The following is a 72,089-nucleotide window of genomic DNA, read 5'->3' as shown; positions in this document are numbered from 1 at the left end:
TTCCTCTTCAAATAAGGAAATGCAAACAAAGTGCAAAGCTGAGGTTGAGAAACTAATAAATAAACTTACACATAAACCCTCAAATTATCTTCTTTTAACATACACAGTTTTCATGGAAACTTTAATGGCATCATAAACATGAAGGATTTTTTGTAATGTGTCTGCCTAGCCAGCACATGGGTTTCAGTAGTACCTACCCCTCATATCCCTGTAACCATGTAAGACATGGTTCTTTATGCAGTAGATCAGCAAATAAAACAGTAATTCAGTATTTCTCAGAGCAGAATGAGGTTGACATCTCTTACATTCCTATCATTTAGGTAGCAAAGCAGCAATTAAGAAAAGGAAGGACTGTTGTGTGCTCAAAGCACTGAACAGGAGTCCTAGGAAAGTGTGCTCCGCCATGCTCTCTGTCACTGGTTTCCCTTATAACCTTGGGAAAATGATTAATCCAATACTTTAGAACTACTTTGTGGCTTGCTTTTCAGGGGTTTGTTTTTTGGGTTTTTTTGGTTTGGTTTTTTTTTTGGGGGGGGGGTTTGTTTTTTTTTTTTCAGGTTGTCTGAATATTTACCAGTTTAACCTAACAAAATGGGAACAGCCTGTCCTTTGGTATTTAAGGTTTTCTGCACAAGAATGAGGAATGAAGTAGTGGACCATTTAGAAATTTGGGGTTTAACCAGTCTGCACTGTAGTTCTCCCTGTATATGGGAGAATAACCTAAGTCCTTGAATTCGTGCACTAATTTTATGTCTAGGCTTCTTTTATAATGTCTGGAGAAAATTAGCTACCTGGGAAAGACATTTCCAATGTCCTGCTCCCAGATGCCCTGTTTAGCCAGTGGGAAACACAGCAAAGAGGGGAAAAAAAGGATGGGGAGACTTTCTACATATGTTTTTATGTACTTATTTTTACAACGGCTGAGAGTTAGAGTGCTCTTGGGAACTGCTGGCAAGCTTACATGCCTGGCTGAAGAGATTTGAATACCCATCTTGCAGGAAAGTCTCGTCCCTCACCAGTGTATTCACTCTTGCAGGACAGAAGGAATAAGGGAGTTTAGTATCTCTCTCTCATTGAGGCCATCCCATTGCACTCCAAATTATTAGATACTTAGTGGACCAGAGAGTGAGCTACCTTAAGTCTTAGCTTTTCCTGGATTTAAGTACTTGAATTTAAAGGCTTATTCTTTTTCTAAACACGGGTCTTTGTTAAAGTGGGTTTAAGCTTTATGAGAATATAAAGATGGTGTGAAGTCTTAGCACTGCTGTAGCAACCTCAGCCTTTGAGATTTTCTGACTTTAAGTAGCTATTTGTCAACTTTTCTATTTAGCCAAGTTTTTGTATGTTATTTCTCTGTTTTAGATAAAAAGGGCAAGAAACAGCCTGACTATCCTCATGCAGAATTATGTCAATGTACTGACTTAAGTGAGATCATCAGATATGATGCTTAAAATGGCATGGATTGGGAAAGAGCTGACAGTACACACTAGACCTTTTCAACCCTCCTATACTGAAGCAATGGCATCCACTCTGGCTTTTTCAAGTCAATTAGCCTTAACAGCTGGGGTTCTTGACAAATATATCCATAACTGAGATGTCATTGAGGATATTCTTGGTAAATGAATCTCTGGCAAACTCATTTTAAACAAGGATTTGAAACTAAATCAAGAAAACGGGAGAGGGAGAAAATGAAAGAGGTCTACATAGTATGCAGAAAAATGACAAGTTGATTTAAAACTGCTTAACCAATTTTGTTCAACCCAGGAGTGTTTTCTTGAAGAGGCTGTATCATAAGCCAACACAAAGATTTCTGGCTTGCCATTTTTGACTTAAACAGATGCAGAAGATTTCGATAACAACATATGGAAGATATTTTACTTTTCTTTTCACATTCATTTGGCTGAAACCATTTTGTTCAAACTTTTCTGACATAATCAGAGAGTAAAACCAAATATGGAAATCCTCAATCCCAGAAGAATTTAAGAAATTAATGAGAGGTGCTAAGTTGAAGCTGAGATGAAAGTTGGCACTGAACTCTACCTAAATGGTCATTAGGATGGATTTTTAATAGACTCGCAGCCATCTTGGGTACTTAAGAAAGAAAGGGGAAGAAAAAAGACCCACAAAAATCCTATGCGATCACTCATGAATCTTTTGAAAGGCAGCCTTTTCAAGCTTGTTACTAGAATTTGCAATGTTCCACCAGGCCTTTAAAGAAGCACCGCTTTTACAGTGCATGTATATATGTATATATAACCCCCATATGTCCTAGGGGAGATGAGTATGGGCATAGAACACAAATGAACATAAGCTGCAACTTCGAAAACCAATATTAAGCAAGGATGCAAATGTTTTGGTGAACAATGGAAATGGTAATTGTCAATGGTAACTGTCAACAGAAATTGGTAAAGGCATCTTCCTCACCACCCCCATTTAAGTCATGGTGTTATACAACACTACAACCTCATTGTCATTTGTACACAATAAAGGTTTTATGTATAAATTTACTCTCTACACTTGTGGCGCTGGGTGCCAATTTTACCAAATGAATTATACAACCCATGGTGAGAACACAGGTATACCTGTGTGAAGCAAATTTTTTCTGAGTTACTCTCCTCTCTATGGAAAACATGAGATGGGAAGGTACTCTTTCATCACTTCAAATGGAGAAGCAAGTGCCCAGGGTCTTGCACCTTGGGGAAGCCAGGGCCATTCACATGGTGTGACCATGAAGACTACACTGTAGGCAGCATCTGTGTCAGCTGTGCTCCCTGCTTATGGGGATGGTCATGAGCAGACAGGCATGGATCTGGTGGCACCCACACCAACACTGATGTGTCCTGCAGGAGCAGTGCTGGGGGCTGGAAGAGGTGAGGCTCCAGCTGTCCTGGCTGGGTCTTCTTCTGGCCACCACCCCAGCCACGAGTTGCAGTGTGAGCTTCCCCCTGCTGCAGATCAGACCGTGCAGCCCTGGGTGATGGCTACGCTTGGGCTTTGCTCAGAACAACCTCCTCGGGGATGCTGAGTGCTGCCAGCAGTGTAATGCAGCCTGGTTCCTTGCAGTTGGGGAGCAAAGTTGGTTGGCTTTTGGCCACCTCCTTCAGAGGACCCCAGCGGGGGACTAAGGGTTCCCTCTGCAGAAACATAATTCTTTGTGGCTTGCTTGTAATTTGATCTATAGCTGTCAAGAATGAATGCTGCCTGTACTTTCCAAGATGCATAAAATAGTGTGTATAAGGACATCCCTTGTTAAGGAACACCCATTGTTTAACTGTATGAAAGAATGGAATGAATCATGATATTTATACAGAGAGCATTGCACTAAATCCTAAGCATAAAAATATTTTGTGTGCAGGCCTCAACTGCTAATTGATTTTATCTTGCTGTGTTTTATTCAGCTTTTGCAGTGATGGCCTGCAATAAACAGCAAGACTTCAGTTTTGCCCCCCATTGAAAACTGAATTCTGAAAGCTTGCTTCATGGGAACCATCTAACTGACTTCAGTGCCAGTATAAAGAGCCCCTGCATGCATCAGGAGCAAGAGCTAATTCTCATGTACAGCACTGTGACGTGGTACTTATGCTGACTTAAATACGACAAATGATATAATTAATGGCCAGACTGGTTGCTTTTCATTATCTTATTCAGCAAAGCAAACACATTTCAAACCTCCAAAGGAGTCAGTCAACATCCAGAAAAACTGATTTATTGGTAACAGACGGCCAAAACTGTTCTGTATCCTTTTCAAACAAATAATCCTTTCTAAAACAAAATAAGTATGTGAACTACTTCCTGAAAGAAATGTGTTTGTGCAATGAAGAACATGAGTTTTCAGATGGTTTCTGCTGCTTTTTCTCCTTTACCCCTTCAGGTTTTCCACGTTTCTATGTTGTCAGCAATATTAAATTGAAAAAAAAAGTCAGATTATGAATGATCAAAAAAACTTAATTAAAGCTTCTAATTTTCACCAGACTGACCATACAAATTATCTAGTATGGAAGTAAACCAGCTACAGTGGAAATGTCATGTTGTGCTATTGTACAAATGAGGAAACATCATCAGAAACTGATTTTAGTTCCCTTTTAAATAAAATACTCATTTCTCCTCCAAAATTTACCTTCTTCTATATATAAACTCAATGAAGCACTTTTTGCAATTAGCTGTATGTATTCAACCCAAAAGGCAAATGCATCTGTGAGCATAGCTTTACCCTAATATTGTATGTCAGCCTTTCATTGGGAAAAGCTGGCTTTGTCTCCTTGAGATGTTTCCATTTTGCTTTTCAGAAACCACCAAACACCATCAGTGTGAACAGTAAAGCACTTGTGATGTATTTCAAATAGAGAAACCGTTAAATTGAAATTCTCAAAATCACAGGTAATTTTTTGAAGTGTAGATCATTAAGTTTAATTATCCCTTACAAGACCCAGGCAAGTCAAGCTCTTAAGATTAAAAGAAAAAGACCCAGCTGCTAAGCTTGAGGAAGATATAACTGTTACCATTATTTATTTTTTTATTGCACAATATACTGTGTAATATTTTAGACAACTGTATTAAATACAACCCTCTCTGGCCATTTTTGAAAGAGAAATGCTGTCATTTTCTCAGCAATACATTATAATTTAGGCAGTGTAGATCTGAGTTATTAGAACACTTTTCTGGATCATAAGATCTGTAACAATTATCCATCTCAGGACAGTATTTTATTTGATCAGGGGCTAAGAACTGATGCATGCAGCACAACAGAAGTCTTCTGTGTGAGGTTTTGAGGACACTGTAAGCAAGACAAGAGCTATGGTCAGGTTAGCAATCCCGTGAGCTAAGTTTGAGGAAGATATAATTATCCACTTTATTTTTTTTATTGTGCAGTAATAAAATACACTGCAATCTGCTCTGCAGGCTGCTACATGCCAGCAAGCATGTCACATCTCAATGAAGGAGTTTTTCTCACAAATTCAGAAGGCACTTTTAATGGCCACAAGTAACACCCTGCTTCACAGAATTTGGGCTGTCCTAGGCAAAACAGCTCATTACGGCACCCTTTAGTGAGGCTCTGCCCCTTTGCATTTCCTGTATGCTACCAGTCCTATACACAACCCCAAGACCTACTTTCCAGTCTATTCTGATTTATTTAGAATCCACAGTTATCTCATGAGGCTAGAAAGAAAGAGGAAGGATCCAAAAGCTTCCCTTGTGGCTACAGAGAGTGTGATGAAAAACTTTTGCAATGCCTAGTGCCTGACCTCTCTCAGTGTTCCACTAGAGCTAGAAATACCCTTTGCTGAACTAAGAACAAGCCACTGATCTTGGAGCATGCTGCCACCCAGCCTCCTGGGTGCTCAGGGTTAGCATTGCTTCTGGGACCACACCACCCTCCAGGCGTGAGGTGATCAACCCGGGACTGACAATTTCAGACAGTAAAAGGCCTCTGCATGGCCCCATGCCAAAGTGAGCTCCCTCGCCTGGTCTCGCTCCAACAAGTCCACATCCCTCTTGTGCTGGGGCCTCCAGAGCTGACCACAGTACTGCCAGTGGGATCTCAAGGGAGTGGAGTAGAGGGTAGATTTCAGCTCTGGGGGAAGAACAGACAGCTAGCTGCCCCACACTCCTACCACGTCTCAATTCCTCTTCAAAGAACACCCTTTAACCATGAATTATTAGACTTCAGAAACAAGTTCCACTTCCCCTGCTTTTATCCCTCCTTTGACTCCTCCTAGGTCTGTGCTTGGAAGCAACTCCTCTTCAGTCCATCTGTAAGCCCAACCCAGCATTTATAACAGTCACCATCTTCTAGAGACAGGGCATAAAGGATGGTGTCTTCATCCTGCATGGGATAAAGGGAAGGGATAGACCTAAGAGCCTTCCCAAACAGCAGTTAGTCCTGAGGAGGCACACTGTGAAATGCAAAAATACACTGTTGTTGTCAAGTGCAAACAAATTTTATTGGCCTCACACAGAGAGGCTGCTGGCAAGGAGTAAGCTCTGAAAACCAGTCCATGCTTGATAGCCTTCCAGGGACTCTCTGCCCCACTGGGACACTAAAAGAAGAGAAAATATGTACACACAAGCCAGGCTTTCTAACTCTGCTCAGCCTATGCTGCAATGGTTACAACCAGAAAATACTTTCAGATTGGCCACCCTTGTTTATTGGGACCTTTAGATAACCTCAGAGTGCATTCAGTTTAAATGTGCGCAGAGGTCTTTCTCAGGCAGGGGCATGAGATGGGTTATTCTGAGAAAAACAAACAAAACTCAAACAGGCTATGTTCTGGTCCATAAAACACCTGAAACACATAAAGGCCCCCTTCCTTCTAAGGACCACACATCCTTAGAAACAGAGTAAACAAAAGCAAGTGCCAATAGCCCTTCCCACCATGCAGTTCTGAGGCACAAACCCAGACAATAGACTGTCTGTCTGTGAACTCATTAAAAAGCATCTGTTATTACAGGCTATGAAAACGCAGACAGGGCATTCTGCCCCTAAAGATGAAAGCAGCCAAAACCAAGAAGCCCAGGAAGAGAATTTTATATCCTGCAGTGATCCTGTAACGCCCTTCTTCTGACCTCCATGCCCATGTGCTTCTTTGCTCCCTACAGCTACTGGTTCATTGCCTCTGGACAGGGTGCACACTGCCACCATTCAGGAAGCTGAAGCCTTTCCCATGAGTGCCTGCAGACCTACAGGCAGTCCCACCACTGCAGCTGCCTGCCAGCTGTAGAAGGGAGATGCTGGGAGTCTCCGGCAGGACAATCCCTCCTTGTAGTGAAGCTGTGGCGCTCTACCCTCAAAATGCCCATTACCACCCCTCTCCTTGCTCCCTGTGATCACTAGAGACCAAGGACTCACTCTTCCCACTTAACCTGTCCTTCCAAGTGGCCCAGAGAAATTGGTTGTAGACCCATGTAACATCTACAAGAGCTTGGACTTTCTGGAGGCAACATATGAAGTTCTCTGTGGAAAAGAAAGTGAACGAGGCAAGGTCTGTGCTGCTCCTGCTCTTGCTCTGTTCATTCACAGAAATGTGGTTAACTAGAAAGGACAACATGTAAATGTGTTTTTGAGGGACAGCGTAAAGACAGCTTGTCCATCTCTTCATAATTTGTGCCCTAGAAAAGAAAAAGAAGTGAATCCTTTCTTTGGCTGTTGCAATTATACAGCTTGGAACAGTCAAACTGTCTACCTTCCTACAGGAGATGTGACAGTTCCCAGCGCCACAAAGCATTCCTCTACTTTGAAGAGCAGATTTATAATCCATGAGCAGCAAAATCTAAAGGCAGCTATAAAGGTTTTCTCAAATAATAAGAAAAGGAACAACAGCTATGGCCTCAATTACACAAGGAGGGTTTGGATCTGTTTTTAGTATTTTCACATGATAAAAGGCATCGGCTGAACCAGAAAAAGATGACATGGGCCAGATGTTGGGGTGCATTATAGAAGATTTCTGTCACTGCCCAGCGTCAAGCTGTCTGGGCCATCAGCAGACCCATTCCTCTTACGCCTTCCACACTCCACCCTCATGCAGGCAGCGTGGCAAAGGCGAGTGGGAGCTGCAGCCAGACTCTTCAAAGCAGTGAGCATCACTCAGAACTTTGGCTCTGGTGGCCCAAAATAAGAGAAAGACCAAAGACATCTGTTTTACCTTTCCTCCTAAACTGCTCCATTTTGCACAAGTCACATTAGTGGGTCTCTTCCAGTTCAGCCTACAGGAAAAAAAAAACTCCAATAATTTTCAATAGAAGAAAACTTTGACAGCTGTCAATGCTCATAGCTCTTCTCTGTACAAATAATGGAATTGCAGATGTTTTGGTTTGGGTTTGCTTTTTTCTTTTCCAAAAAAGTGAGTGAACTTCATCAAGCAATCACAGAATCCTCTCTCATGCTGTTTTCCTTGTAAGGGCAATTGGCTTTTAAAAATGGGGGCTGAAGCGTAACAACTGGAAACATTTTGGTTGGACCTAGCATCTTGTTAGTAAGGTACATGTGCACCTTGAGGGACACACAAAGTCCTTTGCTTCCTCCCAACGCTCTCTCCTTTTAATTTTTAACCTCCCTCTTATATTAACAACATCACAGGCTCTAAAACTGACCTTTTCTTAATGACCACGCAAAAGCTCTGTAATCTTTATTTTACTAACAAAAAAACGTACCTGTAGGGAAGTTCTTCCTGCCTCCTATATGCATTGCATACAAAGTTGCCACTGTTCTTTGCCCTCCTCCAAAGTCCCTTTGGTCCCTGAAGATTTATCTTCCCTGTTCCCACTTCTTCTCAGAACTATCAAGGACTTGCATGGGAAGGATGGATGGAGGGGACTGCTCCACCCTATCACTTGCCTCCCTCCTGTTCCTTCCTCAATGCACGTAAAATAATTAAAGATGCCAAGAGCATCAGCATCTGCACTGGCTGCTAGCAGCCCAAAAGGAGAATTAGAGTAACCCAGGCACATATTCCCAGTCAGGTAGGTACACCTGTATTTTTAGCTACAATTATGCATACAAAATGACATACTTTCTCGTAGCATACTTTTTCTCATAGAACAAGTACAGGGACTTCAGTCCACAGAGACACCTCACACACATTGCCTGCCTGAATTCTGCATGTCAGGAACACTGCTGTTTATAGCTGAGCTGTGATTTGTTCAGGAAAACTGGACACAAATATTCATATATCCCAAATAGTAAATCAGACATCTTAAATTCTATCTAAACAAACTTTCCACTTTTTATTTTTTTTATTTTTTTCCTGGAAATATTGTAGTTCCACTACAGATTCGAAACCAGGAGCTCAATGAAAAGCAGAAAAAGGAACATCTATTTGTATTTTCTGATTTCCCCGCCTGTTAGCAATTTTCTTTTTATTAGTTTAAACTATTTTGATTGACCTAAAGACTCCTCAAAGCAGCATGTTATCACAGGACTGCCTCCATTGCAGCTGTTTTTTAGGTAGCCATTTGGTCAGAGATGGGGTAGGTAATTAAACCTTTAAGTATTTTTTTCCCAGCTGTTGACAGGATCCTATCTTTGTGCTCCAAACTGAGAGGAAACAGCCACAAATTAAATCTGCTTTTCCAGGAGGAAGAAAACCAGACTATTATGACAACTTCTCAAAGTCTTTGTAAGAGATAAGAACTAAAAAAATAGAGAGTGTGTGTGTATCTGTAATGTAAGAACTAGTAGGTACGTAGTACCATTGGTACAAAGTGCCTGTGGCCCCTGGGCAAGCCTTCTCACATGAAGGTGTGTCTAAGAGAGATTTTAAAGACCAAGTGTAATATCCTACAATTTGCATGGCTAAAGAAGAAAACACAGATGTAATTGTCCTGTGGCAATTTTCCAAGGTCAAGGGGATCTAGAACTGTCTGGGGGAGGCATTCCTGCAGAGCCTATCATCACACATGGGTGCAACAGGAACTCCCTGTTACCTGCTCCCTCCCTGGAACCTGGAAGAGGTCTCCTTTCCCTGTGGTAGAACGTTTGCTGGGCTGGTTTCCTGCTGGTAGCCTTGTGAATGCAGCATGTCTGCTGGGGTGTCTGCCTGCAGAGACGGCTTGAGGTTGTCCTTTGTGTGTGTCCCCTGCAGCTGTTACACTGATGGCTTTAACACAACACTGAAGAAAGGAGAACCCTCTCCTCCTTTCCTGCTTTCCTCCAGTGTTTGCCATGCACTGCTGGCACAATGAAAATTATGTTCTCGTTGGTTTCTACTGCTTAACTAACACCTCAAGACAGAAGAGATCCTGTCTTTGCAGTTGTCCTGTGCACAAGGAAAGCCTGCATGTGTGTAAACCACTATGGACAGCCCAGCCTTCGTTACTCCGCTGAGGCTGGGAGACCTGATTTTCTGCCTTTTGCTGCTGTTTATGTGGGAGATGTGGAGGCCCCTCAGGAGGCAGTGCTAAGGAGCACCTTAATTCCCTTGATTTCAATGACTGTGTCTCACCTCTCCGGTAAGTCCTGCGCACAGTCAAAATAATTGTGGTATGAGACGCCTGTATGAGATGCAAACACAAGCAAAGCATAGTAGAGACTCCCATGTATTCAGGAAATATTACCTGCTTATAATCCTTTCTCTCCCTCCAGATACTATTTTAATTACTGCATGTCTTTCTGTTGTGAGTTTGTTTCTGCTGAAATAAATCTTTTCAAATTTGAGAGCTGAAGGGCTAAATTTGTTGAGATTCATGGAACTCATGAGGCTGAAACTGTCGCTGCACTCTCTCCATGCTGCCAAGCCACTGCATTCCCCACCCAGCAGCCAAAAGAGCTCCAAGCCTGCATCCCAGAGAAGATTACTGCCTTCTCTTTGGGAACATAATATTGTTTGGTATGTAGCCATGAAGAACCTGAGCCCAAAGAGCGTGAGACAGACTGAAAGATTCCCCTCACACTTAACCTTAGCTGTGTTTTCTAATTACCATTTCACTCACATAATGCTATTTATTAGACTGGGAATGAATAGATGCAACCAGGATCAAAATTTGGTTCTTATTAAATTTCTGCAGCCAAGGGAGACAGAGTTTGTGGTCCCAGAGGATTGAGAAGGAATGGTCATAGAAACAAAAGAGTAAAAGCTGGGTCATAAAATAGCCTGGAGAACTTCTGTAGTTTTTCTTGAGTCATTCAAGGACAAGAGGATGATGTACACGAAGAATGGATTGAGACCTAGTTGAAAGAAAAAGGGCATTTGGTCCATCTCACATCTGAAACCTGTTGTCTTGGAAACCATCTTCATTGGAAAGGTATCTAATCTATGCCTCTGTATTTTTTATGAAAATGTTTATACAACTTGCTATGACAAAATCCATCTCTGTATAACTCTAGAGATGAAGAGTTCTCCATTTAGCCTACTTTTTCTCTGCTCTTTCTTTAACCTCATTATTTCTGTTGTGTTGTCAGATAGGAATTTGATTGTAGACTGTTCTCCCAGCATTTCTTAAAAATATCAACAATCATGTTCATTCCTGCTTCCCCTATCGAAATAAACCTTCATTCAGATGCAATTAAGGTTTCTCAAGCAATATGCCACCATAACAACAATTGAAAGGATGAACCTTTCTGGGTCATGTTGTTGCCATTGGTTTTGGCTTGTCTTCTCTGGAGTAGCTCATCTGCATCTACTGCTCACACCTTGCAGGCTTTCTGCAAGACCTTTCAAACTTCAGAAAATGTCTTTTTTTGGACTGGATGTAATGAGCAACTAGTGAAGTTCTGAATATGATTCATACACAACTTTCAAGTTTCACTGAACAGCTATTGCTAAAGGTGGTCATACCAGCACCAGAAGACTGATATTGCTAATTGACCTCACTAGGTATGTTGACTAGTGCCAGTAAAATTCCATGAGATTAAGCTGAATAGAGGAATAGCTCTTTGTATAACAGGTTCTTGCATTCCAGTGTAGATCTCATGCTGCTTCAGGCTGGATGGGAAACAGGCCTGCTGCTTTCAATTCTGAGGTGGCCAAAGGCTTCCTTCAGCAAAATCTTACTAGAACATTTGCACATTTAAAAATTTGCCTTGTCTCTGGCTGTTTAACAAATTCTGTCATGGAAACCTGAAATGCATGAGAAAGAGAATTTTACAGGAAGTGGTCTTTATATTTTAAAGTATGTTTGATAGATTTAGTCCTTCCTTTGTGAACATTTGGTGCCTACAGCAAGAGTTGCAATTCTTAAATAATCTACCTGGCCCTAGCTTATCTAAGTAATTTTTTTGGGTGATAGAGCCTGTCAGGGAGCTTATGCTTTTGCCGTTGGGCACATGAATAATGATAACTTGACCTTAGCTTTGGACTAAGGCACCTAAAGAAGGACCTCCCAAAGAATAGAAGTGTTTAGGTCCTGTTCTGGGTCTGTTCCTGAAAAGGACCCAGCTGAATAACCCCCTGTTTCCCATTTCCAATCTGCTTGCAGTTCTGCATCCCAATCTGCAGACTGGCTCTTTGGGAGCTGATTCTCTGAGCTCCCAAGGACCATTCAGACATCTTAAATTTCACCTAAGTCCATGTGTCCTCATGATAGTGCTAAGCTCTCAGAGGCGCCTCACTGACAAGCAAGGACAAGGCTGGAATTGGAGCCACCTGAATACAACTCTGATGGCTCTCTATATAAAGCTCTTGCTACCTTAAAAGAAGTGGAGGTGCTTAGAAGTTAGGCAGTACAATGCTATGCCTACATCACCCTTGTCAATGTATTACCTCCTTCCTCAGCAGATGTTTAATAAACTAATCTGTGGAATGATATCCTTATAGATCATTGTTAAAATAGAATAAAAATCCCGTGTTCTAAAGAGAAACAATCCCAAGTTATTAGCTAGTATTACAGAAAATAAGAACCATGCAGCATCATAGATAGGGAGTATGTAAGAGACTGTATCAGAAGACTCTGGTATTCAGCAAAAACCCAAAAATACGTACTGTTTGAGACACTGTATTTAGCACTTTTATTGTTCCCTAAGAAAAATACTTCAGTAATTATCCTTTATCTGAAGCTTATCATTCAGAGAATAAGGATAATTTTCAAGGTAGGGCAAAAATAAAGATCTGCATAAGCTGTTTCTGAATCCTTCTCGTCTCCAGGGAAGCACAGGCAATGCATAATTAGGTGAGCTCTTCCCTGCAGAAATTTCAGTCGTAGATTGCTGATGGAGAAAGGGAAACAAATGCAGGCTTTAGAGATAATCACATGGCAAAACTCAAGCCAACCGAAATATTTCCACTCTTTACAGACATTTTCTTTCTGGAGCACTATTGTTACAAGCAGTATATTTTCATTTACCTAAATGCAGATTGCTTGCCTTTCCCTTTAAAAACTACACTCAGACTTTGTTTCTTCCATTTGCAATTCCTTGTTGCATACTTTACTATGTTCTTTGTTAGCCGGTATTTCATTGCTTAGCCTAAAAGACTAAAAATTATCAACCTTCAGATAAAATTATGTTAGTATTGATCAGATTTCCCTGTATATTTAAAACAGAGTAAATGTGCTGTAAGGAAAGTCTCAGCCACTCAGATAATCAGAAGCTTCTATAAACAAAATTCTTTTCACTATAACTATCAAAACATTAATTCAGGAAAATTGGAACTGAATAAGTGGTGGTAACCTGTATTTGCCCTTCTCTTTACACATACATATATTTACAGAAAGTTTCTGTATCTTCTGGTTGTGAAGATTTCAAGTATAAACTGAGGGGAATGCTGGCTCGAGTCTGGAGCCAAACACATGGAAACAATAACACTAGACATAAGCTGCCTTCATTCATCTCAGTGGGATGCTAGCAATGAAGTCTGCTTATGACAATGTAAAAACCAGACTTGTTAACCATTTCACTGCTACATTTTGCTAAAAGAAAATCTAATGCAGCTGACTTATCCATCACAGCCTGACAGTCTTTTCCTTTGAAAGGATATGCCACATAATATGACCATATATTTGAAATATGTACATAGACCATCTTTATTTTTGCCTTGACCAGACTACACTTTGGCTGTTTTAATAACTGATGTTCTGCATGTCAGAGTCTGCTCTGTGCTAAATGCAAAACGAAATTCTTTCTTCAATCAGTTTTCTTTTTCAAGGAATCTTTTCCCCAAGGTTTTTTGGTTGGGTTTTTTTTTTTTTTTTTTCCAAAGGACAGTTGTGTCTGAGCAATCCAAGGACTAAACTTAATCATCTAAAAGGCATATACATCCATCCAAATGTCTGTCTTTCCTGTGTATTTTCCAGAGAACAGTCAGTTTTTACAGAGGGAGTATGAACATGGTGCTCTCAGTCAGCAAACGGGCTTAGTCAAAGTTAGGTTTCTCTGGTTTCTTACAGGATTCATTAAGAGGATCTGTAGGATGTGAAATCAGTCTGCCTTAAACCTCTGCTGAGTTAGGGCAAACAACTTCTGTTAAATGAAGTGCATCATGAGAAGTAGAGAAGTAACTGTCAGTTGTCCTGTCTCTGCTGTATCCATGAAGGAATCTGCTCTTTCCCTCTGTCTGTTTCAACTGGAAACAAGGCCCCGGGTGGAGACAGGAGCAGTGTTTTTTCTTATCGCCTCTCTCCAGTTTGTATTGTAATTGACAGGAAATAAATATATTTACTAATATCATCGTTTTATTTTATTTACTTTTTGTTGCTATCTCTGTCCTCTTTCCTATGTCCCTTGCAAGGGAAATGAAGCTGAAAGGGAACGTGATAGCATCACTCCAAGGACTGGGCTGGACAATAACATCAAAGGGATACAAGAACTTGAAGCAGTTAGTGTTATAACAGGTTAAAAAAAAATGCATCCTGGATCTTTTAAAGATGCTGATTCTTCTTAATGATGGAGAGTCAATCTTGTGTGGTGTGTTGCAGTTTGTTTCTAAGAAATTCTCAATAATCTTTTGCTTCATTCTTGGCCATTGTTTTCAGTTGAATACAATGTTCCATCCAACTCGGTCCCGCTGGAAAATGTGAGGAGGTTTTCTCAATTTCAGTGATTTGTGATGAAACTTGTAATAGAGATACTAACAAATGGCTATGCGGAACTCTGTGCAAAAATGCTGGCTTTTGCTGAGCCCCATGAAGCTGAACAAGTCATAGATATAGTAAGAAACATTTTAAATTACTTAGTGTTATCAGAGACATCTGGTACACTGGGTCGTGTTTCCAAAAGTTGCAAGTTCTTTCTTTAGAAATTTTTCTTCAGGAAAACTGCACTTTCTCTCAATCAAACTGTTTAACATAATTCTTAATGATTACACATAAATGTTGTGGCATTCTCTTTCTCCAGCTGCAAGCTGCTGTTTCAGAAAGTGTTTAGGTCTTTAGCAAGCATTTATAGTAAAAGTTTACTCTCTTAGAAGTATCACTTATCTAATTGCTTTTTAAAGCACAAAATGTAATTGTGACCATTGTTTAGATCTGGGTTTGTGTTTTTGTGAAGGCTGCTGTTGGTGGGCCTGGAGGAGGTCTTTGGGCTGGATTTGAGGTTTAGGAGATGACCTGCTCTCTTCATTTGCGTTTTGGTCTTTATATGTCACTCTCTGAAGATACACCACTGAATCTGGTTTAGCATACTCCTTCACACATATTAAAAAGTGAATGTCGGGATGACCGGGGGAAGATCAGGGAGGTAGGAATGGGGTACAATTGCCTTCCTAAACTCAGGCTAATTAGATCTTACCCCTCCACCAAACCACTCAGAGCTCTTAAGTAAGTGAGGACTCTTCAGTAGCTTATATGAAATATGAGGGATGTGCTCAACCTAACTCCAAAGGGAAATACATCTATCTGAAAAACACATGCTCCTTTTCACTCCCTTCCCCAACACAGACAGCCAGCTCACTGGGACAGGAGGCTGTAAGATTTTACTTCCAGCTGTGATCTCTGTATGGGGATTTCATGGCTGGGCGATCCTGTTTTCAGGCTGCTTAGGGGCTGGTTGCTTACATGCAAACCCCTAGAGAGGAGTACCAGCTTTATTAAATAAACTGAAGCAGCTCAAAATAGGTGATGTTAAGCTTACTCTTCTCAAAGCAGAACATGTTTACTGATGGCACAATATGGATTTATATCTACTGCTTTCTTTCAAATACCTCCTAATGCTCTAGGTGGAGAACAGAAACAGTCATTTCATAAGCATCAAAACCACATTTTTAATTTAGAAAGGCAAATGCAGGCTCAAATATAGATCCTAGTAGCACAGACTTACTAGCCTCACACCATGTATAAATACAGTTTCACACCATTTGCAAGAAAGAATTGTATTCCCTGAGTTCCAGCTTCACTATTATGATTAGTGTTATATACCTGGATAAAATGCCAATGCTGACAATTTTGGGAAGTTTCTTACCTGTTAAACTGTTGATCAGTAAGTGATATTGATGACACCAAGCTGTGTGGTTTGATTGATATGCTGGAGGGAAGGGATGCCATCCAGAGGGACCTTGACACGCTTGTGAGGTGGGTTGATGCCAACCTCATGAAGTTTAACCATGACAAATGCAAGGTCCTACACCTGGGTCGGAGCAATCCCAGGCACAGCTACAGGTTGGGCAGAGAAGAGATTCAGAGCAGCCCTGAGGAGAAGGACTTGGGGGTGTTGGTCGATGAGAAAATGAACATGAGTCGGCTTCAGTGTGAGCACGCAGCCCAGAAAGCCAACTGTATCCTGGGCTGCATCAAAAGGAGAGTGACCAGCAGGTCGAAGGAGATGATCCTGCCCCTCTACTCTGCTCTCGTGAGACCTCACTTGGAGTATTGTGTGCAGTTCTGGTGTCCTCAACATAAAAAGGACATGGAACTGTTGGAACAAGTCCAGAGGAGGGCCACGAGGATGATCAGGGGACTGGAGCACCTCCCGTATGAAGACAGGCTGAGAAAGTTGGGGCTGTTCAGCCTGGAGAGGAGAAGGCTGCGTGGAGACCTCATAGCAGCCTTCCAGTATCTGAAGGGGGCCTACAAAGATGCTGGGGAGGGACTCTTCATCAGGGACTGTAGTGACAGGACAAGGGGTAAGGGGTTCAAACTTAAACAGGGGAAGTTTAGATTGGATCTAAGGAAGAAATTCTTTACTGAGAGGGTGATGAGGCACTGGAATTGGTTGCCCAGGGAGGTTGTGAGTGCTCCATCCTTGGCGGTGTTCAAGGTCAGGTTGGATGAGGCCTTGGGTGGCATGGTTTAGTGTGAGGTGTCCCTGCCCATGGCAGGGGGGTTGGAACTAGATCATCTTAAGGTCCTTTCCAACCCTAACTATTTTATGATTCTATATTCTTGTCAATATAAGTGCTGCTGAAAAAAGTCAGATTGACAGACTTATTCCATCTCAGTTTTCTTTTTTCTGTTTTGCATTTTCTCTCTCAGTTATTTTACTGGGCTTATAGGAAACGGAACTGTAAACTTGTCCTAAACTAAAAGGCTTTCTTATAACAATGCAGTCCTGGCTGAAATAACCATTTCAATTTGATTGTGTTAGGAGAGCAGCATGTGTGTGCACACATACACACAAATGTGTATGGGTGATTAAAATCTCATTCATAATACCGTGTTTTTCCTACAGCTGTAATGGGAATAGTAAAAACTTTCAACTTCCCTCTAGACCATTAGGTAAGCTAAAGGCAGCAATTTGGTGTTTCCCTTCACTCTCTCCACCCTTGCCTGCAACTGTGGTTTGTTGTTAGCAGTGAAATACCTACCAATTTCTCTCAGGGTGGAAGGAATTTAAAGCTCTGGAAGTTTCGGAGCTGTTTTTTCTCAGGAAGATGAACATCATCAGATGGAAGTACCTTGCCTTCCAACATAACTAGGTTTGGCTAAATTAATTTCTTCTACCTCTGTTCACCTCAGCTACTTAGGTTTCCATCCTGTTTCCAGCACTTACATGGATGTTTTCATCCTGAAACCCAAGCTTTTCTTGAATGATACTTACTTCTACATTTTGTTTGTACATACACCACTTTGCTATTCCTTGAACATTTCCTGATGCTCATAATTTAGGTCTTTGTCACTGTGGGGCTTTCAACTGATGTACTGCAAAAATCCTGTATTACTTCAGACCGAAAGAACATTTCTAGGGTTGGAAGTTTGCTAAGTCATTAAATGCTTCAGCAGCAAAACTGAACGGAGAAAAATTGCATTTCATAGGGTTAATATTTGTTAGCTCAAGACCTTGTTACTACACAGTATAGGAACTGTCATTTATTCTGATAACAATGGGTACATGAGAGAATTTCATCAACTGAATCACTTTGAAAAATTATGTACCCACAGGATCCTCCATAGTGACTGTACGGTGGATAGAATCCACCATAGATTTTCTTCACTGGAGTATCCATGCACTGGTGCTGCCCACCTTGTGAACTTGATTATCTCAAATCAAGCCTGAAGTTGCAAACAGCATAGAGCAGTTCCCAGAAACACTGAGCAGCATACATATGGCAAAGCGCAAGCAGTAGCTTTGGGCAAATGCAGAGCTCTCTGATGCAGGACACAGTGATAATGCACCATCCTCTGAGCAAAGGCTTCTGTAACAGCTGTGGGAACACTTGGGTCCCATCGTGAGAATGCTGTGAGCTTGCAGGGCTGCTTGCAGTGTTGTTTTTTCTTCTCCTGTAGATACAGCACTACAGGAAACTGCGAGAGCACAAGATTTATAAAGGGGCAAGTTGTTTGCTTTTAACCCATTTATGGTTAGCTTTTCTATACCGCTCTGCTAAACTGAACCAGAAGCTACCCGTGTGGTCCAACCACACTGAAACATTCCTGTAAAAGTCAAAAGTTCTGCTGCCTGCTTTATAAACAAACCTCCCTATCCCAACACTCAGGTAATAGCATCGCTACAGCTAAGGGTGAGAGCACAAGCAGGACTGAGCCCAGTGTGCTCTAAGGCTTCCCAACTACCTGGCCACCTTGTTGACCTAAAAGCCACCTTCAACTGGGCTGCATGTGTGTGTCTGAGAGAACCCAGAGGTGCCTGGAAGGATGTGTGAGGGTCCTGGCCCTTGGAGTCCTGCCTGCACCCGAGGATGACTTTGGCTGTGTGTGGGGATAGGCTTAGCCATGGCAGAGCTCTTGGGTGACATAAAAATGTACTCATTTGGGTTTTTTGTTTCAGTATGGAGAGCACCTTAGAAAACTGACACTGATTTAGTCACCTTGATTTCTCCCTATGAGCTCCTGGTGCTCTGCTGGGGAGAAATCCAGCTCAACAAATGCATTTTGCTTTGCAGAAAGGGTTGCTGCTTGGCAGGAACACACTAGGGAGAACTTGTGGGACAAGAGTGTCACCAGAACCTTCTGCAGATGTTACTGCCACAGGTAATATCCACCCCCTCCAGAAATTAAAAGCAGGAAGATGTAAAAATGGGCTGCAACATACATAACTGCAGTTTTTCATAGCAAACAGCAATTTTCCAAGCCTCTTGTGTTAATGGTGATTCTTGAACAAGGGAGTATCTTCAATTTATAGGGCAGGCTTTGGCTGTAGTGTAGGTATGGCTAGGTTTAAAGTAAAAAGCCTTGCCGCTTTGGAGACTGGTCAGCTGCAATACTCAGTTCCAGGGGTTCTAAAGCAACAGGGCTTTGATCCAGAAGGATATATTTTAAGGTAATGTGACCTTCCTCTATTTCCACATGAAAAAACAGAGTGAAGACTCTTTAATGGAGGAAACTGTAGCCTGCCTCAGACTTCTTCATTTTTTGGTAAATCAGGGCACACACAGTTTGAAAGGCCAAAGTAAGCAAAACTTCATAGTTACTGAAATCTTTGAAATGCTCCTCTCAGGTCTTTGTAGCTATAGGAAACATTTCCTGTCACCTACGTGTAGACAGTCTTTACGTGGGGAAAAAACATGAAAGAAGCAATAAAAATAAATCCTCTGTTGGAATGTGCCTACAACAGAGTTTGTGCCTACAGTTTAAATGTTTGTTTCTGTTTACATAAGTAGAAAGAGAACTGTGACAAGCTTTTTAAAGAGTGGATATTGTACATTCCCGAGATGCTGTAAAAATCTATTGAAGCTGTAGGCTTTTCTCCAAGATCAGTGTCATTCCATAAAGAATAACTGGTCCCTGAGGGGAAGAACTGCATAATCTATTATATTTAATGCTTTTGTAAAAAAAAAAAAAAAAAGAGGAATCAATTCCATCACACCTTTGGGTCACTTTGGCAGTCAATGGTAACAATGGCAATGGTTCAGTTTCCTTGCAGTTATGTGCCCTGACGCATAATAATGTTAAATAGTAATCACTGGATTACAAAGTTGTTTTTCTAGATTTTAATCACTATAAGAAACAAATCGAGTTTATTTATTTTAATACCAATTTATCTGTAACTCTCCATTCCATGCCATATGTATATTCTTGTTTTATGCCTAAAGATCTCTATAGATAATTTCATTACTATATTAGCAACTATAAGGCGTGAAAGTCTTCTTCTAAATTCAGCACAAGTAGACATTAAATGACCAGCCTTTTCATCCTGTATGCCTAACCACTATAGGCCCTGTTTAGCAGATGAGAAAGTTACAATCCATATAGTCAGATGCACAGGTTAACTCAGTAGCTCAGAGACAGGCTTGTGGTTACTGGACTCACTAGGGCACTTAGATTTCAGCCTTGCCCCCAAAACTCCTTAGAAATCTGTGTTTAGCAGTCAAGTTTAGTGTCAAAAGGAGAAAATATATTCTAGTTGTAATAGGAGAGCTGACTTCCATCCCCACCATGCCCAATTTAAAGGCTTGAAACATCTGAATTTTGGCAGTATGAATGCAAGATGTCACTCATTTCTCACTCCTTTGTGTGGGAATATCTTTACTCTGAGCACCCCCAGAAACTGGAAGCCAGATAAGGTAATGCAGTATCAAAGGAATAGGTTAGGGCTATCATTAAGCTACACAGTACTGCTGAATGCTGGGCAGTATTGCCTCCAGCAGAAATGGAGCAGCTAGGATTCTTTTTTTTTCCTGGAAGATATTTAGGAATTAAGAGACTTAAACCAACTGTTTATATACAAAGAAACAAAATGTTTATTTTTGCAAATACTAACCTCAGCTTCCAGTCTCGCAGAAATACATGCATCAGTATTAATACACTTGGACCCAGAAGTGTTCCCTGCTCAGCCTCAAAAATGAGGCTACTCATGTCTAAGTAATTAGCTGTATTCCTACAGAACATACCGTCAGGCATTCAGAGCCACTGCGCCAGGGGGAAAGAGATGAAGCGTAATGGGAGGGAGCTAGAAAGAGCCATGCTATCACACTTTTTTGTATGTCTCTTTTTGTGACCTTTACACATAAAATCGTGCTTCTCTCATATCCCTCCTTTAATACACATCACAGTGCAATGAATGGCCATGAGGTAAGCTGGACAGGAAAAACTGGAAATATAGACTCATAGAATCCTAGAATCCTAGAATAGTTAGGGTTGGAAAGGACCTTAAGATCGTCGAGTTTCAATCCCCCTGCCATAGGCACAGACACCTCACACTAAACCATGCCACCCAAGGCCTCATCCAACCTGGCCTTGAACACCGCCAAGGATGGAGCATTCACAGCTTCCTTGGGCAACCAATTCCAGTGCCTCACCACCCTCACAGTAAAGAATTTCTTCCTTAGATCCAATCTAAACTTCCCCTGTTTAAGTTTGAACCCCTTACCCCTTGTCCTGTCACTACAGTCCCTGATGAAGAGTCCCTCCCCAGCACCCTTGTAGGCCCCCTTCAGATACTGGAAGGCTGCTATGAGGTCTCCACGCAGCCTTCTCTTCTCCAGGCTGAACAACCCCAACTTTCTCAGCCTGCCTTCATCCGGGAGGTGCTCCAGTCCCCTGATCATCCTCGTGGCCCTCCTCTGGACTTGTTCCAACAGTTCCATGTCCTTTTTATGCTGAGGACACCAGAACTGCACACAATACTCCAAGTGAGGTCTCACGAGAGCAGAGTAGAGGGGCAGAATCACCTCCTTAGACCTGCTGGTCACACTCCTTTTGATGCAGCCCAGGATACAGTTGGCTTTCTGAGCTGTTAGCGCACACGGAAGCCGACTCATGTTCATTTTCTCATTGACCAACAGTTCAGTTTAATTTTCTCATATATTTTCAGTTCATTTTCTCATTGACCCCAAGTCCTTCTCCTCAGGGCTGCTCTGAATCTCTTCTCTGCCCAACCTGTAGCCGTGCCTGGGATTGCTCCAACCCAGGTGTAGGACCTTGCACTTGGCATGGTTAAACTTCATGAGGTTGGCATCAGCCCACCCCACAAGCGTGTCAAGGTCCCTCTGGATGGCATTCCTTCCCTCTGGCGTATCAACCGAACCACACAGCTTGGTGTCATTGGCAAACTTGCTGAGGGCGCACTCAATCCCACTGTCCATGTCACCAACAAAGATGTTGAACAAGACCAGTCCCAACACCCATCCCTGAGGGACACCACTTGTTACTGGTTTCCAACTGGACATTGAGTTGTTGATTGCAACTCTCTGCGTGCGGCCATCCAGCCAGTTCTTTATTCACCGAGTGGTCCATCTATCAAATTGATGTCTCTCCAATTTAGTGACAAGGATGTCATGTGGGATAGTGTCGAATGCTTTGTACAAATCTAGGTAGACAACGTCAACTGCTCTACCCCTGTCCATCAGTTCCGTAGCTCCATCATAGACGACAACTAAAATGGTTAGGCAAATATGACAAAATTCTTCTTAAAGTAGGGCCATTGAGCATAAGAAGAGATAGTCAAAGAGAAGATGGCTTTCTACTTTGTCATGCCTCCCAGTCAAACCTGGAGGTCCTTCAGGAAGACACACATTGGCTTTGGCATCACTCAGGTGACTCTACAGTGAGTTCAGGTGACTCTAACCTAAATTTCCAGAGTGTAGATCTGTGAAGGGGAGCAAGCAAGTTACTCTCTGCTTCTGCAACTTCTGAGTGTTTATGGAATTTCAGTTCAAATTGTAAGTCATATTTGCAATTTGATTTTGAAATTTCAACTCGCAGTGATCTAAATGGAACATATGCCAAAGGAATATCATGAAACTCCTAGCACTTGAAGCACCATTCTGGTTAAAAGTTGCTGGAAATATGGATTTGAGTCCAACTTTTCACAAAGTTCATACACATTCAGAACTCAAGTTAACTTTTCATGATCATCTCGGCTGCAAAGAATATAAAACAGAAGAAAGTTGTTCCATGCAACATTCTCTCAGGCAATAGAGCAAATATAAGAAATTTCCAGATATCAAACTAGACCAGATTGCTCAAAGCCCTGTCCAACTTGGCTTTGAACACTTCCAGAGATGAGGCAGACACAGTTTCTTATAGTGAAGAATTTCTTCCTAATATCTAATCTAAATTTCCCTCTTTCATCTTAAAGCCGTTCCCCCTTGTCTTATCACATGCCTTTATAGAAAGTCCTTCTACGGCTTTCTTTTAGGCCCCCCTTTAGGTACTGGAAGGCCGTTGTAAGGTTTCCCTGAAGCCTTCTCTTCTTCAGGCTAAACAGCCCCAACTCTGTCAATCTGTCATCATAGGAGAGGTGCTCCAGCCCACTGATCCTCTTTGTGGCCTTCCTCTGGACTTGCTCCAACACTCCAACAGGTCCATGTCCCTCTTGTGTTGGGGGCCCCAGAGCTGAATGTAGGATTCCAGGTAGGGTCACAAGAGTGCAGAAGAGGTCACTTCCTTTGTCCTGCTGGTCACACTTCTTTTGATGCAGCCCAGGATACGGTTGGCTTTCTGGGCTGCGAGTGCACACTGCCAGGTTATGTTAAATTTCTCATTGACCAGCACCCCCAAGTCCTTCTCATCAGGACTGCTCTCAGTCCAGTCCAGTCCAGTCCAGTCCAGTCTCTGCCCATCTTGCTTTTGTGTTTGTGATGACTCTGATCCATGTGCAGGGCCTTGCACTTGGGCTCATATAACTAGCCAGGACAAGAGGCTGCTCCTCTCTTGCCTATAGTAGTGAGTTTGAGAGGAAAGTGAGAACTGAAGGACAGTGGGAAACACTTCTGCTACTTGACAAACAGTGATGTGGTATAACAACCTAATGTAAAGTATCAGAAATAGGTTAGAAACTTAATCAGTAAAGTCCATCTTAAATCACTTCTTTTGGACATTATGGCACAGATTTGTACTTAAGCTTAGGAGTGCTTGTCTCGCAAGTCCTAATCCAAGTGATGATCAGGGAGACAAAGGTATCTCTGTAGTAAATCTGATCCAGTAAAAGAAGCAGAGGAAATAAATGCATGCAGCATTTTACCAAAATTCTGCATGTGGTTAGTATAAGTCTCCTTTTGCAGTGACAGGTCAAGTTGAAAATAATGATGTTTTGTAAGAAATTTCATTTTTACTCTTCAGATTTTACCCAGAAGATTTTTTTTTTCTTTTTTTTTGTAAAGGACTATCACACTGTTATTTGATTTTTATTAGTTTATTGTTTCTGGAGTTTGGGGCATTTTTTAATTAATGAGAAACATGTTGCTGTGATTTTCCCATGGGTTCTCTCACATCAGTGTGTGAGAGAGAACTTATGTACAACTTTGTTATTATTTCAAGTGACAAAAACAGATCAAGTTCAGAGAGTTACTGCTTTTTCAAATAACAGTGTGACAGCAACTGGAACATAATATACATATGGTTTTTCCAAGAATAATATTATGATTATATTATGATCTGTCTGCATGTCCAAGTGAAGACAATGATATAATCACTATACTCAGGATGGCTGTACACCAGGAAGGAGAAGACAAACCATTAACCAGGTAAGAAGTCACAGACCCAGCCACTACACTCATTGGCACCCACGGGAGTCAACTTCAAATTGAGAGATTCAAAACTACTTTCATCACATCTGATCTCATGAAAGCAGGTGCCAAACAGCACCATAATGCTGATTGTCACCATATTGCAACAACATCAAGCCTCATATCTGCCCCTGGACCTGCTGCAGCAGTATGAAACATTCTGGGACTTTGCTGGAGAAGGTTATCTCCAGTAACCTGAACTTCACAGCACATACCGTGAAGAAGATTGTGGCAATCATAGGTGCCTGAATTGACAGGGCTGCACCACTGCACATTCAGGGGTTAAATTCTCAGAATGAATTGCTAGAGCATGTTTTTCATTTGCCCTCAGTTATGCAGGAAGGCCAGTGTAATCAGCATTGGTATTTACACATCTTCTGACATCTGCTCAAATCCATCTTTCTCACTGCTTCCTAGAAGCAGTTGAAGTATTTTCATTCCTTGGGAGGGTGGTTCTCTTGTCGGTACTTTCAGTAAGAATGGATGTTCAGATTGCTGCCTGTACTATTTTGGATACTTGTACTACTGAAGTAGCCCTACTCTAAGTATCATTTACCCTCCCATCCCAAAAAGGTAGCATACTTCTTCCAGAACTACAGATCAACTATTACTCTCATTTGAAAAGCATCATCATGAATAAAATACTTCTCTATTCACTTTTCCAGACACACTTTTTAATAATCAAGAGGAGGATGAGATTTATATTCAGCCTCATCCCCTTTCTTTTACTAGAAAAACAGTATGATCTATTTCAGCATTCTAAAACCCAAAGTCCCATTACACTTAGAAATATTAAATCCATCCAATAAATTACCATTAGGATAAATGAACACACTCCAAGCAGATCTCAGAAGACTATTCAGAATTCTCCAACAGAGCTAATTTCAAATGAGTTTTGCCCTTCCCCTGAGATTCATATCTTTTTCTTCAAGCTGGCTAATTGCAAATATAACTGAACAGTACATACCTTTCCATAAAAACATTCCTTTCCCTCTTCAAGAAAAGATCCTATTACAAATACTAGCACAGATTTTCAGCTGTGAGATCAACAGATTACATAGTATATAGAAACCATGTAATATTTATTTATGTCTCTGCTTTCCACACAAGAGGCAGGCCAGCTCAAAAACATCTTGAGGATGAGTATACTTGTACACAGCTAAAGAAAGCAACATGGAACCCAGGTGCAGCAGCATAGATACTCCCATATACTACATACCCATACACTCACATCTTGCACATACTATTGCATTATACTTACCTTTAATCTCCATACACCTAATGTTTCCAAATCTCAAACAATTGAAAAGAATCTGGAATGACCCCAGCACTATAGGGAGAGGGGAGAGAAGTTTATAGCCTTCAGCATCAGAACTGGCAAGCAGAGCTGTGCTGAAGATTGCTGGGCTTGCTTTTTCATTCACTGATCAAAGTGAATATTTGCTGGTGTGAGTTTTCTTTGAGTTTTGTTTATTGGACTTTTTTTTTTTCCAACCTTGAAAAAAATTCTGAAGAAAACTGCTTTTTCTTGAGAACAGAAAATTATAAAGGCAAAACATGCTATTAATTCAGGTTTACTTCTAAATTCAAAATTCACTTAAAGGTAGTTAGCTTGCTAGGAAGAAAACCTAAAGGAATAAAAGGAAATATATTTAAATGAAATATTTGACTATTCTGCATAGTTTTAGCCTTTGGAAATGCTCAAAATGGTTTCAGTCAATTCTAAGTGACATATTTTGGGAATAAGATCTGAAAATGTAATCCTATTCTAACTCTGAATGACCTACTTTGCAGCTATAACCAAGTTTAGAAAAAAATAAATAAATCTGGCAACAGTTAACAAATCTAAGAGCTTAAGTATGAACTGGGAAACTGTGTAAGTCTAGCAGGTCATGGTATTTGCAATGAGAAAAAGGGAACAGCTTTACTACATACGGAGGTCTGACATCTGTAACTTGTTGCATGTCTAACTGGTCCACTTGAAATAGCAAGAAGAAGGTTTGCTGAGATTGCAGAAAGCCTGAAAAGAATTGGCTCCAAGTCAGGACAGGACTGCAAAATATTTTTGATTTTACAAAGAAAAAGGAAAGAAAGCAGAAAACTTTTCATAACACAGAATTCTGGGCTCTGCTGCTTAAGTGAAGATTATAAACACAGATATTGGAAAGCTGCAATTGCAGTTTGCTCTGCAAATGAATAAAATATCAAACAGAAAGCATCAGAAAGAGCACAGGTAACATGTTTTTATATGTCAAACATATTCATATTTTATATGTCAAACATAGTTTCAAAGTCCTAAAGCTTTTCTTTTCAAGAGCAAATACTATAACAACAGAAAGAAATGGAATTGTGAAGATTTTCAGTTGGCTCAAAAAGTGAAGCTATTTTTTTAAGGCCCCAACTGGAAAAAAGTCATGGAAACAAACTTCTTCCTGCTAATTCAGATTAATTGATAGAGAACTGTGTAACTTCTCCATTGACTCTTCAATTTCAAACTCAATGAATCAACTTGATTGAGAATGTGCTGTTTCAGTAGTGCCACAGCATGATTATCAGGATGCATATATATGTAACTTTATGTATATATAAAGTTACAGAAAGCTTTGGGTCTTTCAGAAATGTACAAATCCTCATTTCTCATGCAAGGCTGCAGAAAGTAATATACAGCATGTGCTAAGCCTCCAGGCTATAGAAAAGGATATAGTGGTTTTTTGACATAGAATAACAGAGAGCTTCAAATAGATTGGCAAAGCCCTGAATGCCAAGGGCTTAAAGTACAACCTCCAGCAAAAGGAGGAAAAATATTAAGAAGAAAAGTGATGTTTTTCAGGACTGCACCAGGATGTTAAGATTTACTAACGTAAATTGGTTTTGAAGAGGGAGCAACACACTTGCAAATGGAAGAGAAGGTTAGAAGCAGGACTTCAGCATTTTCAAAGCCTTGAGCTGTTTGCAGACTCTCCAAGTGAGAAGAAAACACACCAGCAGTGCTAGTGATGGAAATAATGATGCTATCTACAGATATGGTGATTTCCGTGTTAACCATTAGCTTAAAAACATATATAGATAATTCTTCCTTTAAACAGAGAGTATGCTTGCTCTGTAGACAGATGAGTATTTCTTTAGGATATAGCTAGATCAAACTTGTGTGTAAAACACACTGAAGATAGCTGCTTCATGACTGACACACTTGTATGCACCCTCTGGCCTTATTTTGTTACAACAGAAAATGTTATCTGTACACACAAGCTATTCCAGGTACTGTCTGTTTCTTGGAAAAAATATCAGTCCTATGAGAGCATCTCAAAAGATATTTGCATCCAAATGCAGTCTTGTGTTAAGAAAAAGCATTTTTTTTTCCTAAAAAATCAATGGCCCGCTATGGGCTTACAAACAAACAGACAAAAAAGTCTCAGTCATGCTAGAAATACGGCGGCTTATTGTGCATTCTGCTAAAACAGACCATTGGTGGATGGATTGATAAGACAAAGCTTTTATCTAGGCCTTTAAAACCTTAACCTACAGTAGTCTTTCAAAGATACAGTGAGGAAAAACAATTATGATCAGGAGGACTCAGACGCCCACACATTTTCCACATTGAATAAAAAGTATTAATAAAATAATCCTGAGCTAATACACAAAGACCAGAACTGATACCTAGAACCAAATGCATCTGCTCACTAATAGAGCATAATTAGTGCTTAATGCACGGGGCAGGCCAGGGGGGAAAAGAACAAAAACCCCCAAATTCAACCCAGCTTTGAAACATGTAGGTGGCCGAATATTCTCTGCCTGTTGATAGTCTTGAACAATGCAGTTTTGCTGTCTTTTATGGAAAAAAATGCATCCAAATTCTGCTGTCAAAATGGCAAAAGCCTGTAGGTTTGAAAGTAGTAAATAACTATTAAGAGAGCAAACGTGTCAATATGTTTTCTTGATTTGTGGATGCTGTATAATAATAGCAAGGATTCAACAGGCCTGATGTCAGTATAGCTGGGTTTATATACATCAGCTGAGAATTTTCCCCATGTCTTTTGCTCAACGTGCTTTTACCACCGCTTCCTGAATGAGGCACTTCCGCATGGTCTGTGGTTGACCTTTTAAAAAGATGTTTTGCTGTAGTTTCTGTATTACTCGGCTATTTAATTTTGAATTATTTGTCCCCTTTTAATGGGCAGTTGCCTGGAAACACTGTGATCAGTTAATGCAGAACATCCTGCATGGTGAAATAACTCATGTGACCTTAGGGTGGATTTAACCTGAGCATTAGCTTGGTGCAGATAATTTAACTAACCGGTAGCTCTGACTTGATCCTAAACAGAGTTTAGAATCTTAAATAAACCCCAAAGGTGTTTTCTTCAGCATGGCCATTCATGGGATGAGAAAGGGGGATTATGGACTTTATCAACAGAACTACTACAATGATACTCAGAAATTGATCTAAAAAAGTGTTTGTTTAAGCATGTTAAACAATTAAAACTTATCTTTCTAGTCTAAAACATGAACTAAAATATCATAGCAGCTGTGCAGTGGAGTGCCAACAGAGATGTGCAGCTAACACACTGCATTGAAACAGTGCTTTTTCAGCTAAATCCAGATTCAGCCATGTCCATATGACTCTGCACCGAACAAGTCTTGTCCTTCAGCAGAACTTAATTTGGAGAAACACCATTGAATGGGATTAATGCTGCATCTAGTTCTAAAGACAGCTCAGGAACGTCCTCATCCTCACTCCAGGATGAGATGCTGGTGTATCCTAAACTTTTTTCTTCAACTAGAGACTCTTCAAGAATTTCCATGTTTCCAGTCCTATCCTTTCTCAACTTCTGGACAGATTTGTTTTCTGAAATGCAGCAGGGCCAGCACATTTGCTTTATATGCAATGCCTGAAGATGCTGGAGAACACCTTGAGCATCTATCCATTCTCTCCATTGCCAATACACCCCTACCACAGGAGCTTCATCTAGGAAATCCTGTGATGATGTGGTGTGTAGTGGGCTATACAGGGAGACAGAGGCAATAATACAGACACAAATATATGGAATAAAGTGTTTTTTCATATACTCTCTTGTTATCCTATAAACTGGAGAACGAAAATTGTATTAATGTAGGAACTTAAGCATCTTACAATTATCCAAGTTGATGCTAACATACTACCTAGTCTTAAAAACACTGCAGTGCAGAAGCACATTGTGTTTCAGAATTCAGATCTGTGGAGCATATTCAGGGAATGTAAGAACTGGGGAGCTTGCCTAGTGTTCCTCTGTTTCTCTTATATAAGAACCTTGAGCTCTTACGTCCTCCATTCAATGTCCTCTGTTCCATGACACCTACAGGGTATTCCTCCTTTTATGGATCAGCAGTTAGGAAACCTATGCAAGACGCAAGAAACTAGCTCTTTATCTTCTTCCTGACAGAATTTGACCCCACAGATTCTGACTTGTAGAAGAGCTAGCCCTAAAGAAAGCATGATTTAGTCATGGCTCTGAAGCCCAAATGACTCGTGTAAGAAGCAGCATCAGCCTTTGACCAGCTGTGATTTGTAAAGAGGGAAGAAAAGTAATTTTTTTTTCTTTTCTTTTTTAAAATTAAGGCTCAGGTACCTATTTTCAGGAGGTCCAGAGTAGAAGAATTGGAGAGAAATGGAGCACCTCTCAGTGTGTGTTTGCCAAGGGGTGCTAGAAAAGTAGCTTAAAAAACATACATCAACTTTTATTAAGGCCTACTTTTAGAAGCTATCTGTTCAGTAGGATTCCAGTGTAATTGCCTCACTTATGTCATAGAAAGTTTAGGAATAACACTGAAGAATCTGTGTTCTCCTGAGCAATCAAAATATAGGTACAGTGATGCTAAAATTGACAACAGATCCAATTTATCTATGTAAACCTCAGTTACCTGATGCAGAGCAGTTTCTTGGCCACTGAGCAGAAAGGAAATGCTTATCTGATAAAAGTCTACATAGTTAAAAGAGAAAAATCTTTCTAGTACTTTTTTTTAGCATCCATGCAATTTCAAGGGAATTACTTCTTCACTAGAGCATTCCAAATGATGGATCCAAACCACACAAACAGATAGCCCCATTCCATTTTAAGTTATTTGGCTTTCTAATTCAATAGGACTTTTCCAGAAGACTAGTGATCTTAGGAACTTGGGGAGAGGGGTTCAGATTGCCTAAACTAAGCCTTTTAAATTCACCAAAATGCATTCCTACCAATGTGCCTTTCATTTGAGGGCAGTGAGCTACAACTGCCTTATTTGTTCTGTGATGGTGGGGTTAATAAGAAGCGATTTATTTCTCCATATGCTGCTTTCAAGTAGCACAAGCATTCTGGCATTAAAGGACAAAGTTCAACATGAATGTACTAGTTGCTAATATTTTACCCAGTACTACACATGCTCTTTCAATATCTGGCATTTGTCATGTCTGCAGCTATTTTCACTAGAATCTTTATCTATTGTCTTCTTCAGACCATAAAAAGGACACTTGGTGGTGGCATGGAAACTTACAAAGAAGGGGGGGGGGAGATGTAAATAAAGAAAAAACTCAGTAAAAGACTGTCTTCATCTTGCACTGGGTTAGGACTTGCTAATTACTGCCTCCTTGTCCAGTAAAGAAAAGGAAGCAACAGAACTCACCTAACTTACAATGGCTCTCTCAGAAGTACATCAAGTACATGCCAGGTCATCCCATTAAGTTTTGTAAAGCAATAACTTGCTTAAGAAGGGACTTTACATTGATAAGGAAATAATACTGCAGAGTCTCCAGGACTGTTAAATTTGGATTCTGTGACGAATCAGAAAAAACATTCAGCAGTAAAAGCAGGGGTAGTAAAAAAAAAAAATAAATAAATAAAATCACAAAGCAGCTGCAAGAAGCTTAAGACAATAGAACATTTGAAGGACGCATCCAAGTATTTTTGGCAGAGGAATAACATACTGAACCCCCACCCCCTACAGACCTCACCAAGCTGAGAAACTCCAAAGGAATTTACAAACAAACCCTCCATCCATAACAAAACTTTAGGCAGAAGTGAAACAATAAACAGAACTACACATAGTAGCACAACAGCAGTTTGTAACAGGTCTTCAGTGCTCCACAGATAACAAGCACCAGCATTTCACTGGCTCCATCACCTGGGGTTGGAGAACGTGGACAAAAGGAAAGAAAGCTAAAACAGTGAAAAGATCAAACAAGACAAAATATTTTGCAGATACTTAACTTTGGGTTTTTAAGGTAGTATTTAAGGTTTTACCCTGGAAAAGTAGTCAAGTTTTTATCACTTGACTTAACAAGATGTCCTTACTAGAACAGCAGCCAAGCAATCAACAGGAGTTAAGCATCAAATGCTTAAGACTGCTTTAAACTGGGAGCTGTTCTCCTTTTAAAAATCAGATAGCATTTTCCACTTGTCTTATTAAGCAAGGTCTCATTTACTCACTACTTGAATATTAATACTGAAAAGACTGGACACCTTCAATATGGAATACTTCAGTAATATTGCTTTTAAATGAAAGCAATTTGTACCCTGAAAAAATGAGTCTTATAAGTAGTGAGGAGAAAGAACACCAAAGAAAACCTGCTTGACAAGCCTTTCTCTTTGTACTGGTACCGCATTAAGTGACCTCTGCCTTTTTCTGCCTACTGTCCACATGAGCCTCATAGCAGTGCCAGCCCCTGAGAGAACAAGAGTGCAGAACCTATTTGCTGGATTATTCCAAGTCCCAGATCAATTCCCCAACCCCCAGCCTTGTTATGTTACCTTTGTGTGGGTTATGGCATAGGCTAAGGAGGTGTGAGGGGAAGAGGAAAAGAAGAAAGCAGTGCTTGAGCTGACACTAGAGAGCCAAAGCTCATCCAGTGCTCTCAGTTGCTGGGACTTGTCTTATTCCACCAGGGTGAGATGGCGATACTCTGTACGCAGTTTAACCTTAAGAAACACACTTCAAATTCCTTCAACAGGGAAACAGTGATTTTAATGACCATTCAGGAGTTCAGGGAAAAGGCTCAGTATTTCACTAGGTATTTTCTGAGCTTCTTTTTAAAGAAATCAGAAGCCTGTTTGTTAGTTAAGTGCTTGCTAATGAGGTTTTTGGCTCCAATGTTTTGCTGAAGAGTTTCTCGAGGGCCTTGCACATCTTTTGTATTAGCGGTGTTTAGGTTAATGAGAACTATCACATGCAGGCAGTCCTTGTTTACAGCACTTCATTGCCAGGAGCAGAACTGAGTGAGATCATACCTCCTCTGTTTGTCCTGAAGGCAGCATCCTGTGTCCTAACGAGAGTGATAGCCTAACAAACTCTCACATAACTTCCTGCTTCAGAAGAAGGGAAGATGGGGAGCCCTCAATGCCTCTTTTGCTGGTTCCCACCCCCTCAGAGCCACAGACTTGTCCTTCCCAGAAGTGAGTCCAGGTTCTGGTTGGGCACAAATAACTGGTCATGCCCACCAGCTCATACAGCACATGGATAGTGTGCATAACTATGCTGCATGGTGCCCCAGAAACAGAAGTGATCTATTGAAAGAAAGGGAACAGAGGAGTGCACCCTAGGTAACTTGTAACATCTGAAACTCCATAAATACCTTACGCAAAGGCCCTTCGCGCATGGTTCAGTACTCCTGGTAGCTCCCATATCCTCTTACTGGAGAGTTCAAATAGAAAATGCCATGGTTGGGAGAGCAAAGGCAGGACCTGCCTATTAGGGGAAGAGGCAGCTCTGGTGGAGCAAGACCTTCACGACTAACAGTGCAAGTGCTACTGTCGCGCCCTCTGATGTGGCCAGCAGCAACAAATTTCCCTTTTATCTATCTACTTTTTATCACATATTTTAGTTTCAGTCTTAACATTAGAGTTCAGCTCCTAGCTGCTGGGATGCATTCCGCCAGCCCTGCAAAAGCATTGTTTCATTTATACACAAGCTCAGCCTAACTGAGACCTAATTTTAAATAAACCTGAGCTGAACTCTGTCCTGGCAAGACTGCTACTGAAAGATGAGCAGGGTCGTTTCAAGCCAGCATATTAGAAGAGACGCGCCTTTAATTGCGGTCTGTCTCAAAACTTGTCCCTGCAGGAGCTACCCCAATCACTTGTCAAGGTTTGTATCACTCTGAGCTTCAAAGAGCCAAACCAGTCCTGGTATCATGCACTGTTGCTCCTTTGTAACGTGCCTAAACATGCTTACCACACACTAACGATGAACCCAATAGGGACATGCCAAGACCTGCATTACAGTTCTTCTAGTTTGCTTTCAGAAGACAATTTAGCAATCTGAGAAAAGAAAATAAACAATGAACCCTTACCAAAGTGATTTTGTAACAGTGCTGGAAATATTTGTAATATTAAAAATAGAAATTAATTTGAAACTTTTCATGTCATCATGTACCACAGTGAAACCAGAAGAAGCATGTGTGCAATAAGTAACTATTGTTATTGTCACATAAAGACTTAACTCATGTTCCAAAATTTCAGTTCATCAATTTAGGAACTATAAGATGTTCAGGCTCTCCATAGCAACTTTCATTTGGAGGTGCTGATTTGCAGAACTGCTGTTTATCTGCCTCTCAACATCAAATCCCAAACGGCTCTTTCAGCTTAGGCACCCAAAATAGCTCATATCTTAAATTTAACCCACCAAGACTTAAGGCATCCATCTGGGAACAGAAAATATCTAGCAAGGTAAACAACAGAAAACACTTTTGTCAAACTTTACAAATCCAGGGGTTGAATTTTTTTATTTCCTCCAAGCCTGTTTCCCCCTAATATAGCAAACATAGCTTTAGGCAGAGGCATGAAGAATGAAGTGGGTTTCCAAACAGTATCAGTTTAGGAGCTTATGGGAGTCTTAGAGCTGATCCTTGCATGCAGTCAAGGCTAAGAAACACCAGGCTGTGAGGGGTAATCAAGAGAAAGTTTAAATTAGAACAAAGAGAAACCCATATTGTCCCCCTTGGACTGCTGCTGAAAGCTGAGCAAGCCTTTTTAAAGGTACCACAGAGACCTTCACTAGGGTTTGCCGAGCAGCATAGCCTTTGTACTGGTGCTTCATCCTGGAAGTTGAACACATACAGCGTAAGTCCTTACTTCTGAAAAACACAAAGCTGTGATCTCAGCACCAGTGACCAAGCCGCTGTTTTTGTCATGCTTTTTGGGCACATGGTATCACAGGCTCCTGATGGTTGTGGGTAGAAGGAGCAGGTATTTACATATCATTCCTGTGCCATCAGTCTGGTCTTATGGGGAATGTGCCACCTTTACTAGTTTAATGTTTCCCTTTAGACGGAAGAAGTATGTAAGATTCTGCAGGGCAATTCCAGCAATATCCAGCTTTTTTTGTTTCTTAATAAAAAAAAAAAAGAATTAAAAAAAAAAGAAGGAGAATGTAAAGGTTTTTGATGTTCAGGTGCACAGCACAATTTTTTAGGCTGGTAACATACGTATCTGCAGTTACAGCAGCACTGTTTATTCATGCATTCCTTCAGTGTGTTACCACTCACTGACCATGGAATGAAAAAATGCTGCTAAAAAAATAGGCGAAAAATAAAAGGGGGGGAAGGGAAACAACCAAGAAACCCTGCACAGTGATGCAAGTGGGGAAGCATGCCCCTTCCATTCGCATAATTAAAAGGTTAACATGTGGACTGTCAGCACAGAAAAAGAATCCATTTTAAAATCCATGGTGTCTAAGCCTTTTTCTTCCAATCTGAGCTGCCAGAAATCTCCCTCCTAATTTTGGTCTCCATGGAAAGGTACTAAGTAGAAACTTCAACGGAACGTTGCTATTGTGTTTAGAAACCTACCGGACCAAATGAGGTCTCAGTCAGCCACACAACAGCATGGTTTTCTGACTCAGAACCCTTCTCGGTTGCTCTGATCTTCCCTTCCCTTCAAGCCCGAATGCAGATTTATCTGCCTTCAAATGCTTGCTAGCCCGAAAAAGAAAAGAAAAAAGTAACTGCTTTTAAAATACTGAGTCAATTTTGTTCTAAGCTTAATACAGCAGCATGATACAATCTGCAATGATACAGAATTTTTTCCTCTACCAGCTAAGTCCCTGGAGCATTTTATGGAATCAAATATTGTTAAAAGCAGCATCACATAAAGTTTTTAAAATAGATTTTAAAAAACAAAGAGCAATTCAGCATTTGCATTATCCATGTGGAGCTGGTTTGGCAACTGCAACATGGAATTACTTAAAGCTAGCTCACAGCCTTTTTCTTTCCCCCTGTTCTCCTCCCACCCCCACTTCTGGCAGCATAATCATGGAAAACATTAGGCCGAGACTATTATTAATACAAGTTTCTAACCTAGGAAGTTATTCTTTATTTCTGTCTGCTGCTATCCAGCTTCAATAAATAGTTTTGCCAGGTCATCTGTTCACAACAAATGCCATTTAAAAAAGATAAGGTATGCTCTAAGGTAAGCTGAACAGCATTAAACACTTCAGTAAATTTACTGCTGACTGTGGTATATAATCTCTTTTAAAATAAGCTGATATAATTCCCTGTTCCATTTACATGTACTCTTACAGAGGTGATGTGACTAAACAAAATGACACAAGTGAGACAAGGTAAAGATTTTTAAGGATCCTTTTACTAGCAAAAAAGTGGCAATACTGTCACTTGCAAGACAGCGTTTTCAAATGGCTGCCTCCATTCATAGTTGTAGTGAGCTGAAGAACCGTTTTCAGGTGTCAAATTCTCACCTAAAAAAATCCAAACAAACCAAAACCAAAACCAAACCAACCAACCAACCAAAACCCCCCACAAAACCAAAGACTAAAACAGAGCTGGTTAAATCAAGATACAGCAATAGAAGGAGGAATAAATTGAAGCTACTCTCTTGCTGTGGGATGGGTAACAAATAATGTATCTGGAGGTGCTGAGGAAACAGAAACAGAGGGAATAAAGGCAATGCCTGCAGCTTACCTGTCATGGTTTAAGCCCAGGCCATAAATTAGAACCATGCAGGCTACTTCCCCCCCCCTCCCCTCCTTTCTTCCCCCCGCTCCTGAAGGGACGGGGAGGAGAATCGAAAGAATGCAACTCCCACGGGTTGAGATAAGAACAGTTTAATAACTAAGGTATAACACAAATCACTACTGCTACCACCAATAATAATAAAGGAAATAACAAGGAAGAGAATACAATCGCTCACCGACCGGTACCTCACCCCCACCCCGCCGTGATCCAGCCCTTCCAGGTAACTCTCAGTTCCATCCTGGGCATGACATGCTGTGGTATGGAATACCTCTTTGGCTACTTTGGATCAGGTGTCCTGTCTCTGCTTCCTCCCGGCTTCCCCTCCTCCCTGGCAGAGCATGAGACTCACAAAGTCCTTGGTCAGAGTAAACGTTCTGACCAGCAACTGAAAACATCGGTTTTATCAGTATTACTCCCAGGCTGAAAGTCAAAACACAGTGCTGCACCAGCTACTAAGAAGTAGAAAAAATGACTGCTACTGCTGAACCCAGGACACTGACCTAATTCCCTCTCTCTACACATCTATCATTCTGCCATTGCTTCAGCCATACCCCAGAACAGATGTCTACTTTTGCATTTACAATTATATTTATTGAAGTCAACTTTCAGTCATTTGAATGATAATATGAATATAAGATTTATTATTATAATTATAATATGACCAAATATGAACGCACATTAGTCTCCATGCTTGACATCTTCACCTCATAAATAATTATTATGAATTATTACATTTTTGGACCCTTCCCCCCAAAAAAAAATCAAAATCACCCCATGGTTGGTAACTGTATTGATAATAGGTACTATTTATGCTATCATGTTCTGAATAGTATCTTACAAATTGTATGTTTGCAACATCTATTAACCATATATAATAATCCTTTCTAATATGGTTAAATTTACAGATTCCTCAATCCCACTGAAAACTTGGCTAAAAAGAGCCACATCATCAGTCTGAAACCACTAGCTTATATATGATCAGCAATAGGCAATTCTAGGCTCCGGACAAAATAAATTCTGGACTCTGACTTCCCTTTCAGGTCTTTTTTCCTCCACACACACAAACTCACATTCCCAAAATGCTACTTACTGAAAGAACGGAAAGCTGCAAGTACATGAAATGTATTTCCAGTAGGGCTTGCAGATACATAAATGCAAATCACGTTAGAAATTCAAGTTCTTGGCCACAATGTCAAGTGTATTTTGAAGTAGCTCTTCTGCTAAAAGGGCTACTGCTCTCCAGTTACTTCCGTCCTCCCTGAAAAACCTGCCAAACATTGCACTGTTACTTGGGGAACAGAACAGAAGAAGGAATACAAATGAAAAGTAAAAAAATCCTGACCCTTCTCTCATCCCTCTCCAAGAAATAGCTGTTGATAGTAATTCATATTTATATTTCTGCTGAACAAAGAAATCAACAGTAAAAAATTGTTTCTGCCTGCATGCAGACCTACAGCAAATGTTTCAGAAAATATCCTGGTACGATACTCCAGCTCATGCAATAGCAATAGCTCATATTTCTGAGCAGAAAGTATCTGTTTACACCAAAAAGCAGCCTGCAAAATACCTGACCACTGCATTTTGGAAACACTCTTTGAGTATCCTGAGCTCTTCCCAAGACAAAACATTCACAAACTCCTCATGAAGTGATAACAATACCAATGTTTTACAAAACCCTTTGTAAAATAATGGAGATGGTCGTAATAAATGAAATACAAGAAAAACATTAATAAAAAAATCCCTCAGCATTGATAGCCAGCATGAACATTTATAAAATATCTACTGTTATTCTTAGCTTTTGGGTTTTTAAAATTGGATGGTGACCGCCAGTGCTTGGAATAAGCAAAAAAACCTTTTCTTGGATAAAGCTAAAAGCAAATTATGCTTGAGATATAGGTCAGTTGTTTAAGGATGAGGGAAAGAAACTTCCCTCCTCCAGGCACAAACACTAAGCATAAAGTAACTATACACAAGGCATTAGAAATGATCAGATCTTGTGGATCAAGTCTGCATGAGCAGTAAAAGTATGAGCAACAGCTTTTCTTCAAGGGGGAAGAATGAAATGCTTGTGCCCAGAGAACTTGCGTAGTTAATTTCAAGGAAAGTTGACCAAGCAGTGAGGCTATGTACAGACATAAGGTTACATATTTTAGTATTACATCCCCTTTTAACGATATTCATCAAACTTCAGCATTGTCATTGATATGAGTAGCATTGATATGAGTAGCACCGTCATTTTCAATAGGTGACTGACGATGAGGCAAAACAGTTAACCTTTTTGCTCATCTTGAGTGAGTTGAGGATATGACTCACACACACTCCTGGATTCGTACATTATGAATTTATATTCATATTATGAATGGTCTCTACATTTTGCTGCTTTGTGCTGCAGTGAGCCAAGTCACAAGCTTGGATCTTTTCAATACCTTTTCTTGGGAAATCCAGCTCATGAACAGCTCTTGACCTACTTGTAATGGTGGCAGAAATTACAAGGTACTTGACCAAGAACCCTGTAATAGATATGAAGGTGTATAACAACTTTTTAAAAATATTAATACCCTGCAAATACAGATATATATGTTCTGTTCAGTTCTATAAAGTGAAAACTTCTGTAACAAAATGTGAAGTGCCAAATTCCTAACAAGTAGAGTACTTACTGTGTCACTGACCTCTCTCCTCTTGATAAAATCCTACAGCTTTCCTACAACTTCCACAAATCCAACTTTTACCCTCTTTGCCCTACAGATGGCAGGTGTTAGATTCACTTGGGAGACTGCACACCTGCTCCCAGATGTTGTCTCTAAATCCATAGTTTAATCAAGAAAAAAATGCAGCAAGTCCTTCCCAAGCCTGTTAGGTCACAAAATGCATCTCTGAAATTGCAGATAGTCTAGGAGGTGTCCAGAGTGTATGATCCACTGAAAGAGTAAATAAGTTAATTTCCACAACAACCTCCCACCTCTCTCCAAATACTCTTCCCCATTCTTTAGGAAGTCAGCTGCAATCCAGACTCTCTTACAACACACTAAGGCTGCAGAAGGGCTACACGACATTAGAAATGTTAAATGAAACAGCTTTTTTCTTATCAGAAGAAAAAAAAAGAGGAAAAAGAAAAAAAAGTGGGCTGAGTGGGAAGGGGGAAAAGTCAAACAAAAACTCAACACATGACATGCCTTCCGAAGACTTCAGTGAATATACCATTTGGACAGAACTGACGTGGTTATGTTTGGCATGATGTGCTGTGGTATGGAATACCCCTTTGGCTAGTTTGGGTCAGGTTGTCCTGCCCCTGCTCTACCCAGCTTCCCATGTCCCTCCTCACTGACAGAGCATGAGACTGAAAAAGTCCTTGATTGGAGTGAATGTTACTTAGCAAGAACTAAACACATTGGTGTTATCAGCATTGTTCTCAGGCTAAAGTTGAAAACATGGCACTGCAGCAGCTACTAAGAAGGAGAAAAATAACTTGCAGCTGAATCCAGGACAAGAACAAATGCACAAATAATTTAAATTAGTGCACTGAAAATTTCACATTAATTAAATCAATGAAGCCACAGACTACAATCCCAAAATTTAATGGAGAATAAGTTTAAAAAGCAGTAAGATTTTTATTTTAAAAAGGGAAAAAGACTGGGTAGCAATGTGGTTCTGTGAACTTCTGTGCTCACTGCTCTGAAATCTTGATACCAAAGCTTGTGCATTTCACTAAATGCCAACCTACAAGACAACTGTTGTAGACTGAGAAAGATAAAAAACAAAAGGGATGCATGCACTCAGGTCTTTGTTTCAATTCAGGCACTAGAACTAAGCAATGAATCAAAGGCCGCAGCAGGCTGTAGACCCCTTTGTAAAGAGAAAAAGTTTTACATTGCTTTTAGTTGTAAAAATCAGAATGGGTTTTAAGATAAACGTAAATTTTCACTTCCTATCTTCCAAGCTCTGAAAGGTGACCATATACAAATTTCATGAACAGCAAATCAATGAGTCTTCTGGGTAGACTGTGATGGTGGAAAAGGTTCCTGGACAGTACAAGGCACATGACTGCAGAGTTTTCACTTTTAAACTAAAAAGCAAGTTCATTCAAGCACCATATGCCAACATCTCTTCACCCATTTATTCAGCCTGTTCGAATTTCATGTACTCATATTCCCATACATTTGTTTGCACCCCACGCAGAAGACAGTGAAACGTGTGGAGTCAATGAAAGCACTACAGTTCAATTTGTGTGCTCACCAGCTGTCCATTTAACTCCACCACTTATTCACAGGCAAGTGTAAGCCTACTTATTTACATATAGTTTTTCCTCTGCGTAGTTCAATGAAAGACAAAGCACAACCAAGTACAATTTTTCTTTTTTTTTTTTTTTTTTAATAAAGATAAAATTACAAAAAAGGTAAAATCAGCTCAGGAAAGGCAAATTACTTTAATAGATCAGTTTAGACATTTAACATAATAACTCACATCCATTTTTAAATACTATTACATAAAGCATGGTGAAGAAAAGAATTTCTGCCTCTTAATTAGAAAACTCACAATACAACTTGCCAAAAACCAGAACAAAGCCGTTTGAAAATAAATATGACCCATGCCAAATAGTACAAAATGAAATCAGCAGTCTCTCTCCATACGAAAACTTTTCTTCTTTTAGGTATTTTCCAACTCTAGTATTATGTTCTGCAACTGATGAGAGGCTATCTTTTGTTCAAGGATTGCTGAGCTGCTCAGATTTTGCTCTGCAAAAAGGCAAAAATAACCTATTAAGTTGTTTTACTTTTCAATTAACTGCTTCAGAAATGCTATTTTAATTACTACTGTCATGAGTCTAAAATATTTAGTATTAGGAGGAACTCAAAGTGATCTCTTCAGAATTTAAGATATTTTAAAGTACTGATTTAGACAAACACGCTTCAAAAAGGTGACATTCATTATTAATTAATCTTTACCCTTTGGCATCTGTCTTTTCACCACTGCTGTCCTTGGATTTATCCTCCTCCTTAACATCTGAAAAATAACAAGATTTTAAATATTTCAAAAGATGCAAGAAAACCTTCAAATACTTTGGAAGGAAAAAAAGTGTGACTGTTTTTTTTTTAATCTACCCCTAGCCAGGGTTAAGTAGCTTCTAAAAGAAGTCACTGGTCACATATGAGCATAGAGCATGAACTGCATCCTTCCAAAGGAGTGACAGGGCACAATGCCAAATTATTCAAAATACCTCGAGGCAAGGTCTCTCCTGACCAGCCGTAATGAGGGTATGCAGTAACGAAACCTGGATTCCCCCCCGTTGTAGTCATGTAGCCCTAAAACACAGCCTGTTCTTGGAAAAGTCAAGAGTCCTTCAAATTACACTATCTCCCATCCTACTTCTGTTTCAGAGAAAGTCAGCTGGGACCACCCCACAAAAGCAAACAGGAACAAACCCTTTGTCTAATGTTTTTAAAGCAAGAACTTTAATCCTCATTTTTGTTAAACTATACAAATCTCTGGCTGTAAGATTTCAAATTTGTGAGGAAGCAATAACTCTTGGCAGAAAATACTACTCTGGTCTGAATAGCTGTATGTTGAAACTGACTTACTTAAAATAGATGCTTTAAATATCATGTAAAAAATAAACCATCTCAACAGCTAATTAACTGTTAAAAAAAAAATGCATCTTTCTCCTGGAAGAACTGACATCTGCAGTTCTAAAATATAGGATGAAATCACACCAGAGTCCTACCTGCTTTTTTGTCCTCCGTCTCTTTTTTGTCTTCCTCTATTCTGGCTTTCTTTGCTCCTTTCTTATGATCTGAAACATTCCGTCGTCCACCTTCCCCTTCATCTTCAGAATCTGAAAATTCTTCATCACAGGCTATGCGCTTATCAGATGCTCGAACTAGGATTCAGAGATAAATTAATTGAGTATAAAACCCAATGACAACAGGTCTAACAAAAAAGAACTATCAAATGAAGAAATATAATCATTTACATGCTGATGAACCAAATTACGGATGCAAATACTACTTTTCAAGATACTTTGGGACTCTCACAATGGCTTATGAATATAGCTTTACAGAGATACAGGGGTTAATTGGGAGTATTTTAACATTTAACAAATTAATTTCGAATACTGAAAACTGTATCACAAGAGAAAACATTGTTTAAACAGTTGAGAAAATGGACAGTGCACCAATAAGAACTTAAGATGGTTCCAATCACCATCAAAAAAGGTTAAATGTAGCAAGAAGCTCTAGCTGAAAACCAACTCATTATCCATATAAAGGCTGACCGTAATGAAACAAAGGGTAGTGTCACAAGTGTGGAAAACCTCTCCCCAAAAAACCAAATTCTTTTTTTTTTGTTTCTTTTTTTAAGCGCTTCACATTATAGAGAAACATTCCTATTTTCTGTGAATAGCAGAAGACAGAAGCGAAGTCCTGTATTCCTTTAGTTAAAATCCATCTGAGACTTCTGGAGTATCTATTCTAGATTTACAATAGCCAATGTTTCATAAGAATTTCAACACCCCGTGTTCTTTCAGCACTTTGTTAGACCCCTTTAACAGGTTTAGATGTGTGCACAGATGGCACCTTAAGACCAGCAAAACTGACATACCAGTGGCAAATTTTTTACTCAGGAAAAAAAAATTGCCAGTCTTCCAATACTACACTATTAGAACTAAGATTTAGACCAATTAAATCTAAAAAGACACTACTCGGTCATGCTCTATCATGAAAATGTGTTTCTTACTAGAAATACGTTTGTCTGGATCTTCTCCATCCTCATCACCACTGTCTTCGTGAACAGCATCTTCAGGAATGGCCTGCATCTGTACACCAGGTGCATGAGGTAGCATACGCAAGTTTTCAAATAAGCGTTGCCTACAAGCAACAAGCAAGGAAAGTTATTACTACACAAAAGTAGCTTCTCCCTGGATTTTGTATTAGATTCTGAAAACTCTGCATTCAAAGTTTACCTGCTTTGCTTTACAGTTGCTGTTTCATTGTTCAATTAAAAAAATGCACCCCAATTTCAGAAAGTTTCCATCCCTAAGAGATCATTAGTATCCACAGTATACTTGAGCATCAATTTTTTTGATCTTTTTAAACACTTATTTCAATCAACTTCCATCTTTAGTTCTACCCAGGGTCAGCATAAGTCCTGGCCACTTGGGCTGAATCAAGTGACAGTATTATTCTGTTTGTAAGTAGCAAGTTGGATAATAAGCTACCCTCTAGTTTCTCAGAAAGTCAGACTCTTAAAGCATAAAGACTTCCCAACTACATGTAGCAATGATATCAGGGTCAAAAGCAATCCATCTGCATAAAATTTCCTATTAGCTGTTTCAGAGAGAAAGAGAGGCATACTGTCTGTCCAAACAACCTTATGCAATGGACTCCACACTCCAAAGCATGATGTGCAGGAACAGGAAGGACATTAGGCTTCTCCTGGGACTCAAGCCTATCATTATGAAGAAGTCCAAGCACAGAAAAAGGTCTGGAAAGTATCAAATATCAGCATTTGTAACAACTTAGTATCTTTCTGCACAACTTGAAGAGCCAAAGTGTAACTGGTGTTTTTTGGGAATCCTTATAGTCTTTGCCTCTATTTAAATCACATGACCTGGCAAAGGAGTTTTGCCAATCCAGGGAGTCCCTAATGCTAGGTCTCTAAGAAAGCATACAGCTAACCGAAGGAGGATTCTCTGAAACGACTGGTTATGGCTCCTCTTGTGGGTGCCAATATGAGGATATGAGATCATACCTCTGTCAATAGAAAACACATAATCTGTGCCCAGGAATGTGTTAAAAAACAAGTTTTGCACCCTACTCTCACCACAAATGCTCAATAATACACAAATATATAGCAAGCAGCCTGGCACACCACCAGCCAGAGCACTTGGACTACCACAGAGAAATTTTGCAGAATTGTATCAATGAATAGATGGGAGTATCCCCCCTTCCCTTGCACATGATTAGAAACTAACCCCCTTCATTTGACTGTGATTTATATATTTGTGTTATGAACACCGATATATAGAATCATAGAACAGTTAAGGTTGGAAAGGACCTTGAGATCATCTAGTTCCAACCCCCCTGCCATGGGCAGGGACACCTCACACTAAACCTTGCCAGCCAGGGCTTTGTCCAACCTGGCCTTGAACACTGCCAAGGAGGGAGCATTCACAGCTTCCTTGGGCAACCCATTCCAGTGCCTCACCACCCTCACAGTAAAGAATTTCTTCCTCATATCCAATCTAAACTTCCCCTGTTTAAGTTTTAACCCCTTACCCCTTGTCCTATCACTACAGTCCCTGATGAAGAGTCCCTCCCCAGCACCCTTGTAGGCCCCCTTCAGATACTGGAAGGCTGCTATGAGGTCTCCACGCAGCCTTCTCTTCTCCAGGCTGAACAGCCCCAACTTTCTCAGCCTGTCTTCATACGGGAGGTGCTCCAGCACCCTGATCATCCTCTCATGGCCCTCCTCTGGACTTGTTCCAACAGTTCCATGTCCTTTTTATGTTGAGAACACCAGAACTGTACACAGTACTCCAAGTGAGGTCTCATGAGAGCAGAGAGAGCACCTCCTTAGACCTGCTGGTCACACTCCTTTTGATGCAGCCCAGCATACAGTTGGCTTTCTGGGCTGCGAGTGCAAACTGCCGGCTCATGTAAGTTTCTCATCCACCAACACCCGCAAGTTCTTCTCTGCAGGGCTGCTCCGAATCTCTTTTCTGCTCAACCTCTAGCTGTGCCTGGGATTGCTCCGACCCAGGTGTAGGTCCTCGCACTTGGCATGGTTAAACTTCATGAGGTTGCCATCAGTTCGGCAATGAGCACTTCTCAAACCATGTGAATTTGTCAAACCAAAGTCACTCAACTGCCTGCACACATATTGCAATCTTTCCATCATTTTGGATGTTCAAGCTCACATGTGACTTTTTATTTTTACAGCTGACAAAGGATGACAATCTCAGTTTGTGTTTTGACATGGAGCCGAGAATTAGAAATCCTAATCATCACTGCATACCAGCCTCCTTCCTGGTGGGATAAACTTTCTACAAAGTTATAAGGGGAAGCCAAGTAAAACAGTCATGTTTCTAGAGGGTGGAAAAAGTAAAAATCCAAGCTGGGTCTTAAATTTTCATATTTACAGGCACAGGACTTCACAAGCATATATACTGTTGTAGGAAGAGACTTCTAAAAAGTTCCTCTTACAGAAATGAAAAATATATGTAAAATCTATTCAGCATTTTTAGATTGTAACAGAGAAAAGTACAGACTTTTAAAAAACACCCTAACAAACCTCTAGACAAATGTGATCCACATTACCTACTTGACAAATAAGATAATCACTACTTACTTGATCTTCTCCATATATTCTGGTGTATTCTGATTAGTCATATTCGAAGGACTAATATGAAGCTTGAAATCTGGTCCAAAATACTCAAAGTAGTCATTGTATGGCAACTCTATAAACCAAGACAAAAAAAGACATCTTTGTGACCCAAAAGATTTTAAACATTTTAAATGCAACAATTGTTTTAACAGGATTTTAGTTAGAGAACTATCAAACCTGAAGCATTTGGGTAAGCAATAATTAAGTACTTCCTAAACTGTTCAGTGCTTTTCCTCTGAGTTATTCAGTAAATGAACTCAAATTTGTTAGCAAAATACAAAGAACAACAGCAAGTTCTACTGCAACCATGTTAGAACATACACTGGAACAACATACATAGATTTAAGAAAATAATTAAAAATGCTACTTCTGCAGGAAAGAGAAGATCAACTGATGATTTCTTATGGTTGTTTTCAAAATCAATCCAGTCCAAAAGGTTTAAGTGAGCCATTCAAAATATTCCTTCAGTAAAATATGTAATACTCAATAATAAGCTGACAATTACAGCTAGCTCAACATCCATGGTAAGCTAGCGCTGTACAGCGATTCAGTGATGCTCGTGTCTGTTCACTTCCCCCTTTCCCTTCCTTCGCTTTTTATACTTGCACACATAACTGTCCCCTGACTGGAACATTTAATCACCAAAGTTAAAGACTCTCTTCAAAAACTGTGATGGACAAAGAATATAAATTGACATGCACAACGGAAAATATACATCCTGAAAGGTACTGTCCAAATATTCTTTTCTCACTGACAGCAGCATTTCACTGAAGTCAGAAGGAAACACTATGAATCCAGCAAGAGATAAATGAACAGCAAAAGGTTATCAGGAAAAGCTGCAGTCCAACACGAAAAATACTGGTGACTGATGCGCAACAAACCAGTTCAAATAATTTTGTAAAAAGACATTCCAAACATATGTCCAGAAATATATTTGGCCAGAAGTAAAGGGAGTGCAGGACCTTTGGGGATCTTCCTTAGAGAAACTACTTCATTATTCAACTATGCAAAAGGAGCCCACTATTGCTTTTTTTGCTTTTAAATTGTTTTAAGATAGCTTGTATAGGCAAAATTGAGTCAAATGAACAAAGTCAATACACTTTCACAGTTACTTTTAAGTTATGGATACAATGAAGAAACAGTGGTTTTACACAGTAAAATAGACACCTGCATACTCATTAATTTCTTTTGAATAGTATGTCTGTGGTGCCCAACTTACTCAGATCTACCCGTTACAATCAAAATGCAGGATGTATTCTATCATACTGATGACATTCATATTAAAAATAGTTACAAGTAAGGTTCTGTGAGTTTTAGATGTTTCGAATTTTCAAAAAATGATCCAGTCATTTAAAACTTTTGCTAAGGCATAAAAGAAAACCCAAATTCTTACGTTTATTTAGTGCATAAGTGTCGTGGTTTAAGCCCAGGCCGTAAATCAGAACCACGAAGTCCACTTCCCCCCCACCTTTCTTTCCTCCGCTTCTGGAGGGACGGGGAGGAGAATCAAAAGAATGCAGCTCCCACGGGTTGAGATAAGAACAGTTTAATAACTAAGGTATAACACAAATCACTGCTGCTACCACTAATAGTAATAATGATAAAGGAAATAACAAGCAAGAGAATACAACCGCTCACCAACCAGTACCTCACCCCCACCCTGCCATGATCCAGCCCTTCCGGGGACTCTCAGTTCTACCTCCTGGACATGACGTGCTGTGGTATGGAATACCTCTTTGGCTAGTTTGGGTCAGGTGTCCTGTCCCTGCTTCCTCCTGGCTTCTCCTCCTCCCTGGCCGAGCATGAGACTCACAAAGTCCTTGCTCAGGGTAAACATTCTGACCAGCAACTGAAAACATCAGCTTTATCATTATTATTCCCAGGCCAAAAGTCAAAACACAGCACTGCACCAGTAGAAAAAATGACTGCTACTGCTAAACCAGGACAATAAGCTACTGAAATTTTATTGTCTAAATCCTAACAATAACTTTCTACATTGTTTATTCTAAACAGATGCTTAGAAATCTTTGCTATCTGATCACTTAAACCCTCTCATGATTATTCTTTTAAGAAAATATTAACTTGAGTATTAATATTTACCATTAGGAATTTCACAATCTAAGGCAACAGCAGTTTCATATGTCCAGCATCGAGCAACGTTACGAATTGTATATCCTCCTCCTCCTAACATCAGCAATGGCAAGTTAAAAGTTTTTACAACTTCCACACATTTAGCATGACCTGTCAAACACAAAAAGAGTTGACAATATATGCAAAATATCTATTAAAGAGAAAAAAATATAATTAACTATTTAATAAGACATATGTAGTTGCACTTATCACGTAAGAACTGAATTGATTCAAGTAAAACAGAACTGTCTCCCAATAGAACTAAGTACAACCTCACAAGAAGTCAAGACCTACAGATAAGAAATGTACAAAATACATGAACATTAATTATCCACCCCAGTCTTCAGAGACTTTGCATGATGATCTATCACTGCTTTTCTGAAATACTCTTAGGAAGTTTAGCATTTTGTCTTTTCATAACTGAAGTCAACACACAGTAACAAATCTAGGGACAATTTCCCAGGTCATATGCAACACGGAAAGAAGGGAAAACAGTAAGTCAGTTACTTGGTCCTTTCTACTTCTAAATTTGAACCTGTATTAGAGGTTGCTAAGTCTTGCTTACAGAGTGAACTGGTGCCAAGACAGTACACACGCCAGGGAGATACAGCATACTGAAAGGCATCTGTAGGAGGCAGCAGCAATCTTGGTTTCCAAGATATGTAAGATGGAAAAAAATCTGAGCTGTATGAGCAACTGAAGTAGCTTTGCCACCTGGTGCAAATCAAGAAAAGAACCCTGAAACACTGCAGACCCAACAGATACTATACTGCATTTTGTTGCCTATAAAACTCTAATTGCCTCATTAAAAAAACCCACAAACTCAAGGAAACCCAGAAAATGAATGATTCAAATAGGCTGGATTCAAGGATTTGCAGAAGTTCAACATACATGTAATGTATTATTAATTACAATCAATAATAAGAGTAATACTTATATTGTTTGCTAAATTAGCATCTCAGCCCAATTTTGAGAATCACTTTTTTCTGTAGAAGTTCATAAAAATATTAACGTAAGGCTCAGTGTAACAATAAATACCACTACAAATTTAACAATAATAAGTATTTTCATTTCAGTAATACCTATTTTACACCCAACAGGTGTTTGATGTTTAGTACCAGTAGTCCTACTAAGTGAACCACTAGATTTCTTTATTCGCCCATCATAATAAGTGTTGCAGTAGGACAGCTCTTCTTGTCCTGTCATTTCAGAACATTGCTTTAAAGCTACACAAAGCCTGAGCATAGAAGAAAGGGAATCACTTGAGTGGCTAAGAACACTGAAAACCAAGCTCAACTTTTTTAGAAGGACAGAAAGAAAGGCAACTTCTGGGTTTCTTTTGGCCACCCTGTATAGCAAAGAAAGAGGTGATTAATTATAGTAATGAACAAAACCTTTGTGACTCCAGTCCTCATCATGCATCTTGAAAAACAGTATGAAGGGTGGAGGTTTATATTAAATAAAAGTTACAGACAACACACACACCTTTCTGCTTACCTTTAACAGTAAGATTAAAACATCCCAGCCTGTCACCAGACAGTGAATCTGCTCCACACTGTAATACCACAGCACTGGGCTGGTACATCTCCATTACTTTGGATATAATCTATAATCAGGATAAACCACCAATTAATTCATTAATTCATGTTATGGAAATACACTCACAATATTGAACAAGCATCCTTCTAGAGAGCTTAAAAAGAAAAAAAAAAGTACTCACTGGTTTGAATATCTGTCCATACGATTCATCATCTATACCATCTCTCATTGGAAAGTTGACAGCATAGTATTTGCCTTTTCCAGCACCAATGTCCTATATAGGCAAAGATGACAAATGCTTTATTACAAACACAGAAGCACATGACAGTATAATGGGAAAACATCTACATCAGGCCCACTGAGCCACTCTGTACCCTTATTCAAGTCTGCAAGATAAAAAGAGGTGAAATACCTTACTCAATTCTTATTCTCCCAAAAAATCATTTTTTAGTGTAGCAGTTGTACACCAAGATCAAGTTTGCGGTCAGTATACTTGATTGTTTTAATTCAAAGATTTAAGATAAAAAAGACAAAATATAACTCATCAGTTTCAGACGGTAAAAACAGTTAAGCAGAAACAGCTTAAAACCTAAAGATCCCTGCTTGCCACTCATTCCTATTTCTTCCCTTTAGCTCATCACCAAGACAGACAGAAACTGATCCAGTACATGGAGCAGTTCTCTACCACTGATAAAGATGCAGTGGGGAAGATACTAAGATTTAATCTGTTCAGTTTAGCTGTAAACTACCATCAAACACCAGCTCTACAAAAAGAGCACACTTCAGGCCCAACCTCCTTGAAAAACTACAAGGCATCAATATGATAGCCCAGCAATACAAATACTGAACTTATATTCAACTTCTCAACACTAGCTATTGAAATAGTCATGGACTTTTCCCTCTTCCGGAACAAAGCCTCCTTAGCAGTGAAGGCAACAGTAACATTTCACTTCCAGTAACTATCTTTCACTGGGGGAGGGGGGGGGGCGTGTGTGTGTGTATGGAGACACAGACAACACGGGATCGGGATGGGACAAAGACAGACATGAGGACAGGGACAAACGGCCCAATGCAGCATAAACACAATGTTAGCAGTTGACTTTTTTTTCTTCTAGCAAATTCTTATTTCATACCATTGCAAGATTAGCAACACTGAACACTCCTACTGAACTAAAAACTCTGGCTGATCTGGAGCATAACAGTTACCAGAATCTCCCAAAATAAATTACCTAGGCTTTCAAATGCTGATTTTTCTGAGGTGACAGTGCCTTGCTTTCCAGATTAAAACAGCAACAAAAAAATCCCAACCCACACAACACAAAAAACAACCAAAAAAAAAGAAGTCATTAGATCGATTTTATCCTAGAACATAAAAGAACCAAATGTTCACACAATTTCCCACTAAACTAGGTAATTATTTTCCAGCCTGAGCTACCCAAGGGACGTTTTCTCTAACTGATACTTGCATTGGTTATAAGCACTAAAGAAACAATATACCATGAAGGTAGTTGCCCATTCATCAACAGATCAAATTTCCACACAGAACCTGGGCCTCTATGTCGTACTACAGTCTCAACTGACCTATCTACTTAGAAGGTTAATGCTACTATCTAATATATGTAGAAAAATCAAATAATTTACTAAGGACATTGGAAGTTCAGATGTGCCATACCTTCAATAGAAAAATGAATGAATGCAGCTGAACTACACAACCTCTGTGAGCTACACTGATCGAGCTGAAGTCACAAAACCATCAGCTGATGAATGATTTGTTCCTGCATCAAATAAGTGGAACCTGATAAGCAAACTAGACCAACTAACTAAAGAATTACAGAAACAAACTTGAATGGAGCTCACTGACAAAAAATAAAGCTAAGATTTAGCTTTTAAACTTCATGCAAATAACCAGCAACAGTAGATCAAGCTCAGCAGAAGCAAGCAGCGCCCACAACAGCTTTCAGAAGGAAGACTAACTTTTCAGAGAAATAGTTTTCCCTTTAGTTCAATTAGTTTTGCAAGCTCTGGAGATTGAAAAAAGCTAACTTTTTTTTCCTATGGGGATATAATAATCGCAATAAAGCCTGCTGAAGTCTGTACGCAGGCAACGCTCATTTCAAAATATTAGCTAGCAGCACAGAATAAAAGTTACTACGCCTGAAGTACAGTTTGTCACTGACACTCTACTGAAAAAAAAATCCCAGTAACACACAATATTCATCTATTTATTTCAGTTGTGTTATCTTCAAATTTTTTGTCCTGGGTGTGGTGAGGCAAAGAGTCCATAAACTTCTGTGTCAACGGGAAGTGCCATTTCTAAAAAGCCAAGATATCTAACCCTTAAAAAAAAGAAAAATAAATCCAGCCAAATTCAGCAACAACAACTTGTCATGATAAACATCCTGGTCTGAGCTGCTTTTTTTTGCAGCACCACTACCACCTTGTGGCCAGAGAAGTTAAACCACGCAGATAAAACAAGCCGTACCTGATTTCTACCTAAATCAATTTAGAACACAGTTTAACAGTATCTAATCACTATAATAATATCTGGCTCCAACAATCACACTGAAATGAAGGTTTAGCACCTCACTGATTTAAAGCGCAACTTTAATTTACTTCTGGGTCCTCTGGGTATCATCAGCACACTGGGAAGCACACATTTCAGGAATATTAGCATAAACACAAACATCTCCATCACTTGAATCAATTTAAAGGTAGTAGGAAAACAGTGAATTCTTTCCTAACGTCGCAGTTCTATAGGTCAACTTTTCAGAAGTGTTTACAATTTTAAAAAAATTATTAAATGCATGGATAAATTTACGTACGAACTTGCTGACACCAGAGGAGTGACTTACCCACTGAGAGGCTCTGGTAAGAAGTTTAATCTAAGAGTTTGAAGCTAGGCTTAATTATATATTAATCCTAATACTTTAAATACTTGTTCAAGTTGCGAAGTGGAACGATTTCCTGTTCTAACAGACAAGAGTCTAACAGGACGAATGACTGGCAAATTTAATATGAAGGGCTAGGAAAACTGGTTTCCATTCTCAGCTTTGCCAGAGATTCTACATCTTAAATGATAACTCTTCATAGGCCCATGCTATAAGGCTCAGTACACAACTGTATGTGGAGTATACTAAAGTTCTTCAGCAGTGAGCATCAAGAGAACTTTCTGACATAAGAAATACTCAAAAAATGAGTCAACTCTATTACCAGGCAAATAGAACATAAGCAAATTCAAGTTGCAACTAAAGCTTTGTGACTCTAGCATGAAGTTATTCTAAGATTTGAAATAATTTTTGAAGCCATGTGATTTCCAAACAGCTACTTTTCACTGCACATGCAGAACTGAAATGCATAGTCATTATGAATATACCACACTGTCTCCCTAGAGACATTTCCAAAATCTGAGTAAACTAAACTAATCATACATTTGAACTAAAATTTCAGACAATTTATCCAGAAGTGAAGGTGTCCATTTCATGAAGAAGTGAATAATTTACTTCCCCACTATCCTGGGCTTTTTTTTCCCCCCTAAGGTTCTTCAAGTCTATCACTCTAGACTAACATACTTTCTGAAAAGTTGCTGCTGTACATTATTACAGGACACAGTTATTGTAACCTAGTATGAAAACAGTATCTACAAGCAATACCATAAGGAAGAATTTATTACCTAATGAAATTTCATATTCAACCTTACCCTAAGGTCGCCTGTGCCTGGAAAATATTCACCATACTTATGGAATGATACTGTCATGACACGATCTGTAGTATAAAATGCTTCTTCAACACCATCACCATGATGGATATCAATATCAATATACAACACTCTTTGGTGATACCTAAAAAGAAAATATTGTATGAGAAATCATCATTACCTGTTATGTTCATAATATACCCTTACCTAACAAGGAAAAACCCAATGATAAAAAACAAACAATAAAACCCAAGATTATGTTCATTTTGATGACTTTGGTAGAAGTCACCATATGGTCTTAGAATTCTCAATATAGTTTAGATAATAATGAAAGTAAGTTGATCTTCATCAAAATAATTTAAGTATGCAATTATATTAGTATTTACCCCAAGTTGTTTCACCTCCTAGAAGCTTTACCTTGTGTTTCTGTCCACACCACTTTCTGTTGTTCGCATCTGCTGAATTCATCCCTTTCACAGGGCATTTCTTTCTGCCTTCTCAATAATTATCAACACAGCCTACACTAAAACATATCTTACTGCATGCTTCAGACAGCATAGTGCCAGAAGAAGGAAGAACCCATGATCCATAAGCCCACAAAATATTAAATTTAAATACTTATTTTCAATCTAGTTTTCTTCTTCACCTCTGCTACTTGTACAGATAGGCACATTCTTATTTCCAAGAGTACCACCTTTACTATTAGCATGAAATTATTACACTACTGCTTAAAAGATATTACTAAATATACTAAATATTATTAAAAGAATACTGCTTATCAGCTGTTTGAAGCCTCCGAGCACTGGAAACAACAGTAAGTATTCCTTAAATTCTATCAACATCAGAAGATAAATTTCCATCATGCTTTGCATGGTGCTAGAAAATATGAATCTGAGCAACCATAATTTCAGGTGGGCTAAGATTTTTCGCTTAACAAGACACTGAGCAGGACAGCTCCTTATGGATACATAACCCATAATCATTTGAAAGTTTCTTTCCTTCACAAGCGCATTAAACTAATAAGTTTGAGACTGGATCACAGAAAATCATATAGCTTTTCTCAGACTGCAGAGACAGACTCTGAATACATGCCTTACATTAAAATTATGGTAACATTGACTATTTGTTGGTGCATTTAGAAACCTTTTTCATCTTTAAAAAACACTTCCAGATTACAGCTGCTTCCCCCATCCCTCACCAGCAGACTCAGCTGTTACATTCACAAGAGTCAAATATCTCAAATATTTTTTGTAATAAATGAGATTTATGTGTTCTTAGAAGAGATACAGTCCCCTGAAGCAGCACAAGTAACACCCAGAATTTGAAATTTTAGTGAAGCATTACTGCTTGAAGTTAATTATATGACCACTTTTTCATTACTCCTGATTTTTTTATTTTGAAGTCACAGCAGCACAGCTGTTATTTCATTATTTATTCATAACATCCACATCAATTCACGTAACAATCCAAAGAAGCTTAGTGCAGGATCTCCCCTGAATATTCCTGTTTGGTTTAGCAGTGACTCCAATGATAGGGAACAAGCAGGCATATTGAGAAACAACATGGGTGTATGACTGTGAACATGACTGCCATAAGGGGCCAGGGCAGTGATCCATCTAGCTCACTATTCTGTCCCCATGAGTAGCAACAGGAGATTAACATTTACAGAATGTATGTAAGCCTGTCCATCTTCTGCAGTCTGCTACCCTCATACTTCTCCCACCATCTAGAATGACAGCATATGGGGTTTTAGAGGGTGCATCATTACTTGGATGTTTAACATACATTTACAGACCTCTTGTCCATGATTATGTTTAATTTCTTTTTTGAATCTGTTGTTGCTGTCTGCTTCCTTCAGCCTCCTGTAGCAGCAGGCTCCAGAAGCTAAGTATGCTCTGTGTAAAGAAGTACTTCTAAGTACCTGTTTTAAGCCTATCTCCTATTAGTTATCTTTTCAGCTTGTCTGTATCTTCTTGCTGAAACCAAACCAGGCAAAGCTTGACATTTTCTTAATTGAAACTGTACAACATGGACAATGAAAACTCACTGAAATAGTATTACAATCCATATCTTCAGATACTTAAATACTTGAATTTGACACTTTATCTTGTTCCCATCATACACTTACTTCAGTAACTCAAGGATAGCAAGCACAATATCATTGACATAACAGAAACCAGATGCCTCTGATTTCTTGGCATGGTGAAGTCCTCCAGCCCAATTAACAGCCATGTCTGTCTGTTGTCTGTTCAATTTTACTGCCCCAGCTGTAAAAAGACAAACACAAAAATTAAAGGAAACGCAGTTAGAAACTTCTAATGGCCTTTAAATCTGCTACATAAAACAGCATATTAATTTTTAAATAAATTGATCCTGGGTCTGACCTCTTACCAAGATACTTGACCCATTTCACATTTCAGTCTGTAACTGACTTAAAGATTATTATCTCTTTCTTTAAAAAGAGACACTTATATTTGCTTCAGTTTTAAATATGCTATCAAAGTTTTAAGTTGCTGACATAAATGTAATAAAGCTACAAAACAGCAGGCAAACAACCTTTACTTACCAACAGAGCCTCCAGTTGACAGCTGACAGAACTCAAACAGGCCATCAAATACAGGACAATCTTCTCCAACATTAACTGTGTAAGAAATGTATTACTTTTCAAAAACACCATTCCAAATCCATTGCTATATGCATGGGTAACACAGATGCAAGCATAGTTCATTCAGCATTTTAACTACTCCTGCCTGAGCCTCATTTTTGTGAAGTTTTATCACCAAAACCAATGTAAAGTCTTCTTGATCTGAGATGACTCTATTTTTATTTTTAGTTTCCATGGGAAGCTTTGTCTCCTTGTTAAGAAGTTAATCATTTTTAGATTTTGGAAGAAGTCTGATTAACATACATCATGTTAAGAAATGCACAATTACTTGGAAAAATAATTTGCTGAGACTAAGGCATCATAAAGAGGTTACAATACTGCCTTTTAAATTGATATAATAGCCGTCAAACTGCATTCCTAACAGTACTTTGAGCCTATTCTTATAATTAAAGAAATAAATTAACAAAAAGTGTGAACAGTGAATAATGTACAATTTTTACTATCCAAGAGGAATGAGTATCTCCTTTTCTTGACATAAAACATTTTCATACATAGATTTTTACTTCTCTTCTAAAGGCCATTCTTTTTTTCAGAAAGATTTTGCATTTAGAACAGATTTTAAGACACTTTCACAAACTTAAGTTTAATCTGTGCATTAAGCCTGCAAAAATTATTACTTGACATCTAGAATACACCCTGTGAATGAGGAAGCAAAAATCCTTCTATAAACTTAAAAGAACATTTTTGCCAAGATGGCTGCTTTTAATAGAAATGTCCCCAAATTAGCGTGGCTAAAGGCAGGCATATATTAGTCTTGCTACAGTACTTCTCTAATCCACCGCCACCATGAAGCCATGTTCATACCTCTGTACTGGTAAATACTGAGTTTTAAACAACACTAACCATCAAAGTATGTACACATAGAGTTAACCTAATATTGACACTTACATCTCTGCATCTGCTTGCTGTACTCAGACATATTGTCAGGCCTTATTGATCGGAGAAATTTGATGTATTCATCACTATGGTACTTGGTCATTTCTTCCGCAGTAGCTTTGTGGGGTCGCTGATGACAAGAACAAGTTATAGAAATAATCAAGAGCGCTCTGCAAAATCAGCTAAGAACTTGCTAAAACAGTTTGAAAGAAACCTAATTTGGAGGGAGAACAGTTAAATTGATAGCACTGCTGCTTTACACAAAACATACTCTGTTGTTAGTATACAACTTGGTTAATTACCCCAATGTCTTCCTAACACCTGACCCCCCAACCACAAAAATACTGGTGAAAATTCTCTATTAGAGCTCTACACTTCTTCCAGACATGGACAATAATCTGCAGTCCTCACCAATTACAAAATATTGCTTCATTTCCAACAGAGGCCTCTGAACACACTATTAAAGTATTTGCTATTTCCACCTCCACTTTTCTCCTTTTATTTGTGTGAGAACACTTGAAGCCCTTTAAAATAAGTTAAAACGCTTCAGTGGACATTCCATTGCTTATACTCACATAAATTTCCATTTTTCTGTATAAGCCATAATTTAGCAGCAAGTTGTGGGTCATTCGGATCCTATGAGGTTTCATCGGATGCCCTTGTCCATAGTAATAGTTTCCAATATCACCTGTCAATATCACACAAATGAATAGCTATTACAAAGCCATTTTTAATTGCTACTTACAAGAATCATTCTCAGAAGATAAGCAAGCAGGTATGATTCCAGACAAAAAACTCAAAACATTAAAAAAAAAAAAAAAATAAAATAAAGCTATGAGAAAAGGAAGGCAAATCTAACAGTTTTACTACAAGCAGACAGTAGTGGGAGGGCAAAGATACCTACAGGGTGTGGTTTCCAATCAAAAATGAAGAAAATAGTGGGACAGAACTGAAGAATAAATTATAGGAAACAGAACTGGAATTAAGAGGGAAGCAGAAATTACTGAATGACATAGCCATACTATACCACAACAGAGGCTGCAGCAGAGCCTACCACTTTGCAGGAGCTGATCTGAAGACACCATCCTCAGCCTGCTCTTAACTACTAGCCCTAGCAGTTACATTCCGGAAGCTAGCTTTGGATCCATTGCTGCAATCACATGCACAAACATTCCCCAAACACCTGATTGCTAGGGATACACAGTAGTTTATTAACAGAACCTGTAATTCAGATTAGCCCAGCTCTGTCAAATTGGACAGCAACTAGACACACGATTAAGACAACAAGTTTGACACACTATTTCTAAGAAAAGAATGGCTATCACGGGCTAGTAAGTTTTCCCCCAGCTCCAGCACTGTTAGAACATACACACCTCTCTCCACTTTGAACACTGATATTACTGAGACATGAACCTCTTTAAACAGAAGGAGCAATCCATATGTTTCCGGAAACTTAGAGAAGCTCAAAAGCTATGTCCAACTGTCAAAGGCCTTCAGCTGGAGAATTCCATAACAACTATTTGCAATAGTACCTATTATTTTTGACCAAATTTCCTGGTAGGATTAGTGAACTTTTACTTTTTGTGAATTTACTTAGTGAATTTTTACTTTCCTTCCGCATTCTCCAACATGCTCTGCCTTGTCTACTGGGAACAAAAGCAACACTGTTTTCACAATGTCATACTATTTCACAAATTTTGTTAATCAGAAGTAAGAAGTAGCACTGCTACACAACACCTTTAGTTTCATCTCTTCAACATAAACTTCAGTTCAGGAGGAAGGCAAAATGCCAGGTGCATAGCATCACCAACTACCAAGAAAAGCAAGCATTACAGTCAGATAAAATCTCAAAGCACTCTAAAATCCAGCTTTCGATGAGGAGAGTAAGGATACTTAGAAAAACAGAAATAACCTAATGTAATGGAAGATGAAATTATCTATAAAAACAATCACTCAACACCTAGCTCTTAGCAGTCCCATAACAACAGAAATACCAAGTTTTATCATTAAGAACTTCTAAGAACTTGGTCCTACTAATTTAGGAACTGAAGTGGATGATTAGCACTTCCTGTCAAGTTATTAAGACCTGGCATCTTGCAGATACTTCTTGCAAGCTTGCAATTTCGGTCACAGGCAGGTCAAGAGCAAAAGGTATTGAGAATATAACCATCTTCCTTCCTACCAGGAAAAAAAAAAAAAAAAATTTCCAGGCATCTTACGGAACAGTAAAAATTTGGAATTTAAGAAAGATCTACCACAGCTCTTTGAAACTAATGATTAGACGATGTAAACCAGCTGTTTATGAGGCCTGCTTTGCTTCGTGAAATTATTAAGTCTCAGATTTACAAAACTTTAAGCTATCAGCAGCTTAAAATTTTGAAATTTTTAAGACAACAGTGATTTTCAATAACATGATGCTTTTGAGGAAACTGAATTCCAAATGCATCTGTGGTTTAAAGAATGTTTCTATATTTCATACTTATTTTTCTTAAACAGGTCACCTTAATTTTAACTAACTTCAGCTTGTATAGCCACTGACATTTTACTCAGAACATTGATGGATAAAGCAGACCATGAAGAATGATTGTCTGTCTTATGTAAAACATAAGACCTGTTATTCTTCCTTATGTAAGAGAATAAAAAAAGGGTAACGAGCTTCCAAAATATACTTGCAACATATTCTTTGATACACTACAATGATCAACTAAACAAATTCAAAGGTAAGCATATCATACATGTCATACTCTGCAGTGTACATACACTTAAAAAAATAATCAATCAATTCAGCATACCTTTGAATTTTCACTTTATTTTTTACCAAAAAGAAGAACTTTTAAAAGATTTTGCAAGTTGGTAAATTAAACAGGAGCTTATTTAATCACGTAGACCTGTGGATGAGTAACTAGAAGAAGCATATTAATCTTTCTGCATTAAGACATCAGCAGTAATGACTGACAATAAATAACATTATATATGTTAGCAACAGCTAATACGATTTACATTTTTCAGGTCTTATCATCACTAGCAAAAACCAAAAGGTTTTGGCATTTAGCTTCATAAAAAAATTCAAACATATGGACAAAAAGCCCACGAAGTTTCAAGGGACTGTTGCAATATGCATGTTAGTAGGGGTGGGGAAGGAAAAGGTACAGAGGAGGTTTCACTTTCTTCATTTGCACCTTGATTTCCAGCCAACACCACATCACAAAAGGCAGCCATCATCCTGTGTTGAAGGCAAAGGCGTCAAAAGTCTCTCCTCCTTTACTCAGTGAAGAAGGTGCCCTTCCTAGTACAAACACTTTATCCACAACTGAGCTAAAAAGTTCTGCCCATAGTGCCAGCCAAACTCTGACTAGAGTATGAATATAGTATATATGAGTATACAAGTGAGGCCAAGTGCACAAGACTAGTATTGCAGACAGTATGAGTATTTGATCTTATATTTGTCAATACAAAGGTAAAAATCATATAGAAGTGTATGAAAAATGAGCATATTTTATATCACTTACCAGTGTGGTTGCACATGAGAAGTGCAAAAGAACATAACTTAAAAAGGAAGTGGAGGGAAAACATGCAAAGTAGTATATGAAGAAAGTTGGCAAATCTATTAACCTTTCACAGCAAGGCTTCAAAGACTCAAATTTACTGGTTAATACCAGTAAAAATATCAGCTAAATGGCTCTCATTGAGAAGGAACAACATAATCTCCAGAAGTTGAATCCTTAACTGAAAAGAAACAAACCAAGAGCCAATTCTAGCATGAGCTTACTGTCCTCCAGCATTCACCACCAGATTCAAAACATGATACCTACAAATGACCAAAAGAGCTACCTGAAAATTCAGTTGTAGCATACACCATCACGTTTTGGGTTCAAATTCATTAAAAAAAATAAGTAGTATTACTTCCCAATTCATACAAATCACTCGCCTAAATTCTGAAGAGAGCTACCAAATAAAAATAAACTTACATGATTCATTTGATGAACATAAGTTTTAGACTAGTGTTAGAACTTCTCTATCGAAGACTTCAGCAAGGTCTACAGATGTCAAATACTTCAATACATAGAAAAATACAAGAGACTACGTGCCCTAAAGTAACTTCAGTTATGCCTGACAAGCACACAATCAATTAACAAAAGCTGCTATGTCCCCCAAAAAGTATGTTAGTCTCTCTAGTTATGCAAACTACATAGAAAACCAGCACCTTTAAATTAACCATTGCAGATCAGTCTTAAAGGCCTGAACAAAGAGGCAAGATATGACATTTACTTATCTTTTCCAATACTTTGTAACTTGTAAGTTACATTACTTTGTAACTTTGATATATACAAAGTTATATACACTGACCATATTTGCTTATTTTAAGTACAGTTACTATAAAATCATGAGGTATTTCAGAATGGCACTAACCACTGCGATGGAAACCACATGAAAAAACCCCAAAGAAATCTCTAATAGCAGTAGTTACATTTGGACTGACTTCAGCAATACTAGCAAGTGAACTCATGTAACGATGAATATGAAAAACACCATTAAAGCCTGATCAGTCCAACAAACATCTATTCAAACAGGCCTAAAATTACTTCACTAGCACCTGAAAGGTTGGTTTGAGTCGTTTGGATTTTTGTTGTTTGTTTGGGGTTTTTTTTCCAGTTTTTAAAATCAAGCAGACAGCCTAAGATTAGCAAAGCTATGACTTTTGATCCCTGAACAGAGTTTGGACATCTCCAATGTGTTCGGAAGCCACTGTGCAAAGCACTGATGAATTTCTGTGAAACCCTTCATTTTATCTGCAGACATAAGCTTTAACTAGAAGTGCTAATGTACTTAAACAATGTCTGAATATAGTAGCATTCTTCCCTATTAAAACAGGTTTAGTCTTGTTTTTATGGGTGGGACCAACCACATTCTGAAGCAGATCTCAAATTTTTCATGAAGGTAGAGCCTCTTGAACACCCACATTAAATTACGCACAAGCAGCAATCTAAACAATACTGCCAGTGCACTGGCATGGAATAAGTACACTTATTAACTGTAACCATGTTAGTTATGTGACTCCCTAGAACTGTGCTTTGCTGTAAAGGCAGAGTTGGAAAGACCATTTGGGCCCTGTCGTCATTGCTACAGGCAACTGTACATATCTTGGAAGAGGCCAAATGCTGCAAGACTGTGGCAATACCCTGGAGACACAAGGTAAGAGGCTAAAATAAAATACTATATCCTTCCCTACTAGCATAGTTCTAAGCAATGTGAAGAACAGACTTCCCTAAGCTATGGCCATATGTACATTCAGACTAGAAGCATTTATTAAACATATTTCAGAAAAGATGACAAAGTATTTTAATCTGTACATTTTTAGTTCTTCCCATAGCATACGGGTGTAAATTTAAACAAAATTCTTGATGTGAGCACGATCACAAGCAATGCTTCTGCAAGCTGGATGTGGCTGACAGTCTATTACAAACTGCAGAAAATTAAATCACACTTCAGCCACCCGAAGTTTTACTGGTTCCAGGTACAATGTGAAGGCTATTAAAACTGTTAATTATCAGAAAGAGTTAATACACTCTGAGAAAACTTGGTGACAGGCTAATTTAAAAAAGCAATTTTAGCTGACAACACTGAGTTTCACTAAAGTATGTAGGAATTTCTTGCATCTTAGGAGATGTGCATACACGCTTCCAGTACTTTTCAACACTTTCTAGTGTATGTTTTTAAAGAAAGAGACTGCAAGTATGCATGGAGGGACAATTATGACCAAAAAATACTCATTTACTTCAGTTATGACAGCCTTGGAGATATATTACTACCTCAGTTGTAGTATCTATGAGTTGAGGCATCTATGGGTTCTTCTGGTTTTGGGTTAAGGTTTCCAATGTTCCTTGTGCTTTGATTCAAGACTTTGCTGGTACAACACAGTTACGAGATACTCAGAATTGCCAGATGAGCAACAAATAAGCATAAAAAATACTTACTGCAGGTATTAACTCAAAATAGAGTTATTGGAAGAAATTTTAAAGTATTCGGAAACAGTGTAGATGAGGCCCTCAGTGACATGCTTTAGCGATGGACTTGGTAGTCCTGGGTTAATAGTTGGACTTGATCATCTTAAAGGTCTTTTCCAACCTAGTTGATTCTGTTTCCAAAAGAGTGTAAGATAACTGTTGCCTTTGGCAGTAAATAAGAAGACATCAAAAGCATTCCAAAGCTGTACCTTTCTGTCACATAGAAAGCATTTTTTTAAATTCACTTTTACAACAGATACTATTATTGTTAAATACATTTATCGTAGTCTACACACTTGGGCAAGATATGAGCTACAACTGCTTTAAGTAGCCATTATCCTGCCACCTTCAAACTTATTCCTTCTGCAGTTTCTCTCCCCTCTTCAGTAGTATAGCTTTTTGGCTGCTAAGGGAGTCTGGTGCTAGCAATGAGTACCAAAATGTAGGGATAACAGAAAAACTGAAGCTATCAATAACTAGTAAACTACAGCTATCTGACTTAACATAAAAAAAAGGAAAAAAAAAACCAAGAAGAAGGCATATTGATAAAACAAAACAAACCCAAAATCAAACCATACAAACATTTGCAGAAAGAAAGCTTATAAACTATCATTTCATCTTCCTTTCAACAAGAAAGGCAAAAAGTGATTCCTGTTCCCTAGGAAAAGTAAGATCCCAGCCTCACCAAAATTATCCCTAACAGGGGCCTCCTTTCCCCTTCAGGCTGAACAAAGAATCAGAGCTAGCAACAAAGAGAAGGGGGCGGCAACCATCAGCCTGCCTCCTTTAGTGTAGGAAAAGGGAAGGAGAAAAAAAAAAAAAGGCCCCACAAGGTCTGCCATTTCTAAAGAACGGCAGATTTGGTACAACAACAGACACCTTGGATATCTTAGTGGGTTTAGCCATTCATCTTCAGTTCCAAAACGGTCAAAACACCAAAGCAACCTTAACCTCGTTTTCCTGGCTATTACCAACACCAGTCTCAGGCGTCAACGTAAAGGATTGCTACAATAAGGGGCAATTTTTAAAAAAGATAAATAAAGCCCTAAAACTCTCAACTAATCTGACCGAGTTTGCCCTCCTAGTACAAAAAAAAGGAAAACCAAATGCAATCTCTAGAAGTAAAGTTCTCGCTGCTGCGGCCAGACAGAACCACAACTAAGTTGCTGCAAACAGCTAAAACTAAGCAGAAGCTTCATGTGCTTTTCCGACGTGACTGACAATGCAGATCACAAGCCGCTGCGTCCTCACCAGACAAACGTGCAAACTTACGCGGCCTCCAAGCAACTCCAATTTCACTATTATTAAACACCTACGCACACAACTTTCGTGTTTGGCTGGAAGAGCGGCCCGCGGAAGCCAGAACTCCACTAAACGTCCACTCCAACGCATATTCGCTTGGGGAGGTGGTGGGGGTGTGTGGGGAGGCAGAGCCTCCGCTGCCCCCTCCCCACACCTGACCTCCTCTGCACGAAAGGCGGGGGAAGGGAAAGGCCTCCGCGCAGGAATCACCAGGTGCCAGAGCTACACATGGCCTAGACTTTTTGCAGGGGAGGAGCTAGACACGGCAGCGACTCCAACGCCTCTGAGCTTAACGGGTGAAGGGGAGTGTCCCAACTTTTCCTCTTTTTTTTTTTGGAGGGTGAGTACTGGGGGGGGGGGAACAATAGGCACAGCGTTCACGGCTGGGCCCGGCGGCCGCTCCGCAGCAGGACAGGCAGCTCTACGATCCGCATCTCGCCCGGCTCCAACCCCCACTCCCAACACTCCTCGCCCCCCCTTTTTTCTCGCCCGGAGGCCCCCGAGACTCAGTCCCGCGGCGGGCCCGAGTCCGCAGGGCCGATGGCGGGAGCGGGGCGCGGCGGCGCAGGTGGAGGCGGCGGGGACCCCCAGCCAGGGCCGCCATGGAGCCGGGAAGGGGGCTTGCTACGCGGAGGAAGGGGGACCCGCAGTGGCGGGGTACGGGGGCAGACGGCCCACTTTAGAGGGCCGTTGGAGGGGCTTCCCCTATCCTCATGCATACACGCGCTCCCGTGCCGGCCCCGCTCACCGTCATAGTAGTAGCAGACTTTCTTCTTGCCGCCGCCCTGACTGTACGCCATAGGGCCGCTGAGCCGGGGCCGGGGGGAGGGAGCGGGAGGCCGAGGCGAGCGCCGAGCCGGCAAGGAGTGGGGGCGGGAGAAGGCGGACGCGGGAGAGCGGGAACTCGCGACACCAGGCCACGGGCAGCACAAGCGAACCGGACCATCGACAGCGGGAGGGGGGAAGCAAGCGGGGCGCGCCCAAGCCGCCGCCTCCGGGGGAGGAAGGTAGAAGAAGAAGGCGGAGATAATACATGCGAGCGAACGCGGGCTCTCGAGTGCTTGCCCCTGCCCTCGTGGCTTAGTCAGACACATAGTCAGGGAAGGAGCCAGCAGGAAGTCTTCATAAGCGAATTCTTGGAGGAAACTCTCTCTTCATACACCCCCGCGCCGCGCAGTGGTGCGGTCCGTCGGCGGGCTCTATCCCCGCCCCTCAGCGGCTCTCCCCCATGGCGCATGCGCTGAATGGCCGCCTCGTGTGGCGCGGTACGGGTGGAGTACTGGATGGTGGCTGCCGTGGGGAGCAGGAAGCGTGTACCCCGGCGAGCAGCAGGGCCTTCCCCTCTTCAGCGGTAGAGTCACGGCGATTCCTCTCAGCCACCTCACCTGGGAACGAGCGGGTGGGAGCGCGGGTCAGGTGCTCGACATGCTGTTGTGGAGGGGGGGGATTCGTATCGTGCTCATCTTTTGCCCCAAAGCGAGATGTCACAAAGTCTGCCGTTATCCACAACCAGACTGTTTCTGTTGTGGTGGATTTGTTTGTTTGCTTCAGTACTGGAGTTGTGTGGGGCTTCTTTTTTACCTTTGTTTGCTTTGTTGACTAACAAAGTCGGGAAGGGTTTTGGGGAAGCTGCTATTTTTACCCTTTTTCAGAAAGAGCCCAGTTCCCCTCTCATCCATCTACCAGGTACCTGAGGCAACAGGCGGCTGCAGCCAGGCTTCAGGCTGATGCAGTCCTAGGAATGAGTACTCCTGACCAGTAGTACCTGGGCCCTGTTGACGCTGTTGCTGTTCAGTATCCCTATTCTAGAAGGAGTTCAAAGCATACTTCACAGTATGCATAGCAATTACTTATTCCAAAATTAAGGCATGCTATGCAAGATTAAAGTAGTTGTGGTTTTATAAAAAGGGCTGCACATGTGAATCTAGTTTCAGAGGTCTACCAGTGGTGTACAGTACAAATGCAGGAGAAGGAAACACAGAAAGTTAACGTGATTGCATTTATTCTTAGCCAGTAACTACAGCTTTCTTTTAGTTGCATTTATATAGGGATTCACACTTGCAAGAATTTGAGTCTGGGAATGTGTATCAGTTACGCAAAAAGTTACTGTTTCTTCAGCTGACATGCAAGTCCAATGTTTAGGACTTGCATTCATTGTAGAAGTCTTGTCCAAGATTCCTTGGTTTATTGGAGTCGCTAAAAGTACCTAGAAACCCTGGGTGTTGCCACATGTACCTTTATATTAGGTTATATAAATGCCTACTTGTTATCAACATCATTCGTCAAAACCAGTACATGTCCAAACACAGGATAGAACTGTGTTCCCAGAATTAAATTATTTTCACTCCTAGAGATACCTAACTGGAAGCTAGGTCCTTGTAACTGATAAAAATTGTCTTTATACTGTTAAGAGAGAAGCAACTGTAAAATAAGTTTATGTTAACCATGTATATACATGCACAAAACCCTGAGGGTAAACCTAGGACATGCTGAAATAAAAATGGGCTCTGGATTCCCCCCGCCCCTCACATGCTGTAACAAAGGGATACTATTTTGTCACATAGCCAGGTGGTGTAGCATGTTTAAAAAGCATTTGCTGTATTCCATTTGGAAATTTCTCTCTTGGAAGTAACAGAGTATTGGTTTCTGTAGCTTATACAGCTGATAAGTGCTTCTTTCTGCAAACTGCATCAAAATAGCTGCATGACATTGTTCACTTACCACTAACTTCCTTTTAGCCTCAGCTTTCTTTATGCTGTCACTGCTTCAGCAGTTAGATTGGACTCCAGAAGCTCCATGCATTGGTTACCTAACACAAAATGAAGTATTATACACTTTGACCATTGAAGTTCAGTGTGAAGTTACTGGATATTTTGTACTTGCCTGATAAACACTTGCATCCAGGCAATACAATAGCAGAAGTTAACTGTTTCAATATGAGGAATCCTTTCACTTGTCAAAGTTCTTCTCGAGGACTTTAAAGGATAAAATTTGTAATTACACTAGTAAGTTATACAATTAGTTTCAGATGGGTACTCAATCTCATATGAAAACTTACTTTGGTGTAAATGAAACTGAAGTGACATTGACTAAATCAAGAGAAGCTGCTTTGCTTTCCGTGTAGAAATGACTACACGTGTTCTTCTAACACCTGAATTTATGTAAGTGTAGTTCTCATTTAGAGAAGCTCCTAGAATAGTAACTCATACCTGAATTAAGGAAGTGCAAACAGGCATACAGAATTATTCTGTAGTCTGAGAGATAAGAATTAGTTCACTGAATTTGTAATGATTCAGTATTACAGTAGGGGCACTATTAGATTTAACAGATCAGTAAAGATTAAATATCAGTTTTCAAAGGTATGTATACAAGGGTGATTTCCTAGCCCAGTCTCACTTTTAGAAATGCAAGTTCTGCGGATACATTCAGACATGCTTGTTAAGGAGACAGCCTGGGAGCCGTGCTACGCAAAAGCTAATAATATGGAAGAAACTCTGGAGCAGTCACTACCCATGGTAAGCACACATGAGCATCAGCTACTTGAGTCCCAGGTGAGTTCTGAGACAGAAAAGAGTATATAACAAAGCATCAGTTGGAAAGGTGACTATTCAGTTTTAATAGGTAGCTACATACAGGTATGATTTTACAACATAATGGGGATATTTTTATACCTTCCTGTAATTGCTTGTGCTGTTAGTGGATTACTTTTAGCGTTATTTCACCCTTTCTCTGCATCATTATACTAGCACTAGCTTGTTCTTTCACACAGTATTTATGTTGTACCTTAAGTTGTGTTTATTTAGTAAGTGACATGAAAAAAGTAACAATAAGGGTCTTTTAAACAGAAGAATAACTTTCAGCTTCAGCATTTGCAGCCAGCATTGCAATAGGAACTATTACTATTTTTTACATATCTCTCCTAAATCACATCTACTGTTGGAAGCTCAGTGAATGCTTATGTAAGCAGTGAATGAGAAATCCTTTATAGCTAAAAGTTTAAACTTATGTTTTTCTCCTCAAGAAGCTATCAATATGGCATTCTAAAATCCAGAAGACTCCCCCAGTAAAAGCCAAACAGACCAAGGTTTTGTAAAACAGAGGGCTTCAGTGAAGGCTCTATACCACCTTTTTTTCCACTTCTAGCAGTTGCTATAGAAAAGTGGGTTACTCATATACCACAGAAATCATCACCTGATGACCTTCATTCTCTTTCCTTGTGTAATCTAGAAGCAGAAACACCTAGAAAGCTTGCCATGAGCTAGTTCACTACTTACCCAAACTGTGCAACCCCATGCATACTTGCATACATACAGCCACCTCAGCTCACTTGAGCAGAACTGAAATAATAAAGCTGAGGAAAAAAAAAAAAACAAACCCACCCCACAATTGAAAAATTAAAACTACACCAAAAAAAGAAAACCTCCTCCCCAAAATTTAAAAGGGCAAAGGAAATTGTCCACCTAACAATGAGCCTCCTCATTATCAAGGAACAGAAAGAGCCTTTTAAACTACCTCCCTCTAGACCATACACTCACCCCCCCCAAACTAATTTAACTTAGAGATACACACAAAATCTGTTCATTAAATTACCACCTCATAGAATAGGTATCCATTATACCATGAAGTATAACCCAATTCTCATTCTTTTTTAACCCATAGCCATATTCCTCCTCATTCCTCTACCCCCTTTTTTATCTGTGAAAAGTAAGCATTTTCAGGTGCTTCCTGCTAATGCAGCATTCACAGCCGCAAACTTGTAATCACACATACAGAAATGGAAGGAGAAAGTCACAGACAACACTATTGACTTGTCCCAATATTTAGTAATACTAACAATTTCTTGACAGCGCAAAAGAGCATTAACATGGAAGAAGTAGTTTCCTCAGGCTGTTTCTAGACCTTACAAGAGTTCTAGACCGCATAAGAGTAAATAGGGATTTGGAGTTGATTTCCTTAGAAGGAAATACAGGTTTCATCATAGAATCATAGAATAGTTAGGGTTGGAAAGGACCTTAAGATGATCTAGTTCCAACCCCCCTGCCATGGGCAGGAACACCTCATACTAAACCATGCCACCCAAGGCCTCATCCAACCTGGCCTTGAACACCGCCAAGGATGGAGCACTCACAACCTCCCTGGGCAACCCATTCCAGTGCCTCACCACCCTCACAGTAAAGAATTTCTTCCTTATATCCAATCTAAACTTCCCCTGTTTAAGTTTGAACCTGTTACCCCTTGTCCTGTCACTACAGTCCCTGAGGAAGAGTCCTTCCCCAGCATCCTTGTAGGCCCCCTTCAGATACTGGAAGGCTGCTCTGAGGTCTACACGCAGCCTTCTCTTCTCCAGGCTGAACAGCCTCAGCTTTCTCAGCCTGTCTTCATACGGGCAGTGCTCCAGTTCCCTGATCATCCTCATGGCCCTCCTCTGGACTTGTTCCAACAGTTCCATGTCCTTTTTATGGTGAGGACACCAGAACTGCACGCAATACTCCAAGTGAGATCTCACGAGAGCAGAGTAGAGGGGTAGGATCACCTCCTTCGACCTGCTGGTCACACTCCTCTTGATGCAGCTCAGGATACAGTTGGCTTTCTGGGCTGCGTGCTCACACTGAAGCCGGCTCATGCTCATTTTCTCATCGACCAACACCCCAAATCCTTCTCCGCAAGGCTGCTCTGAATCTTTTCTGTGCCCAACCTGTAGCTGTCCCTGGGATTGCTCTGACCCAGGTGTAGGACCTTGCACTTGTCATGGTTAAACTTCATAAGGTTGGCATCAGCCCACCTCACAAGTGTGTCAAGGTCCCTCTGGATGACATCTCTTCCCTCCGGCGTATCAACCGAACCACACAGCTTGGTGTCATCGGCAAACTTGCTGAGGGCGCACTCAATCCCACTGTCCATGTCACCGACAAAGATGTTGAACAAGACCAGTCACAACATCAGTCCCTGAGGGACACCACTCGTTATCGGTCTCCAGCTGGACATCGAGCCATTGACCACAACCATGGCGTGTGGCCATCCAGCCAGTTCTTTATCCACCAAGTGGTCCACCCATCAAATTGATGTCTCTCCAATTTAGAGACAAGGATGTCATGTGGGACAGGGTCGAAAGCTTTGTACAAGTCCAGGTAGATGACGTCAACTGCTCTGCCCCTGTCCATCAGTTTCATAGCCCCATCATAGAAGGCCACCAAATTGGTTAGGCAGGATTTCCCCTTAGTGAAGCCATGCTGGCTGTCACCAACCACCTCCTTGTTTTTCATGTGCCTTAGCATGCCTTGAAAGAGAATCTGCTCCAAGATTTTGCCAGGTACAGAGGTGAGACTGACTGGTCTGTAATTCCCTGGGTCATCCATTTTCCCCTTCTTGAAAATGGGGGCTGTATTTCCCTTTTTCCAGTCATCGGGAACTTCAGCTGACTGCCATGATTTTTCAAATATGATGGCCGGTGGCTTAGCAACTTCATTTGCCAGCTCCTTCAGGACCCGCGGATGGATTTTGTTAGGTCCCATGGACTTGTGTATGTTTAGGTTTTTAAGATAGTCTCGAACCAGGTCCTCTCCTACAGTGGGCCTAGGGTCTTCATTCTCACAGTCCCTGCGTCCGCCTTCCAAGACTTGGGTGGTGCAGTCAGAGCCTTTGCCAGTGAAGACGGAGGCAAAGAAGTCATTAAGAACCTCAGCCTTGCAGATACATTGCTAATGAAATCACTTTATGAAGAATATCAAAGTCATTAAAGAACAAATAGATAAAGAGAACTAAATAGAAAATTAACTGTGAGGTTGAGATTTTTTTCCTTTGCTTGTTTGTGCAATAAGCACTGGTAATAGTGCTATCTACTAATTGCTTTTGAATTTCAAGAGGGTAGACTGCTGAATATTCTTTCTTAATTATTGCTGGAAAGTGCTAAGAATCAGAGTGGTTTTGTTCTAATGCTGTGCAGTAGTGGTTACTGTCTGTGAGCTATGGTAACTTGCCCTACTCCTGAATGCTCATATTAATAGTAAAACATGGCAGTGATTTCAGTTTCAGTGGTAGGCCAGTATATTCTCTTACATGCCTGAAATTTCTCTGTGCAGTGCCTTCATCTCTATGTGATGTATATAAACATAATACCTTGGTAGTATATTCTGCATGGGACTGCTGTACCCACCCACTGAATCTCTTCTGTAGCTGCCTGAAACTGGTTCCCTTTGCGGTTGTGCACCTGGCAGTCTGATAGCCAGGAAAACTCTGTCTTCAGTGCTTAGCACGTAAACACAGATGCAGTTTTATGCAAAGCAGCATGATATAATGCAATAGCTCAAATGCTTGTCTTTAAAAAAAATGGCTATGTAAAGTTTTGAAAGCATATAATCATCAATGTTCAAATATTTTCTTTTAAAAACTTACTTTTAAAAAAGTTGTTAGGAGTAGGAAGGTGGATTGGAAGAAACCTGCAATGCTAGGTGTAGTATAATGAGAGTAATGTAATTAGCCTTTTCTATTTATATTGAAAACTTTCAAAACCCTAAAGAAAATGGTACACATCCATCTTTATAAGAACTTAGATGTCTGTTGCTAGCTTTTGCAGTTAAAATACTTTTTCTTGGTGACTGCTAGAGTGCCCAGTATGCACAGTCTTCCAGTGTTCATTGTTTGCAAAGAAAAGATCAGTTTAAATTATGCTAGCTTTTGGTGAGATGACTGGATGATAGTACCTGTATCTGGTAAAGCCTGAAGAAAGACAGACATCTTTTTAAAAGAAAATCTGATGGATAGTTATGACATTGAGAAAATAGAGATTAAAAAAGTAACCTTCCATCACAGTATATTTCCCAGAGCCACAGACCTCCATATCAAGCACTGTACTTGTGACTTACTGGTTTCTGCTTTACTTTGCTATATCCTATCTGCTTCTGAGCTAAATACTGAAGTTGGGTGGAAGGTAAACTTGTGTAAAGCAGCAGACAGGCCTTCTCAACCTGTAAATGGTGTTTTAATAGTTCTGTATGCTTACAAATTGCTAGGGTTAAATGTTTCTGTTTGTAGCAGCAGTCCAATTTACAGAAATTGGTATGAAAAAAAAAGATAAGGGTTTTTTTTCAGTAAATAGTGAGAAACTTGGTATCCTGCTAGTGGAAAACAGTCTGCTGGTAGGAAGTCCCCAGATGAGGAGCATATCAGGACACAGATGAGCGGTGTGCTGAGTGTCACTGTTCTCCAGCAACTCCTGAAGAGTGAGTCCTGAACTGCTATAACCTGTAAGTCACTTTCTTAT

General features: G+C 40.0%; 1 protein-coding gene across 3 annotated transcripts; it reads right to left on the bottom strand.

The window, feature by feature from the left end:
• Positions 1-37,375: 37,375 nt before the first annotated feature.
• HDAC2 (histone deacetylase 2) lies at positions 37,376-65,043 on the bottom strand. Of its 3 annotated transcripts, none has more exons than XM_080615320.1 (14): positions 64,578-65,043; positions 57,098-57,210; positions 56,535-56,652; positions 55,548-55,622; positions 55,110-55,248; positions 52,985-53,126; positions 49,469-49,561; positions 49,246-49,354; positions 47,719-47,859; positions 45,583-45,691; positions 42,970-43,100; positions 41,960-42,115; positions 41,184-41,241; positions 37,376-37,507 (listed from the first exon to the last, which is right to left on the bottom strand). In XM_080615320.1, the coding sequence occupies exons 1-14, from the start codon at positions 64,921-64,923 to the stop codon at positions 37,405-37,407; spliced, it is 1,833 nt and encodes a 610-aa protein (XP_080471446.1). In that variant the 5' UTR covers positions 64,924-65,043; the 3' UTR covers positions 37,376-37,404. The 3 variants fall into 3 exon arrangements, with proteins under 3 accessions (XP_080471446.1, XP_080471448.1, XP_080471447.1); XM_080615321.1 differs by lacking the exon at positions 37,376-37,507 and adding an exon at positions 40,447-40,973; XM_080615322.1 differs by lacking the exon at positions 47,719-47,859.
• Positions 65,044-72,089: the final 7,046 nt, after the last annotated feature.

The sequence above is a fragment of the Psittacula echo genome (assembly GCF_963264785.1).
Source record: "Psittacula echo genome assembly, chromosome: 4".
Lineage (NCBI taxonomy): Eukaryota > Metazoa > Chordata > Aves > Psittaciformes > Psittacidae > Psittacula > Psittacula echo.
This window is presented reverse-complemented; position numbering and strand designations above follow the sequence as displayed.

Coding starts and splice junctions, on each gene's coding strand:
- HDAC2 (XM_080615320.1), bottom strand. CDS start 64,923: ATGTGTCTGACTAAGCCACGAGGGCAGGGGCAAGCACTCGAGAGCCCG. Junction 49,355..49,468: donor ATGGACAGATATTCAAACCA/GTGAGTACTTTT, acceptor TCCTGATTATAG/ATTATATCCAAAGTAATGGA. Junction 43,101..45,582: donor GAATATATGGAGAAGATCAA/GTAAGTAGTGAT, acceptor TGTTGCTTGTAG/GCAACGCTTATTTGAAAACT.